General features: G+C 41.2%; 1 protein-coding gene across 6 annotated transcripts; it reads left to right on the top strand.

The window, feature by feature from the left end:
- Positions 1–32,307: 32,307 nt before the first annotated feature.
- LOC122550412 (neurite extension and migration factor-like) lies at positions 32,308–54,117 on the top strand. Of its 6 annotated transcripts, XM_043691109.1 has the most exons (4): positions 35,595–36,466; positions 41,960–45,473; positions 50,275–50,383; positions 52,526–54,117. In XM_043691109.1, the coding sequence occupies exons 2-3, from the start codon at positions 42,125–42,127 to the stop codon at positions 50,343–50,345; spliced, it is 3,420 nt and encodes a 1,139-aa protein (XP_043547044.1). In that variant the 5' UTR covers positions 35,595–36,466; positions 41,960–42,124; the 3' UTR covers positions 50,346–50,383; positions 52,526–54,117. The 6 variants fall into 6 exon arrangements, with proteins under 6 accessions (XP_043547042.1, XP_043547041.1, XP_043547044.1 ...); XM_043691108.1 differs by having other exon boundaries at positions 50,275–54,117; XM_043691110.1 differs by lacking the exons at positions 50,275–50,383; positions 52,526–54,117 and having other exon boundaries at positions 41,960–43,859; positions 43,965–46,760.
- Positions 54,118–55,908: the final 1,791 nt, after the last annotated feature.

Genomic DNA, 55,908 nt, shown 5'->3' with positions numbered 1-55,908 from the left:
TGTTCTATGTTCTATGTTCTATATGTTAGGCCTACCATTCCATGGATCATCCATGTGAATCTCCGCTGGACAAGCTCCAGTGCCAGTATGTCCTTCCTGAGGTGTGGGGCCCAAATTTGGACACAGTATTCTAAATGGGGCCTAACTAGAGTGTTGTAAAGTCTCAGAAGCACATCGCTGCTTTTATATTCCAACCCTCTTGAAATAAATGACAACATTACATTTGCTTTCATAATCACAGACTCAACCTGCAAGTTAACCTTTAGAGAATCCTGGACTAGCACTCCCAGATCCCTTTATGCTTCGACTTTGAAAATGTTCTCACCCTTTAGAAAATACTCCACGCCTGAATTCTTTTTTTCCAAAATGCAAGACCTCACATTTGCTCATGTTGAATTTCATCAGCTATTTTCTGGACCACTCTCCTAAACTGTCTAAATCTTTCTGCAGCCTCTCCACCTCCTCAGTACTACCTGCCTGTCCACCTAACTTTTTAATCATTGACAAACTTCACAAGAATGCCCCCAGTCTCTTCATCCAGATCATTTATATATAAATTGAACAGCTGCTGCCCCAACACAACCCTGCGGGATACCACACTTGGACTGCCATTCTGAAAAAGAACCTTTTATCCCAAATCTCTGCATTCTGTCAGACAGCCAATTCTCAATCCATGCTAGTCGCTCACCTCAAACATCATGGACCCTCACATTACTCAGCAGCCTCCCGTGAGGGATCTTATCCAAGGCCTTTTGGAAGTCTAGATAGATAACTTCCACTGGGTTGCCCTGGTTTAACCTACTTTTTACCTCTCCAAAGAATTCTAACAAGCTTGTCAGGCACGGCCTCGTCTTACTAAATCCATGCTGACTTGTTTTAATCCAACAATGCATTTCCAAGAATTTAAAAATCTCATCCTTAACAATGGATTCTAGAATTTTACCAACAACCAAGGTTAGGCTAATTGGCCTATAATTTTCCATCTTTTGTCTTGATCCTTTCTTGAACAACTGGGTTACAACAGTGATTTTCCAGGGACTTTCTCTGACTCCAGTGATTTTTTAAAAGATCACACCCAATGCCTCCACTATTTCCTCAGCCACCTCCCTCAGAACTCTAGGATGTAGCCCATTGGGGCCAGGAGATTTATCAATTTTTGGACCTTTTAGCTTTTCTAGCACTTTCCCTTTTGTAATGGCTACCATACTCAACTCTGCTCCCTGACTCTCCTTAATTGTTGGGATATTACTCATGTCTTCTACTGTGAGGACTGATGCAAAGTACTTATTAAGTTCTTCAGCTATTCCCTTATCTCCCATCACTAGCCTTTCAGCATCAATTTGGAGCGGCCCAATGTTTACTTTTACCTCTCATTTGTCTCTTATGTATTAAAATAAACTTTTTACTATCATTTCTAATATTAGCTACCTTCATATTTGATTAAAAATCACACAACACCAGGTTATAGTCCAATAGGTTTAATTGGGAACACATTAGCTTTCGGAACGATGCTCCTTCATCAGGTGATGGTTACTATCACCTGATGAAGGAGCATCGCTCTGAAAGCTAGTGTGCTCCCAATTAAACCTGTTGGACTATAACCTGGCGTTGTGTGATTTTTAACTTTGTACACCCCAGTCCAACACCGGCATCTCCAAATCATTCATATTTGATCCTCACCTTCTTTATTTCTCTCTTTGTTATCCCCTGTTTGTTTTTGTAGCCTTCCCAATCTTCCGATTTCCCAGTGCTCGTGGCCATTTTCTTGGCTCTCTCTTTTTCTTAGATACATTTCCTTACTATCTTTGTCAACCATGGCTGTCTAATTCCCCACCGCCAGATAATCTTTCTTTTCTTTGGGATGTACCTCTGTACTGTGTCCTCAATTACACGCAGAAACTCCTGACATTGTTGCTCTACTGTCTTCCCCATTAGGCTCTGCTTCCAGTCAATTTTTGTCAGTTCCTCTCTCATGCCCCTGTAATTACCTTTATTTAACTGTAACACCATAATATCCGATTTTGCTTTCTCTCTTCAAACTGCAGACTGAACTCTACCATATTATGACCGCTGCCTCCTAAGTGTTCCCTTACACTTAGGTCAAAATTATAGGCCAGATTTTTTATAAAGTCTGCTCATTACATAGCACTAATTCCAGAATAGCCTGCTCCCTGGTGGGCTCCATCATAAGCTGTTCCAAAAAGCCATCCTGTAAGCATTCCATGAATTCCGTTTCTTTGGATCCACCGGCAACATTATTCACCCAGTCCATTTGCATATTGAAGTCCCTCAGATCACTGTGACCTTGCCTTCCTGACATGCCCTATCTCTTTCCCAGTACATCTTGTCCCCCTGGTCCTGACCACTGTTAGGAAGTCTGGACATGACTCCCATTATGGGTTTTTTGCCTTTGTGGTTTCTTAACTGCACCCACACAAACTCCACATCATCTGACCCTATGTCATTCAGTGTCATAAATTTAATTTCATTCTTAACAAGGCAACCCCGCCCCCTCTGCCCACTTCCCTGGCTTTTCAATTAGTTGTAAATTGTTAGATGTTTAACTGCCAGTCCTGAAACTCCTCCAACCATGTTTCTGTGGTGACTACCACATCATAATCCCCAAACAGGTCATCCACCCTAGCTTTGCCTATGTTGTCAGTCCCAACATGACCACAACAACTGGATCCTCCCCCTCCCACTCCAATATCCTTTCCAACTGGTCACAGATGTCCTGCATCCTGGCACCGGGCAGGCAACACACCATGCGGGACTCCCGATCTGGCTTGCATAGAGTACTATCTGACCCCCTAATTATAGAATCCCATATAACAACTGCTTGTCTTTTTGCTCCCCCCTCTTGAATGGCCTTCTGCACCAAGGTGCCGTGGTCAGCAGGCTCATCCTGTCCACAGCCCTTTCCCTCATCTGTACAGGGAGCAAGAATATCATACCAGTTGGACAAGGTCAAGGGCTGAGGCTCCTGCACTCCTGAACTCAAAATCCCCCTTACCTGCCTCACATACAGTCACACCCTGTTGACCCTGAACACTTACTGAATTTGAATTACTTAATCTATTGGGTGTGATTGCCTCCTGAAACAAAGTAACCAAGTAACTCGCCCCCTCCCAGATGTGCCACAGAGTTTGAAGCTCAGATTCCAAATCATCAATTCTGATCCAGAGCTCTTCCAGCAACCAACACTTGCTGCAGATGTGGTCACTGCTGTTCACAATGGGATCAGCCAGCTTAATGTCAAGAGCAGTCATTCTCATCTCATCTCTAGAGTTCAGCTTTTCTGTCCATGTTTGAATCAAGAATGTAACAAGGACAGAAGCTGAATGCAAACTGAGCATTAACGATTAAGTTATTGATAAGTAAATGCTGCTTGATAACATTGTTAAAGACATATTCCATCACTTTACTTGTGATAACAACAAAATAATCAGGCAGCTATTGGCCAGGTTCAATTTGTCATGCTTTTGAGTACAGGACATACCCGTTATCCTACGCCTTGAAAACTGAGCCAGCTAAGATTAGAAATATGAAACACATTACATATGAGGCATCCAGCTTTATTAGTATATTTAAATGGATAACCTGCTGCCTGGGAGCAATTTGATTGTCCACCCCAATCCTGAGATCATTAAATAGAGAAGCAATGGGCGATGGTCATGTTGGATTTGAATTTGGTATTTTGAGAATGTTATGATTCCTTCCAATCCTATCCCACCTATTATTGTGAATTAATATTCACCCTCAAATTTCTTCATAGAACTGGAGGAACAGCAAGTAGACTGGGTCACCATTCTTGAAGATTCATTCATTGTAGGTACCATGATCTATTTTTTCTTCCTTGGGGATCTTGGACAAAGCCATTCCTTAGACAACAACCAATTGTTAAGTTGTGCTCTGCTTTCATTTTCTGGTGGAAAGCTGTCAGCCACGTCAGAGCTACATCACCTTTCATTTCTTGTTTAAGAGTTGGGTAAAGGTGTGATGACATTACACAGAAAGTATCCTCCACTTCTTATGATTTTTCACATATTGATATAATTCATAAATCCTCACAACTAAGGGTTAAATTTACAAAGCATTCATGTGATGCATTCAACATCTTATGATTGTTCCTTTCTTTGAAGTACTACCTAAGTAAAGTATTGTAAATTTTACTTTCTCTTTAGTTTTGGTGATCTTGGCTGAACCTTAGAGCAGCTCTCAGCCTGAAAACACCTATGGTGTAATCATTACTAAAGCATGTTTCACAATAGTTTAGCAGTGGCATGGCTCTTAATATATTAGTGATTTGCTATTGTGTAAAAGTCAATTTTTGTGTTTGTTCATGGATAAAAAGATAAATCTGGCCTCTCAACAGTAACCCATGCAATATTGTAAGTACTTTGGACTGTATCATTGGCTTTGGAAAGAACACAGCATAGATTTACTGGAATGATGCTAAACTCCACATGGGAAAATATGGAGATTAAACAACCTAGGTTAATATTGCCTACAAATTCAATGGTTAAGAGAGTATTTAATTAAAGTTTCCAAGATGATAAGGAACACAGATAAAACACAATCGGAGATCTATTCCCATCAGTGGAGGGGTCAAAGACTAGGTGGGATTGTTTAAAAACTGCAGTAAAAATGTCAATGGCTTGTAGCCTGCAAAGGCCCTCGACACTATCTACAATACCACCAACCTATATGTCATCGGCAAACGTACTAACCCACTCTTCCATTTTTTCATCCAAGTTATTTATAAAATCTACAAAGGGCAGACACCCAAGGACAGATCCCTGAGGGACATCACTGGTCACTGACCTCCAGGCAGAATACTTTCCATCCACTACCACTCACTATCTACTTTCAGCCAGCTAATTCGATCTCCAGACAGCCAAATTTCCCTGTATCCCATAACTCCTAACTTTCTGAATGAGCCTCCTATGGAGAACCTTATCAAATGCCTTACTAAAATCCATATACACCATATCCACTGCTCGGCCTTTGTCAACTTGTTTCATCACATTCTCAAAGGACTCAATAAGGCTTGTGAGGCATGACCTGCCCTTCACAAAGCCATGCTGACTATCTTTAAGCAAACTACATTTTTCCAAATAGTCATAAATCCTATCTCTCAGAAATCGTTTCAGTACCTTGTTTACCACAGACATAAGACTGACTGGTCTGTAATTCCCAGGGATTTCCCTATTCCTTTTCTTGAACAAAGGAACAACATTCGTTTCCCTCTAATCAGCCGGTACTACTCCTGTGGAGTATGAAGGTGCAAAGATCAGCGCCAGAGGTGCAGCAATCCCATTCCTCACTTCCCTTAGTGACCTTGGATATATCTGGTCTGGCCCTGGGGACTTATCTCATAGAGTCATAGAGATGTCATAGAGTCAGAGAGTCATAGAGATGTACAGCATGGAAACAGACCCTTCGGTCCAACCCGTCCATGCCAACCAGCTATCCCAACCTAATCTAGTCCCATCTGCCTGCACCCGGCCCATATCCCTCCAAACCCTTCCTATTCATATACCCATCCAAATGCCTCTTAAATGTTGCAATTGTACTAGCCTCCACCACTTCCTCTGGCAGCTCCACCCTCTGCGTGAAAAATCCATATATACCATACTGCCCCAGAGGTCTTTTTTATATGTTACCCCTCTCACCCTAAATCTATGCCCTCTAGTTCAGGACACCCCAATCCCAGGGAAAAGACTTTGTCTATTTACAATATCCATGCCCTTCATGATTTGGTAAATTTCTGTACGGTTACCCCTCAGCCTCTGACGCTCCAGGGAAAACAGCCCCAGCCTGTTCAGCCTCTCCCTATAGTTCAAATCCTCCAACCCTGGCAATATCCTTGCAAACCTTTATGAACCCTTTCAAGTTTCACAACATCTTTCCGATAGGAAGGAGACCAGAATTGCATGCAATATTCCAACAGTGGCCTAACCAATGTTCTGTACAACTGCAACATGATCTCCCAACTCCTGTACTCAATACTCTGACCAATAAAAGAAAGCATACCAAACGCCTTCTTCACTATCCTATCAACCTGTGATTCCACCTTCAAGGAGTTATGAACCTGCACTCCAAGGTCTCTTTGTTCAGCAATACACCCCAGGACCTCACCATTAAGTGTATGAGTCCTGCTAAGATTTGCTTTCCCAAAATGCAGCACCTCACATTTATCTAAATTAAACTCCATCTGCCACTTCTCAGCCCATTGGCCCAGCTGATCAAGATCCTGTTGTAATCTGAGGTAACCATCTTCACTGTCCACTACACCTTCAATTTTGGTGTCATCTGCAAACTTACTAACATTACCTCTTATTAAATTAGATTAGATTCCGTACAGCGTGGAAACTGGCCCTTCGGCCCAACAAGTCCACACCGACCCTCCAAAGAGTAACCCACCCAGACCCATTTCCCTCTGACTAATGCAGCTAACATTATGGGCAATTTAGCACGGCCAATTCACCTGGCCTGCACATCGTTGGACTGTGGGAGGAAACCGGAGCACCCAGAGTAAACCCACGCAGACACGGGGAGAATGTGCAAACTCCACACAGACAGTCGTCCGAGTCTGAAATCGAATCTTGGATCCTGATGCTGTGAGGCAGCACTGCTAACCACTGAGCCACCGTGCTCGCATCCAAATCATTGATGTAAATGACAAAAAGTAGAGGACCCAGCACCGATCCTTGTGGCACTCCACTGGTCACAAGCCATAGTCTGAAAAACAACTCTCCACCACCAGCCTCTGTCTTCTACCTTTGAGTCAGTTCTGTATCCAAATGGCTAGTCTCCCTGTATTCCTTGAGATCTAACCTCGCTAATCAGTCTCCCATGGGGAACCTTGTCGAACGCCTTACTGAAGTCCATATAGATCACATCTACTGCTCTGCCCTCATCAATCCTCTTTGTTACTTCTTCAAAAATCTCAAGTTTGTGAGACGTGATTTCCCCCGCACAAAGCCATGTTGACTATCCCTAATCAGTCCTTGCCTTTCCAAATACATCTACATCCTGTCCCTCAGGATTCCCTCCAACAACTTGCCCACAACTGACATCAGGCTCACTGGTCTATAGTTCCCTGGCTTGTCCTTACCACCCTTCTTAAACAGTGGCACCACGTTTGCCAACCTTAGTCTTCCGGCACCTCACCTGTGACTATCGATGATACAAATATCTCAGCAAGAGGCCCAGCAATCACGTCTCTAGCTTCCCACAGAGTTCTAGGGTACACCTGATCAGGTCCTGGGGACTTATCCACTTTTATGCATTCCAAGACATCCAGCACTTCCTCCTCTGTAATATGGACATTTTGCAAGGTGTCACCATCTATTTCCCTACAGTCTATATCTTCCATAGCCTTTTCCACAGTAAATACTGATCTATCTTGATGCTTCCAGGAATTTCCAGCACATCCATTTCCTTCATATCAATCTGTTCCAAGCCTATTCATCTGGTCCACCGTATTCCCACTATCAACAAGATCCCTCTCTCTAGTGAATACTGAAGCAAAACACTCATTTAGGACCTCCCCTACCACTTCAGACTCCAGGCTCAAGTTCCCTCCAATATCCCTGATTGGCTCTACCCTCTCTCTAATCATTCTCTTATTCCTCAGGTAAGTGTATAACACCTTTGGATTTTCCCTAATCTTTCCTGCCAAGGCTTTTTTATGCCCCCTCCTAACTCTTTTTTTTAGTTCTTTCCTATCTACCCCGGAATTCTCTAAAGCTGTGCCAGATCCTTGCTTCCTCAACCTGAAGTAAGTTTCCTTCTTCTTCTTGATGAGAAGCTCCTCTTCTCTTCTCTTCAATGCTTCTTCACCTTACCATTCCTTGCCTGTCTCAGTTGGACACGGTTAACCAGCACTCGCAACAAGTGCTCCTTAAACAGCCTTCACATTTCTGTTGTGCATTTCCCGTGGAACAATTGTTCCCAATTTATACTCCACAGCTCCTGTCTAATAGTAGTATAATTTCCCCTCCCCAAATAAAAACCTTCCCATACTGTCTGTTCTTATCCCTCTCCATGGCTATGGTAAAGGTGAGGCAGTTGTTGTCACTGTTACTGAAATGCTCTCCCTCCGAGAGATCTGACACCAGACCTAACTTGTTGCCTAGCACCAAATCCAATATGCCTCCCTTCTAGTCAGCCTGTCTACATATTGAGTCAGGAATCCTTCTTGGACGCACCTGACAAAATCAACTCCGTCCCAACCATCTTCACTAAGGAGGTTCCAATCAATATTGGGGAAGTTGAAGTCACAAATAACAACTCTGTTACATCTGCACCTTTCCAAGGTCTGCTGTCCAATCTGTTCTTCTATCTCTCTGCTGCTATTGGGTGGCCTATGGAAAACACCCAATAAAGTGACTGCTCCTTTCCTGTTACTGACTTCCATCCCTACTGACTCAGTAGACAAACCCTCCTCAACCCTTCTTTTCTGCACTGTGATGCACTCTCCAATTAACAATGCTACCCCCTGTCCTCTTTTATCCCTCCCCTTCTCTGTTCCTTTTAAAAGATCAAAAACATCCAGCAACCATTTCTATTCTTGTGATATCCATGTCTCTATTATGGCCACAAGACCATAGTTCCGAGTACTGATCCATGCTCTAAGTTCATCACTCTTATTCCTGACACTCCTTACATTGAAACAGACATACCTTAACCCATCTCTTTACTGTATCAAAGAGATCCTTCCCGACAGACTCTCTGCATTCTATTTCTGAGTCGAAGAGTGTGGTGCTGGAAAAGCACAGCCAGTCAGACAGCATCCAAGGAGAAGGAGAATCGACATTTCCGGCATAAGCCCTTCATCAGAAATGAGGCTTGTGGACCAAAGGGGCTAAGAGATAAATGGGTGGGGAGTGGGGCTGAGGGGAAGTTAGCTGGAATGCAATATGTACATAAAGATGGGGTGAAGGTGATAGGTCGGAGAGGAGGGTGGAGCAGATAGGTGGGAAGGAAGATGGATTGGTAGGACTGTTCAAGAGGGCAGTGCCAAGTTGGAAGATTGGGACTGGGATAAGGTGGGGGAAGGGGAAATGGGGAAACTGGTGAAATCCACATTGATCCCGTATAGTTGTAGGGTCCAAGACGGAAGATGAGGCATTCTTCCTCCAGAGATCGGGTGGTCAGGTGACAAATCTGCATGTCCGTGGCAGAGTGGAAGGGAGAGTTAAAGTGTTCAGCTGCAGGGCAGCAGGATTGGTTAATGTGGGTGTCCCAGAGGTATTCTCTGAAATGATCCACAAGTTGGTGTCCTGTCTCCCCAATGTAAAGGAGACCACATTGGGTGCAATGGATACAGTAGATGATGTGTGTGGAAGTACAGGTGAATTTCTGTCGGATGTGGAAGGATACTTTGGGGCCTTGGACAGAGATGAGGGGGGAGGTGTGGATGCAGGTTTTGCACTTCTTGTGGTGGCAGGGAAAGGTGCCAAGAGGAGAGGGTGGGTTGGTGGAGGCATGGACCTGACAAGGGAGTCCTGGAGGGAATGGTCTTTCTGAAAGGCAGATTGATGGGGAGAGAAATATATCTCAGGTGGTGGGGTCTGTTTATAGGTGGTGGAAATGGAGGAGGATGATGCGATGTATTCATATGTTGATGGAGTGATAGGTGGGGACCAGAGGGGTTCTATTTCTGCCCTTTCAACAACTACCCTCCCTTCTGATCTGTAGCTCTGGTTCCCACCCCCCTGCCAAACTAGTTTAAACCCTCCTGAAGTATCTAGCAAATCTCACATCCAGGACATTGGTGCCCCTCAGTTTAAGTTCAACCCGTCCTTCATGTACAGGTCTCACCTCCCCCAGAAGGTACCCCAATGACCTACATATCTAATGCTCTCCCTCCTGCACCAGCCCTGTAGCCATATGAGATGACATTTGTGATTGGAGATTGTCTATTAAAAATAGATATCCTTTCTCATTCATGTTTGCTTTCCAGAGTTTGTGTGTCCTTTCCACAGAAATGTGATAAAATTGTCAAATAATATATCTATTGTATCCAGATATAAAATGCAGACTAACTGCCAGATGCTAGCTGGGGTACTGTTACTGTTAATGTCATGTGATATAGAGCTGAATCTTAGAGGCTTGTCAATGATGTGGACTACAGTGAGAAATCTGGGATAATTATGTGAGAAATCAAGCAAGACATATCTTGACATTAGGAGCAATTAGTTTCATTTTCCAAAAGAATTCCAGGTATCTCACTGAGATTCTTGCTAGGCAGCTGCAAAAGGCCTATCAATTGTGATTATTGCATGTTATGAATCTTATTAAATGCAAATCTCATCTCATTAATATGCAACTTCCTATTCTACCATGGAACAGATTAAAATATGATATAGAGAATTCCTGATATGAAAGTCAGAGTGGGTACCTGGTGACTCAAGCTCATTGCTTGCTCCTCAGGATTGCCATTTAGGACATGCAGCACCAATGTTTCAAAGTACAATCCAGGACTTCAGCTACATATACCCAACACTCACAGGCACACGCATCCAAAACCTGCCAGCCTCTCTGTAACATCCAATCCTTTTCTGGTAACTTTCCATACCCCAGTGCTGCACTCTGGAGCTCATCAGCATCATTGTGATTGCATTGGAATGCTTTTGCAAAGAGCCTTTAGTCATAAGGACAAGTAACCCAGCTTATAGACTGAACCAGCTGCATCTCAGGTGCTGCTCACACCCTCTTTTAGGGCTCACATACCTAGTTTTTACTAAGATGCTCACATCTTTCCTTTCTTGGCTGTGTTTTTAATTTTGAGCCCAGTATTACTATATTTCCTTGTTGTTCAGTGCAGACATAATGCTAGGCAGCTTAACATACTGGTCAGCGGTCATCAGTCAAAGGGGTGGGCAGCTTGATGTATGGCATATCACTGCTTCAATCTTGGTCCTGTACTGTATGCCAACAGCTTACATGGCAAACATGGTGTGTATTACAAGCAAACGGCTATGTCTCAAAGTCTGAGGCCAGTGGTCCTTGCTGAAATCTAGGAAGAGACCATTCAGTCAGGGGGTCCCAGCAGAGTAACTCAAGGTCAGCCTGTGATATCCCAGGTGCTTAGACATGGTCATTCAGTCACTCTGTTTGGTCAGATCAGGAACCTCTCCATACAGAGGGAGGAGCTGAATGTCAGCTCCATTTGTTTTGACTCTTTCTGCCCTGTTGTTGGCTGGTTTCTCCTGGAATGAAAGAAAGAGAAGAGATAAAAGTGGGTGGTCTGGCTGTTTGTGTGGATGCAGGTTGAGAAGCAAGCAGTGAAATATCCTGAATGATTAAATGAGCAACACAGAAGCATGCCAGGTACATTGTGGGGGCATGTGAGGGAAGATTTTGCAAGCAATCCTGAGAATGGCAGAGTGTGATCCTTTGTGGAAGGTGGGTGCAGTGACAGAGTGTGTAAAGTAATAGAGAGAAGATGGTGACACTTACTGTGGAGTGGAAAAGGTCACTGAACCTCTTCCTACACCGCTGGACGTTCGTCTAGATAACTGAAAACGCACTGGAGGATGTGGACATCCCTCCTCTGCACCAGCCCATTCCCCAGGACTCCCAAGTCCCAGTCTACAAAGCACACCTCCAACTTCGCTTTGTCAGCTTTGTCGAAAGCACTCAGAGTTCCTAGCTGGGCACACAGTAGCCTTTTAAAGCCAGCCAGCACCGGTTAGCAAGGTGTATTATGAGATATCTTGGCAGTGGCAAGTACTTCTAAGTGTAACAATAGAAAACTCAGGCTGGTACAGGACAAACAAAGAGACCTTGGAGTGCAGGTTCATAGCTCCTTGAAAGTAGAGTGGCAGGTAGATAGGATAGTGAAGAAAGAACAATGTGTAAAATTAGTGATAATTATAACTTATCTACAGTGCAGGAAATCATTCAGACAGAACAATATAAAAGCTATATTTACTTCTGGGTCAAATAAACCTTCAACTAAATTCATTTGTTACATAATTCTGGCCAAATAGCTGCTGGATACTTCTAAATGAAACAGAGCTCAGCATCAGAGTGATACATTCTTATGTATTACACTGATTGTTAGCTTGATGTAGTACACTTGTGCTTAAATGAATTGGGCTTGATTATTAATTTTTAATATCTTTGTGACCACTTCTGTATTAATTATCAATGTATTTTTTATTTGTTTGTGAGACATAAGTGTCACTTATTACCCAGTCCTAAATTGCCCAGGAGAAGGTTATAGTGGACTGTCTTCTTGCAACGTTTCAGTCCTTGGGGTATCGGCACTCCTCGCAATGCTGTTCGGAATAAAGTTCCAGGGTTTTGATCTTGTGACAAGGAAGAAACAGAGATATAGTTGTATGTGTATTATTTATAAATACGCTTGTTAATAGTACCTAATTTTATTTGTGCCTTTGTTTTAATTCATTTTTGAGTAATTGAACAGTGCATTCTCCAAGGTGGTGCAAATGCAATTTACATGCAACTTTATTATTTATGAATATATTTATATTGTTGTCTTTTTAAAAATTACTTGTGTGCATCTATGTTTTGGTTTTGAATGTTTCTCAACTTGTTCAAATCCACACCCACTCGTACTGATTGTTGTGATATGTGCAGGACAAAAGAAGTTGGTGCTTGCACATGTCATTCAAACACTCGAGTAAACTGGCTTAATCTGGTTGTGGTTAGTAGACATAGATCCACACGTGGCCACAAGAGGGTACTATTGCTCACCTTCCTCCTCAATGAAAATGTTCCACAAAAATGTAAATTCTACACTTCTTACATGCACTTAACATTTTTCATTTGTTGCAAATTCTCCTTTCTTAACACTTCACATTCAGAATTTGGGGAAGAACCATAACCCACCTTGAATGGAGTTGAGAGGCAGTTTTCTCCAACAAAGACTGATTTTGTCCCTAACCTACAATCAAATTTTCCAATTTATTCGACATTTCTGTCTGATTTTGAGTTGGATCTAAACTGGTTTTAAGTATAGCATGTCTTGGAGTAACAATGAAGTTCTATACAAGAAACTGAAAGAACTGTAGAAACTGGAAATCAGAAATAAAAACAGAAATTGCTGGAAAAATACAGCAGAACTAGCAGTATCAGTGGAGAAATCAGAGTTAACATTTTTCCTGAAGGGTCACTGGATCCGAAACATTAACTCTGATTTCTGTCCACAGATGCTGCCAGATCTGCTGAGATTTTTCAGCAATTTCTGTTTTCATTTATGGAGTATTATACTTATATCCCTAATATTCAAATCATCAGACAAATTTGATTTTGCCAAATCTCCTCCTTCTTCTTGAATCTCCAAAGCTCAATATGTACAATCCTAACCTTTCCATTGCCAAATATCTTGACCAAAAATGTGCACGGCAGATTTTCACAAGTCTTCTGGCACAGAATACATCATACCTTTTGGTCTCTAGGTCAAGTGGGGATGATAATCTGGACAATGTGATGGGTATGCAATCATCTCCCGATCAACTACACAATGTTAAACTTTAAGCAGATAAATCAACATTTATATCTGCAGTTAACGAGGGCACTTCAATCACTTATCGTGTTCTTTCATTTTAATCATTTGGTTCAATCTCAAACTTCTTGCCCTCACTGAACCTGGGTTCAATTCCCGCCTCAGGCAAATGTCTGTGTGGAGTTTGCACATTCTCCCTGTGTCTGCGTGGGTTTCCTCCAGGTGCACCAGTTTCCTCCCACAGTCCAAAAATGTGCAGGTTAGGTGAATTGGCCATGCTAAAATGCCCATAGTGTTAGGTGAAGGGGTAAATGTCGGAGAATGGGTCTGAGTGGGTTGCTCTTCGGAGGGTCGGTGTGGACTTGTTAGGCCAAAGGGCCTGTTTCGACACTGTAAGTAATCTAATCTAATCTGTGTTAAGGATAGCACACATAAGAGGATAAAGATGACTTTGAACCCTACCGCAACTTTCTTTTTTCCTTCTACTGACATTCTAAATGTAACTTTAGTAATGTAAACCTTGATCAAGGCTGTCTTCAGTGAAACAATTTAATTGGCTTTCTGTTGGTGGTCCTGTGATGTGCTAGAGTAAATAAAGAAATAAGTTCCAGGTTGTGATTCAATGTCAACATGCGGCTCTTTAATTTTGTATTGAGCATTTCCTTAAGAAGGGCACATGTAACAATTTGTACCGTGCACTCTGCTGCTTCATTTAAAGCAAAATTATCGAGTAAAATTCTTCTCAACTCACTTTGGATGGCTATCTATCACAATGAAACACTGTTTCCCTTCAAATTCTGCAAGTTTTATGTGCAGCTTCCCTTCTACTGCTTGACATATTCTGCACTGTTTCATTTAGTCTTCTATGTGCTTATGTAATGCAGGTCACCAAAGCTAACTTCTTTCTAGACACTTTGTCAAACTCAGCTCTAAGAACCCATTATTAAAATTATGAACCAACTGTGATCTGTACCTTTCAAGATTGTAAGTCTGGTTCCCTTTTTGATATATCCTTAATCAATTGATAATTTATTCTTAGTCATAAAATTGGCCTGCTGGCTATATCCACTATCTAAGTTGACTACCTATTTGTAATTTTATCATATATCCTTGCCAATGCAGGGCTTTGACAAATTGATCTACTAATATCCTCCACTGTGATTGGCAACTCATCTACATTTGACACAGAATACATCATATTGTCTGGCCTCTAGCTCAGGTGGGAATGATAATCTGGACAATGTGATGGTATGCAATCACCTCCCGATCAACTACAATTAATGTTAAACTTTAAGCAGATAAATCAACATTCACGTCTGCATTTGGACTGCAGTTAAAGAGGGCACTGGAGACTTTGGATACAAAATAGCATCAGTGGCTTATGATCAGGCATGGGGGTGGGATGGAATAGGAGGTGAGATTTTGTGGTCAAGCAACCAAGGGCTCGAAGTTGGGCATCCTCAATTGACCCACTACCAGAGAAATCAGGCTGACAGAAAATTAGCCAAATTAAATTAGCCAAAAGGTAACTAGGGAGAGAATATGGCCCCTCAAAGATCAGCAAGGTGGCCTTCGTGTGGAGCCGCAGAAAATGGGGGAGATACTAAACAAATATCAGTATTTACTGTGGAAAAGGATATGGAAGATATAGAATGTAGGGAAATAGATAGTGACATCTTGAAAAATATCCATATTACAGAGGAGGAAGTGCTGGATGTCTTGAAATGCATAAAATTGGATAAATTCCCAGGACCTGATCAGGTGTGCCCTAGAACTCCAAGGAAAGCCAGGGAAGTGATTGCTGGGCCTCTTACTGAGATATTTGTATCATTGATAGTCACAGGTGAGGTGCCTGAAGACTGGAGATTGGCTAACGTGGTGCCACTGTTTAAGAAAGGTGGTAAGGACAAGCCAGGGAACTATAGACCAGTGAGCCTGACATCGGTGGTGGGCAAGTTGTTGGAGGGCCAGGATGTACATGTGTTTGGAAAGGCAAGGACTTATTAAGGATAGTCAACTTGGTCTTGTGCATGGGAAATTATATCTCACAAACTTAATTGAGTTTTTTGAAGAAGTAACAGATTGATGAGGGCAGAGCAGTAGATGTGATCTATATGGACTTCAGTAAGGCGTTTGACAAGGTTCCCCATGGGAAACTAGTTAGCAAGGTTAGATCTCATGGAATACAGGGAGAACTAGCCAATTGGATACAGAACTGGCTCAAAGGTAGAAGACAGAGGGTGGTGGTGGAGGGTTGTTTTTCAGACTGGAGGCCTGTGACCAATGAGTGCCACAAGGATCGGTGCTGGGTCCACTACCTTTAATTATTTATATAAATGATTTGGTTGTGAGCATAAGAGGTATAATTAGTAAGTTTGCAGATGACACCAAACTTGGAGGTGTAGTGGATAGCGAAGAAGGTTACCTCAGATTACAACAGGATCTTTATCAGATGGGCTAATTGGCTGACAAGTTGCAGATGGAGTTTAATTCAGATAAATTGGAGGTGTTTCATTTTGGCAAAGCATATCTTAGAAGGACTTATACACTTCATGGTAAGGCCCTGAGGCTGTTGCTGAACAAAGAGACCTTGGAGTGCAGGTTCATAGCTCCTTGAAAGTGGAGTCGCAGGTAGATAGGATAGTGAAGAAGGCATTTGGTATGCTTTCCTTTATTGGTCAGAGTATTGAGTACAGGAGTTGGGAGGTCATGTTGCGATTATATAGGACATTGGTTAGACCACTGTTGGAATATTGCGTGCAATTCTGGTCTCCTTCCTATTGGAAAAAAGAGACCTAAGGGGCAACTTTTTCATGCAGAGGGTTTTACGTGTATGGAATGAGCTGCCAGAGAATGTGGTGGAGGCTAGTACAAGTGACACATTTAAAAGGCATTTGGATAGGTATATGAATAGGAAGGGTTTGGAGGGATATGGGCCAGGTGCTGGCAGGTGACTCTAGATTGGGTTGGGATACCTGGTCAGCATGGACGGGTTGGACCAAAGGCTCTGTCTCCGTGCTAATCTAGATTAGATTAGGTTAGATTACCAACAGTGTGGAAACAGGCCCTTCGGCCCAACAAATCCACACCGACCCTCCGAAGAGTAACCCACCCCCCCCCCGACTAATGCACCAAACAACTATGGACAATTTAGCATGGCCAATCTCCTGACCGGCACATCTTTGGAATGTGGGAGAAAATCAGGACACCTGGAGGAAATCCATGCAGGCACAGGGAGAATGTGCAAACTCCACACAGTTGACTCTTTACAATTAGGGATAGGCAATTAATGCCGGCCTAGCCAGTGATGTTCACATCCTGTGAATGAATATAAGAAAAATCACTTTGGTTTGGCAAGTATTCTGTCAGGCCTGATTTCTCTGGTTGTGGGTCAATTTAGAATGTGTTTTCATACATAAACTGGTGAAAGTGTCCATAGCACAGACAATACCTTTAAACAGCATTGAAAGTTGAGCCCTGTGATGGAGAATTAAGGAGGACTTCCTAGCTAGCCTGTTTCTGCAGCCACATTTTCCTGACTCACTTACATTTTGCAAACTGCACTGCAAATACAAACCCTAAAAATCAAAATTCCCAAAGAGGTCACATATGGATCAAGTAGATGATTTAGGAGCCACAAAAGTGCACTAGTCATGTCGTTCCAAAGCTACCTTAAAACCTGGGCTCACATCAAATTATTTGTATTGATTTTGAATTATGTTCGAAAATTGATGGTGGAGCGGACAATGAAGGAGGTTACCTCAGAGTACATTGGAACCTCAATCAGGTGGGTCAATGGGCTGAGGAGTGGCAGATGGAAAATAATCTAGATAATTGTGAGGTGCTACATTTTAGAGTCAGAGAGTCATAGAGATGTACAACATAGAAACAGACTCTTCAGTCCAACTCATCCATGCCAACCAGATATCCTAAATTAATCCTAAATTAATCCCATTTGCCATAACTTGGCCCACATCCCTCTAAACCCTTTCTATTCAGATACCCATCCAGATGCCTTTTAAAGGTTGTGCCAGCCTCCACCACTTCTTCTGGCAGCTCATTCCATACATGCACCACCCTCTGCCCGAACAAATGGCCCCTTAGGTCCCTTTTAAATCTTTCCCCTCTCACCTTAAACCTATGCCCTCTAGTACTGGACTCCCCCATCCCAGGGAAAAGATCATGGCCCGCATGATTTTATAAACCTCTATAAGGTCACCCCTCAGCCTCCGACATTTCAGGGAAAACAGCCCCAGCTTATTCAACCTTTTTTGGTAGGGCAAGTCAGGGCAGGACTTATAAACTTAATGGTAAGGTTCTGGCAAGTATTGCCAATCAAAGAATATAGTTTCATAGTTCCTTGAAAGTGGAGTTGTAGGCAGTCAGGGTAGTGAAGGAGGTGTTTGGTATGCTTGCCTTTATTGGTCAGTGCACTGAGTATATGAGTTGGGATATCATGTTGTGGCTGTACTGGAGATTAATTAGGCATGGATGAGTTGGACCAAAGGTTCTGTTTCCATGATGTGCATCTCTATGACTCTATGAGTCCATGTGTCATCAATTCATCTGCACATATACAACATGAGTTTATTATTTTCTCAACAGCAAATGCTGGCTTTGCCAACAATGAACACCTCCTATGAATTTTATTTTCAATTTCAAAGATGTCAGCTGAAGAGCCTTAAATTCTACTATTTGCCATTTCCCAACTCTGACCAAATTTACTGGTGTGCTCTCATGTTTGTACAATCTGTTCCTTCTGATGACATTGTTGTTATGATAATATATATCAATTCTTTATATACATTTTCTTCTAAAATCAGATTCAACCAATAAGCAAGGGCATGAAAGCAAGTTCCAATCCACCTTAAATGGAGCAGGGATCAAATCCCCATGTAACATACCATGTACTGTTAATACGATAAGATCCATCCTAAATATCCAACGAACTGGGCACTCAAGGAATGGCTTGTTGTTGCAACATGCACCTTTACATGCATATTGTAGCGTGCAGCAATGAATGATGATATGTGATTAAGACTGACAATATATTTTTATTGAAAAATGTTTTGCAGGAAAAGCGCAGCAGGTCAGGCTGCATCCAAGGAGCAGGAGAATCGGCGTTTCAGGCATAAGCCCTTCTTCAGGAATCCTGAAGAAGGGCTTATGCCCGAAACGTCAATTCTCCTGCTCGTTGGATGCTGCCTGACCTGCTGCGCTTTTCCAGCAACACATTTTTCAGCTCTGATCTCCAGCATCTGCAGTCCTCACTTTCTCCTAATATATTTTTATTATTTAGGAACTTGGGTTCTAAATTGGAGAAAAAATGAAGTTTCGTTGTCAGTTCTGTGATGGTCTAACTTGTTCATGTTTAAAGACCATATCCATTTGAGAAGTGAGTTCAAAAACAGCATTTCCAACAAATCATATGACTTTAACTAAATGACCAAAAAACAAAGAACATTTATAGTTCAGGAACAGGCCCCTCCAAGCCTGAGCCAATCCAAATCCACTGTCTAAACCTGTTGCCCAATTCCTAAGCATCTGTATCCCTCTGCTCCCCAACTACTCATGCATCTGTCCAGACGCATCTTAAATGAATCTACCATGCCTGCCTCTACCACCTCTGCTGGCAATGCGTTCCAGATGCCCGCCACCCTTTGGGTGAAGTACTTGCCGCGTGTATCCCACTTTTCACCTCTCACCTTGAAAGCGTGACCTCTCGTTATTGAATCCTTCACCCTGGGAAAAAGCTTGTCTCTATCCACTCTGTCTATACTCTTGATGATTTTGTAAACCGCAATCAGATCCCCCCTCAATCTCCTTTATTCTAATGAAAACAAATCTAACCTACTCACCCTCTCTTCATAGCAAGCACCTTCCATACCAGGCAACATCCTCATGGATCTTCTCTGCACCCTCTCCAAAGCATCCACATCCTTTTGGTTATATGGCGACCAGAAATGTACACAGTATTCTAAATGCAGCCGAACCAATGTCTTGTACAATTTTGACATGACTTTCCAGCTCTTATACTCAATACCCCATCCAATGAAGGAAAGCATACTATATGCCTTCTTGACCACTCTATTCATCTCTGCAGCAACCTTCAGGGTACAATGGACCTACACTCCCAGATCTCTCTGCCCATCAACTTTTCCCAAGGCTCTTCCATTCATTGTATAATTCGCTCTAGAATTAGTCTTGCCTAAATGCATCACCTCATATTTGTCTGGATTGAAATCCATCTGCCACTTTTCCGCCCAACTCTCCAGTCTAACTATATTCTCCTGTATTCTCTGACAGTCCCTTATGATTTCTGCTACTCCACAAATCTTCGTGTCATCTGCAAACTTGCTGATCGTACCAACAGTTCCCTCTTCAAGATCATTTATGTATATCACAAACAACAGTGACCCCAACACTGACCTCAGTGGAACACCACTGGTCACCTTTCTCCATCTTGAGAAACTCCCTTCAGCTACTACTCTCTGTCTCCTGTTGCTCAACCAATTCTTTATCCACCGAGCTAGAACACCCTGCACACCATGTGACTTCACTTTCTCTATTAGTTTACCATAGGAACCTTATCAAACGCCTTACTAAAGTCCATGTATATGACATCAACAGCCCTCCTTCAGTTATCAACTTGGTCACTAGCAAATCACCCAGAAATATAGTTAATTAGGTGTTTGTTGACCTGGGTTTTAAAATCCAGACAGAGAAACGGAAGTATGTTATTTCAAATGAAGAGGCCCATAACAGCAGAAGTGCTATTATTAGCAGTTTCCAATCAGTCAGGACTGGAGAGAAATCCTAAGTTACTTAGAAAGAAATGGGAAGAAATCTCCAAAAGCAGAAGGCTGGAGGTTGTTAGGAATGAAGACATCCTACAAAGATTTTGAAGGCACAAGTTTAAGGAATCGTGTCAGACCACGTTTGGAGTATTGTGCGCAGTGGTCTTGGAGTGTGCTCAGAGGAAGTTCATGAGAATGGTCCCAAAAATGAAAAGCTAAACATATGAGGAATGTTTGAGGACTCTGGGTCTATAATCGGTGAAGTTTAGAAGGATGAAGGGGGTTCTATTTGGAACATACAGAATACTGAATGGCCTGGACAGCGTATATGTTGGGAAGATGTTTCCATTGATAGGAGAGATTAGGAGAGATTAGAGTAAAGGGTAGACCTTTTAGAACGGAGGTAAGGAGAAATGTCTTCAGCCAGAGATGAGTGAGTCGATGGAATTCATTGCCACAGAAGGCTGTGGAGGTCAAGTCCTTGAGTATATTTAAAACTGAGACAGATAGGTTCTTGCGTATCAAGGGGATCAAGAGTTAAGGGGAGAAAGCAGGAGAATGGGGTTGAGAAACTTATTAGCCATGATTGAATGGTGGTGCAGACTCGATGGGCTGATTGGCCTAATTTCTGCTCCTATGTCCTAGGTCTTAAATAATGTGAGCTGTGTTAGTAGTCTAATTTAAGGGTCTAAGGGAGAGATATTAACTGAAGAAAATAGTGTGGAGTGAATACATAGCAGAAATTTGCCAAAAGAAATCATGCATAAAGGATTAGCTAGCTGGCAGAAAATAGAGGGTATGCAGAAATGAAGGTCTATACGGAACAGGCAGAAACGTGGGGTTGAGGATTATCAGATCAGCTATGATCTCAATGAATGACAGAGCAGACTTGATGGGTTTACTTCTGTTCCTATGTCTTATGGTCTTAATGGATTTTTTTGGTTGGCAGTATTTGACAAGTTTTTAATTTTTTTAAAAATTACATCAATGACTTAGATGAGGAAAGCAAACACATCATATCTAAATTTGCAGACAACACAAACATAAATACAAAGTTTGTTATAAAGAAGATAGGGAATTGACAGATGGATATAAATAGTTTGAGTGAGTGATCAACAATCTGACAGATGGAGTATAATGTAGGAAAATATAAACTTCTTCACTGGCAAGAAGAACAAAAAAGAGAACAACACGGGGGCAGGGTTGATAGTTGATGATGCATGTTTGATAAGATACAATGAGAAATCCTGCTGGGTCTCACAATGAAAATCCCTTCAAAGACCTTGATGTAACTTAAATTAGTGGCACAAATTGTGGTGTCAATTAGACATTTAACAAGGTAGCAATGATCATTTTTCCAATTTCCTTGAAAGAATGTGCCCTCTGTCCTGGCAGCTGCCATGACTCCTATATCATTGAGAAATCTCATGCATCTGCAGCTTTTGAGGATCCAATTGCCAGAAAAAATGTTAGATTCAGCTGACTGACTGTAAGTTATCCTCAGATGGCACTGATTCTCTCTCCATTTGAATTGTAAGTATAACGCAAGACTTGCGAGGAAGAAAGCCATGAATAAGGTCTCAGATGACTGGAGGGTAGTGAATATTGTGCCATTATTCAAGAAGAGCTGTAAAAAAAAGCCTGGAAAAAGCCGTGGGCAGCACGGTGGCACAGTGGTTAGCACTGCTGCCTCACAGCGCCAGAGACCCGGGTTCAATTCCCGCCTCAGGCGACTGCCTGTGTGGAGGTTGCACAGTCTCTCCGTGTCTGTGTAGGTTTCCTCCGGGTGCTCCGGTTTCCTCCCACAGTCCAAAGATATGCAGGTTAGGTGAATTGGCCATGCTAAATTGCCCGTAGTATTAGGTGAAGGGGTAAGTGTAGGGAAATGGGTCTGGGTGGGTTACTCTCCGAAGGGCCTGTTTCCACACTGTAAATAATCTAATATAGACTACTATGCCTAACATCAGTGGTAGGTAAGTTACTTGGGAAGTTTCTGAGGGACAAGATATACATGTATTTGAAAAGACAGGGATTGATTAGGAGTAGTCAGTATTGCTTTGTGAGTGGGAGACCATGCCTCACATATTTGTTAGAGTTCTTTGGTGAAGTGACCAGGAAGGTTGATGAGGTAGATGTTCTCTATGTGGATTTCAGTGAGACCTTTGATTCCACATGGCAGGCTGCTCTGGAAGGTTAGAACGCATGGAATCTAGGGTGAGCTGGCAAATTGGTTACACAGTTGGTTTGATGGTAGGAAGCAGAGGGTAATAGGGGAAGGATGCTTGTCGGACTGGAGGCCTGTGGTGTACCTCAGGGGTCGGTGTTGGGCCCAGTGCTGTTTGTTATCTATATCAATAATTTGGATGAGAATGTATGGTGAATGGTAGGACCATTATGGTGAATGGTAAGACCTTAATGAATATAGTGGAACAGAGGGATCTTGAAATTCAGGTTCACAGCTCACTGAAAGTGGAGTCATAGGTAGACAGGGCAGTGAAGAAGGCTTTTGGGCCTTCAAAGTATTACATATAGAAGTTGGGAAGTTATGTTGCAGTTATACAAAACGTTGATGAGGCTGCACTTGGAGTATTATGTTCCATTTTGGTCACCTTCTTATAAGGATAACGTTATTAAACCAGAAAGAGTGCAGAAGAAATTTACAAGGACTCACGGGTCTGAGTTATAGAGAAAGATTGGACAAGCTAGGACTTTTTTTCTTTAGAGCGTAGGAGACTTGGGGGTGGAGGGGTGAGGGGAATCTTATAGAGGTATATAAGATCATGAGAGGCATGGATAGGGTGAATGCACGCAGTCTTTTTTCCCAGGGTTGGGGAATCAATGACTAAATGGGTATCAGTTCAAGGGGAAAGAATAAAAAGGAATTTGAGGGGCAACCTTTTTACACAGAGGGTGGTACACATATGGAAATGAGCTACAAGCGGAAGTGGTTGAGGTGGGTACATTAACAACATTCAAAGGGCATTTGGGCAAATACATGGATAGGAAAGTTTAGAAGGATACGGGCCAAGTGGAGGGAACTGTAGTTACCATGGACAGACATTTTGGTCGTCATGGATCAGTTTGGACCAAAGGGCCTGTCTCCGTGCTGTAGAACTCTATCACTCTTGGACTATGAGAAGGATTCTGGAGGGCTTACACAGTACTCCTAATTATTTGTCACATGACTGGTATATATCTCTAAGAAATAAGTGCCTATTTCAAAGTGCCAACCTGACGTCAATACATGCTCTGCCCTTTTGGATTGCTCCCATGTCTAGAGGAACACATTAAGCTGTTATTTGCAAGACATGTGGCTAATGACTGTTTTCATTTCTAAGAACCAGTTATGTTCCTTAAGTTGCCATTAGAGGTTCATTGAAAATGAGTTTGATGGACCCAGCATGGCAGGAATGGTTGTCACTGTTGCTGCCGTGCAACAAAAGTGCAAGGGGTCGAAGAGCAACAAATGTGTTATCAAACCAAGGGCAAGCAGAAATCTGGTGAGGAGGCCAAATAGTCTTTGTGATAAAAAGAGTTAGCAACTGAAGGGCCCTTCAGTGTGCACTGACACACAGGAGAGTCAGTCTTTCATCCTCAATGCTATTTCCTCCAGGTGAGTGAAGTGCAGGTTGAGAATGTTCCAGGACACTCACAAAAGATGCCAGTTATTGTACTGGGACCTGCAACCTGTTAAAGTGGGTAACGATCAAGGTGATAGCTATCATGAACCTTTATGGGACTTACTCCATCCTCAGGGAATGTCGAAGGGACCTGTGTGGGATTTCTTAATCAGTCACCTCCAAGTGTCTTAAGATTGTAATTGTTGCTACTTGTGCCAGATCACACCAGTTTGCTCTTGATGATTTCAATGTTGCAACCTGAGCAGTAGGAATTGGCAACATGGCTGATTTCCCTGGGTGTAGGGCACCACTGATCATGCTGAAACGACCATAATGTAATGTAGCTAAGTTCATCAATAGAAAGGGATTCCATCAACTTGCATGTGATCCATGATAACTGATTTTGTTTCTTAGAAGTTTGCACTTGGTACCCTGGGAGCTGCCACAACTTCTACATTCCTTAGAACTCTTGTTCCTGCTGCATTTGAGGGCCCAGATGTTTTTTCAGGCTGGTTTCTAGGGAGATGGGCTACTCACTGTGACCAACGTCAGTGACTTGGTTATGTAATCTATTGACTGAGGTGGAGGGCAGCTACAGTGCAGTCTGTACTTCAACCACGGCCAGCATGAAGCAGACCATAGGTGTGCTGAAGATGAGGTTCTTCTGCTTGGACCAGATATAGGGACCTAGGTGGGTCCATATTTTATTCTCTGGACAGAGTCACATAGTCCTAGCATGCAGTGCTATGCGTAACAGGAGCAGGTAACAAAACTATGTGGTAAATAAAAACCAAAAGGATTGTGGATGCTGTAAAACAAAGACAAAAATAGAAATTGCTGGAAAAACTCAGCAGGTCTGGCAGCATCTGTGGAGAGAAACCAGAGTTAACGCTTCGGGGTCAAGTAACCTGAGAACAAAGATAAGGGAGAAACTTTTTCAGCTAGACAGTGGTGAACCTATGGAATTCACGGCCACAGAAGGTTGTAGAGGCCAAGTCATAGAGTCTATTTAAGACTGAGTTAGAAAGGTTCTTGATTGTTAAGGGGATCAAGGGTTATGGGGAGGAAGCTGAAGAATGAGGCTGAGCAACGTATCAACCATGATTGAATGGCAGAGCACAAACAATGGGCCAATTGGCCTAATTTCTGCTCTGTCTTATTGTATTATGGACCTTTTGTAACTTCTGAGGAAGGGTCACTTGACCTGAAAGGTTAAAGCTGATTTCTCTCCATAGATGAAGCCAGACCTGCTGAGTTTTTCCAGCAATTTCTATTTTTGTCCAAGCTATGTGGTGCATCATGAGAACTAGATGAATAGGGGGCAGTCTTCCAGGACGGTGCAAAGCCATTGAGCAGAGGGAACGTCACCTTCTGCACAACAGGGTATGGCTGGCAATTCGGGTAAATGAGAGTTGAGGGCAGTGACTATAAAACACTTCATGCTCAACATGCAACCAGTTTCTTTTTTAAATTCCAGGAGAGAAATGCTATCTATGGATTTGATTTCTGTTCACATTTGGTGTTTGTCAATAAAATGTTACGTTTTGAATCATTTGAAAGCTTCCTTGTATGTGATGGCCTCATATTGAATGATGGGTAACAGTGGACATTGGGGAAGAAGTACCATAGACATTGAGAGAACTGTGAGACCAAATGAGATTATGGATTGGTAAATTGTGCAGCCCACCGCTTAAGCAAAGTGTCAGAACTTGCAGTTTTTTGTGCAAGAAACTATCATCCACACCGTCCATGTGCTGTGAGAAGTGTTATTTAGTTTTGGCTGCTGTGCCAATACATTATGGCAACTTCAGACTGCTAACACATGACTCAGTGCATGGCTAAGATTCAAGCTAGCACCGGCACCAGTGATAACATTCCATTCCAGGCTGAGCCAGTGGCAGCATCGGTTAAGAGGGGTGCCATAGAGCTAGGGCAAGTAGTTAACGAGAAGCATCTTGGATGATTGCGTGAGAAGATTCACTAGATCTCGCAGATAGAAACTTCCATGAAACTCAACAAAATTATACTTTGCCAAAATGTGGTAAGAATCAGCGATATTCTATTGAGCAAAAGTGAGGACTGCAGATGCAGGATGTCAGAGTCAAGATTAGAGTGGTGCTGGAAAAGCACCGCAGGTCAGGCAGCATCCGAGGAGCAGGAAAATCGACGTTTCGGGCAAAAGTGAGTGTCCTGGACATGTTCCCTAAAGCACTCTGTGAGAAGGTGTCCCTAAAGCCCAAGTCCCTACCACCAGGGGATATATTTCCCTCCCCACCCCTATCCGCTTTCCGCAAAGTCCATTCCCTCCGTGTCTACCTCATCAGGTCCATGCCCCCCAACAACTCTGTAGGAAGCTAGAGAAGTGATTGCTGGGCCTCTTGCTGAGATATTTGTATCATCAATAGTCACAGGTGAGGTGCCGAAAGACTGGAGGCTGGCAAACGTGGTGCCACTGTTTAAGAAGGGTGGTAAAGACAAGCCAGGAAACTATAGACCGATGAGTCTGACCTCAGTGGTGGGCAAGCTGTTGGAGGGATATGGGCCGGGTGCTGGCAGGTGGGACTAGATTGGGATGGGATATCTGGTCGGCGTGGACAGGTTGGACCGAAGGGTCTGTTTTCATGCTGTACATCTCTATGACTCTATAACCCACCCTCCCCACCTGGCACCTTCCCCTGCCACCACAGGAATTGCAAAACCTGCGCTCACATCACCCCCCTCACCTCCATCCAAGGCCCCAAAAGAGCCTTCCACATCCATCAAAGTTTCATCTGCACATCCACAAATGCCATTTATTGTATCTGTTGCTCCCGACACAGTCTCCTTTACGCTGGGGAGACTGGACGTCTTCTCGCAGAGTGCTTTAAGGAACATCCCCGCACCAATCAACACCACCGCCCCGTGGCCGAACATTTCAACTTCTCCTCCTACTCTGCCGAGGACATGCAAGTCCTGGGCCTCCTCCACCGCTACTCCCTCACCAACAGATACCCGGAGGAAAAACACCTCATCTTCTGCCTCAGAACACTTCAGCATCAATGTGGACTTCACCAGTTTCCTCATTTCCCTTCCCCCCACCTTACCCCAGTTCCAACCTGCCAGCTCAGCACCATCCTCATGACCTGTCCAACATGCCAATCTTCCTTCCCACCTGTCCACTCCACCCTCCTCTCCGACCTATCACCTCCATCCCCACCTCCATCCACCTATTGCACTCTTAGCTACCCAAGGAGCAGGAGAATCGACGTTTCAGGCATGAGCCCTTCTTCAGGAATGAAGAAGGGCTCATGCCCAAAACGTTGATTCTCCTGCTCCTTGGTAGCTGCCTGACCTGCTACGCTTTTACAGCAACATATTTTCAGCTCTGATCTCCAGCATCTGCAGTCCTCACTTTCTCCATATTCTATTGAGCCAGGTTTCATTATGGGATCCTTTCATTCTGGTATTACCGTCAGTTGGGGTTATAACGAATGGTAGAGTATTCATTTTTTTCCATAACAGGCTGGCCAGGAATGTCTCCTGCTGTTACCACCTGCCATTTGCATACATTACAAAGAATGTACAAGTTCACATACCTACTTGGCATTTGACGAACCTGCCCTCTTCGGTCATGAGTCCCAGAATGTGACTTGAACCCAGAACTTCCAGTTTAGGTACAACATGCAATCACTTTGGCACAAGACTGCCTACAATTTATCACTACGCTAAATATTTGCCTTGGCTTTTATCTTTCGAATTGTTTTCCCTTACCAGATCCCTGCCCCACCTTACTATTTAGTTTAAAATACTCTATAGCCCTAAGTATTTGATAAAACAGGATACAGATCCCTATGTGATCCATTTGGAAGGTACCCAAATAGAACAGCTCTTTGTTTAACCAGTACAGGTACCATGAACTGAAACTCATTTCTCCCACTCCAATGAATCAAGAATCCAATTCTTTCCTTTCATTCACTATATGCCAATTTGGTCACTGCTGACTGGGAGTGCCATCGTGTTAAGGGTTTAGATGGACAGGAATTTGTCAAGTGTGTTCAAGAAAATTTTCTGATTCTATATGTGGATGTACCTACTGGACCTACTCTTGCGAAAAACTTGACCTACTCTTGCGAAATAAGGCAGGGCAGTGTCAGTCAGGGAGCACTTTGGGGCCAGCGACCATAATTCTGTTAGATTTAAATTAGTGATGGAAAAGAATAGACCAAATCTATAAGTTGAAGTTCTAAATTGGAGAAAGGCCAATTTTGATGGTATTAGGCAAGAACTTTCAAAGCTAATTGGGGGTAGATGTTCGCAGGTAAAGGGACGGCTGGAAAATGGGAAGCCTTCAGAAATGAGATAACGAGAGTTCAGAGGCAGTATATTCCTATTAGGGTGAAAGGAAAGGCTGGTCAGTATAGGGAACTTTGGATGACTAGAGAAATTGAGGGTTTGGTGAAGAAAAAGAAGGAAGCATGTGTCAGGTATATACAAAATAGATCAAGTGAATCCTTAGAGTATTAAGGCAGTTGGAATATACTTAAGAGGGAAATCAGGAGGACAAAAAGGGGACACGAGATAGCTTTGGCAAATAGAGTTAAGGAGAATCCAAAGGGTTTTTACAAATACATTCAGGACAAAAGGGTAACTAAGGAGAGAATAGGGCACCTTAAAGATCAGCAATGTGGCCTTTATGTGGAGCCGCAGGAGATGTGGGAGATATTAATCAAGTATTTTGCATCAGTGTCTACTGTGGAGAATGACATGGAAGATATAGAATATAAGGAAATATTTGGTGACATCTTGAAAAATGCCCATATTACAGAGGAGGAAGTACTAGATGTCTTGAAACGCATAAAGATGGATAAATCCCCAGGATCTGATCAGGTGTACCCTAGAGCTCTGTGAAAAACTAGGGAAGTGATTGTTGAGCCCTTTGCTGGGATATTTGTACCATTGATAGTTACATGTGAGGTGCCAGAAGACTGGAGGTTCGCTAATTAGATTAGATTACATGAGATTACATTACAGTGTGGAAACAGGCCCTTCGGCCCAACAAGTCCACACCGACCCGCCGAAGCGCAACCCACCCATACCCCTATATTTACCCCTTATTACCTAACACTACGGGCAATTTAGCATGGCCAATTCACCTGACCTGCACATCTTTGGACTGTGGGAGGAAACCGGAGCACCCGGAGGAAACCCACGCAGACACGGGGAGAATGTGCAAACTCCACACAGTCAGTCGCCTGAGTCGGGAATTGAACCCGGGTCTCTGGCGCTGTGAGGCAGCAGTGCTAACCACTGTGCCACCGTGCCACCCTAATGTGATATCACTTTTAAGAAAGGTGGTAAGGACAAGCCAGGGAACTATAGACCAGTGAGCCTGACGTCGGTGGTGGGCAAGTTGTTGGAGAGAATCCTAAGGGGACAGGATTTACACTTATTTGGAAAGGCAAGGAGTGATTAGAGATAGTCAACATGGCTTTGTGCATGGGAAATCATGTCTCATGAACTTGATTGAGTTTTTTGAAGAATTAACAAAGAGGATTGATGAAGGCAGAGCAGTGGAAGTGATTTTTATGGACTTGAGTAAGGAGTTCGACAAGGTTCCCCATGGGAGACTGGTTAGTCAGGTTAGATCTCATGGAATACAGGGAGAACTAGCCATTTGGATACAGAAGTGGCTTGAAGGTAGAAGACAGAGGGTAATGGTGGAGGGTTGTTTTTCAGACTGGAGACCTGTGACCAGTGGAGTGTCACAATGAATGGATGCTGGGTCCATTACTTTTAATCATTTATATAAATGATTTGGATGTGAACCTAGGGGGTAGTTAGTAAGTTTGCAGATGATACCAAATTTGGACAGCGAAGAAGGTTACCTCAGATTACAACAGGATCTTGATCAGATTGGACAATGGGCTAAGGAGTGGCAGATAAAGTTTAATTTAGATAAATGTGCGGTGTTATATTTTGGGAAAACAAATCTTAGCAGGATGATACACATAATAGTAAGGTCCTAAGGAAGTGTTGCTGAACAAAGAGACCTTGGAGTGCAGGTCCATAGCTCCTTGAAAGTACAGTCACAGGTAGGTAGGATAGTGAAGCAGGCGTTTGGTATGCTTTCCTTTTTCAGTCAGAGTATTGAGTACAGGAGTTGGGAGGTTATGTTATGGCTGTACAGGACATTGGTTCAGCCACCTTTGGAATATTGCATGCAATTCTGGTCTCCTTCCTATTGGAAGGATGTTATGAAACTTGAAAGGGTTCAGAAAAGATTCAGAAAAGCCGGTGTGGCCTCCTCTATATTGGGGAGACAGGCCGCCTACTTGCGGAGCGATTCAGAGAGCACCTCTGGGCCACCCGGACGAACCAACCCAACCAACCTGTAGCACAGCATTTCAACTCCCCCTCCCACTCCACCGAGGATATGCAGGTCATTGGACTCATCCACCGCCAAACCACAACAACCCGACGGTCGGAGGAGGAGCGTCTTATCTTCCGACTGGGAACCCTCCAACCACAGGGGATGAACTTGGACTTCACCAGTTTCTTCATCCCCCCTCCCCCCACCTTGTCTCAGCCGAATCCCTCCAGCCCGGCACCGCCTTCCTGACCTGCAGTCTTCTTCTTGACCTCTCCGCCCCCATCCTACTCCGACCTATCACCCTCACCTTGACCTCTTTCCACCTATCACATTTCCAACGCCCCTCCTCCAAGTCCCTCCTCCCTACCTTTTATCTTCTCCTGCTGAACACTCTCTGCTCATTCCTGAAGAAAGGCCTGTGCCCGAAACGTCGAATCTCCTGTTCCCTGGATGCTGCCTGACCTGCTGTGCTGTTCCAGCAATAAAGTTTCAACTTTGATCTCCAGCATCTGCAGACCTCACTTTCTCCTCAGAAAAGATTTACAAGGATGTTACCAGGGTTGGAGGATTTGAGCTACAGGGAGAGGTTGAATAGGCTAGGGCTGTTTTCTTTAGAGCATGGGAGGTTGAGGGGTGACTTTATAGAGGTTTATAAAATCATGAAGGGCATGGATAGAGTAAATAAATAAGGTATTTTTCCTGGGGAGGGGGAGTCCAGAAATAAAGCGAATAGGTTTAGGGTGAGGGGGCAATTTTTTTCTCACATAGAGTGGTGCATGTGTGGAATGGGCTGCCAGAGGAAGTGGTGGAGGCTGGTACGATTGCAACATTTAAGAGGCATCTGGATGGGTATATGAATAGGAAGGGTTTGGAGGGATATGGGCCGGTGCTGGCAGGTGGGACTAGATTGGGTTGGGATATTTGGTCGGCATGGACGGGTTGGACTGAAGGGTCTGTTTCCATGCTGTACATCTCTATGACTCTATGCTCAGGTAGCAATTTAGGGATTATAACTTTTGGATTTTGAATTTTAATTTCTTAGTCTTATCTATTTTATTGGTACCCGTATGAACTACAATCACTGGATTCTTCGCTTCCCACTCCAAGTTCCTCTCCAGCCCGAGGAAACATTAACCCTGGCACAGGGCAGGCCAACGCAGCCTCTGGGATTCATGCTCTTGGCTGCAGAGCACAGTATCTGTTCCAAACACTGCAGTGGAGCCTTGTGCTCAAGTTTCAAACACAGAAATCGATCACCGTCTCACTGGGACGAACTGTTTGGAGCCCTGGAGAACGTGGAGAGGTAAAATCGGAAAGTTAAAAGTAAAGTGAAAATGGTGTTGCATCTCTGTGAACAAGTGCCTTGGGATGGAGACCTTTCATCACTAACTTTCGCATTTGTTCTTTCTTTTTCCCTTCCTTCCGGCGTATGATTTTATGGAACTTCCAGCCAATGTTCCATGACTTTAAAAAAAAATTCCAGTAGTGTGCATTTGTTTTATGAGATCTTCAAAGTGCAGAGAAGGTGAAGGCACTGACGGGTGAAGGAAAGATAACAAAACCATTGTAAACATGTTGAAGGTACGCGATCATTGTACAGTTGCCAGCCAGCCATCGTTTGAGCTGGAAGGGAAAGCAGAAATCGCTGGAGGAACTCAGTGGGTCTGGCAGCATCTCTGGAGCGAAAGCAGAGTGGTCGTTTCGGATCGAGTGGCCCTCCCTCAGAAACACTACCTCTGCTCTCTGCTCAAAGATGCTGCCAGACCTGCGGAGCTTTCCCAGCTATTTCTGTTTTCGTCTCTCCTTCAGAACTGAATAGTTTGAGCAGACTCTTTAAACTAAAGCACAATGGGACTTGCTAAATGGCTGCCTCCTTACCGCACACCCTGTGGGATTTGTAGTCCCGCAACAAAACAGCGCGGATACAAGCCTGGACCAGAGCAACTGCAGCTTCCGAAATGCAAAGCGTCTTCATCCCGTCCTTCGCCAAACAAGCCCCGGCCCCCGGCCCCCGGCCCGGCCCCGCCCCCCAGTCCCTCCCCTCCTCCCGCCCTCTCGGTGCCCCCTGGCCCGCGAGCCGCAGCGCGAGCTCACTTTGAAGAGAGCGGTGGTTGGTGCGCGAGCCGAGGTTGAGGTGAGCCCGCGAGCGGCGGCGGTTACACAGGGACGGGGCGGGGTTGGGGGGAGTGAGTGGGGGAGGGGACGAGACGGCGGCGCGAGGCTCCAGCTCTTTGTGTGGAACGGCGGAATGTCGCCGCCACCGCAGCTCAGGCTCCGCAGTGAGGAGGAGGAGGAGGAGGAGGAGTGCAGCGGGAACCATAGCCCCCCTCTCCTCTCCTCTGCTGCCCCCATTATCCCCGCCACCGAGCCGTCTAAACACTGGCAAAGCCTGTGGCACTTGAAGAAACTCTTCACAAGGCAAGCTCGGTGCACAATGAAGTTTAAAACTGTGCCGGATGCACTGGGGGTTGGGGGTGTGTGTGGGGAGGGGGATCGGAGCCTTTACAATGGCTGTTTGTCGCCCTGTAGGGAATTCGCTAGTTTTAACAAACTGTGATGAGTTTTATTATTGTTGTTAAAGGACCGCAACTCATTCTGCTTATGTGCTTTCTTTTTGCACATTCTTACAAGCATTTCATTTGATTTTGATCGTTGGTGCTAACGTGACCACATTTGGATAGTTAAAACTAGGTTGCTGGAAGTTTTGACGCACTCGTTACTTTGAGACGGAGAGTAATACACATTTTCACAAAAATAGATATTTTAAGACCATGCGATTCTGCTGATGGATTTATGATTTTACGGTCTTGTAGAACATTACCCGACAGTAACAAGCGGATCCATATGTGTCAGTAGTATTGAACCTTTTTTGAGGATATCGGCTCTTAGCAACACATTCTTTCCGTTCTTCCACATTGACCAATAACTCAAACCCTCACAATAGTTTTTAAGTGGTACCCAAATGAGAGATGCAGAACGACCTCTGGAAATTTCACAATGCAGTTCGAATTGCAAAGTTCTTTGTTTTAAAAAAAGCGCATTCAATGTGGATGGTAGCAATTACTTTTATTGAATTATATTTATAGAAATATAAATATTTATATGAATTAGGATGACTATCCATTTTGTATGAAATAATAAAGCTATTAAAGTAATCTAAAGTAGAGCATTTGTTTAACAATATTAGTTTACCTAAACTAAATAATATTTAGCAGTGTTATGTTTCCACTGAAATTAGATTTTCAATTTCAACATTCTCCAAAGCTATATTAATTACTTCAACAGTTTTTTATTCAGTGATGAACCATTGCTTTAAAAAGTTTAAGAAAAATATATAATAAAAATAAATAATACTGTAAATACTCAACAGAGCTGCATCTGTGGAGAAACAGTTCCTCAGTGGTACTTTGAGTGGTGAGCCATTCCAGATGACAGTGGGAAACGGGCAGTGTAAAGGACGCCTGCTGCTGGCACATGGTTATACTCATATCATCTTTAGGTAGATTTGTTGCCACCAACCTTTGTGCTACTCGTCGAATGGGAAATACTAATATTAAAGTAGTGGAGGATTAACCCCTGAAGGGGCAAGTATTTGAGTAACAAGAAGTAGTTTACTAAAGTAGTAGAATGACAGGTTAAATTAGTTTAAACCCGTGGTATCGGAACTGACCAACTACAAACTGGAAATGACTTAGATCCACAGTTTAGAACTGATTAGGTCCTCCATTGAGACAGTCATTTATGTAGCAATGGGCAGAGCATCTCCAAGGTGTTCAATTTAACCCATTTTAGATCACCTGCATTGTACAACAGGTGGCACTTCTGCTCCTATGTTGGGAGACAGCTCACAGGTTATTCTAATTGAAATGTAGTGTTGCTGGGACATGAGAAATGCATGTAGTCATGTGGTAGGGAAATTTCATAGCTTAAATCTGCTGTCAACTGATAGTGACGCATATTAGTGAGCTATTAGAAACTAAACTAAAACAAAACTGCAGATGCTAGAGATCTGAAACAAAAAAGGAAATTGCTGGCAAAACTCAGCAGATCTGCGGGAAGAAAACAGAATTAATGTTTTGACTGCAGTGACACTTCATTAGAACTCAAGAGTCACTGAACTCTAAATGTTACCCCTGCAATCTCTCCGAAGATGCTGCCAGATCTGAGTTTTGCCAGCAATTTCAGTTTTATTTCTATTAAAGAAACTTCTGGACAAACATAGTAACTCTGCATCACAGCCATAACCATAAGACATAAGAGCAGAAGTTAGGCCATTCAGCCCTTCGAATCTGTTCAGCCAATCAATCACAGCTGATAAGTTTCTCAACCACATTCTCATGCTTTTTCCCCATAACCCTTGATCCCCTTGACAATCAAAAATATTCCAATGAAGGGCTCCGGCCTGAAACGTCAATTCTTCTGCTCAGATGCTGCCTGACCTGCTGTGCTTTTCCAGCAATACACTCTCGACTCTGATCTCCAGCATCTGCAGACCTCACTTTCTCCTAATCAAAGACTTATCTCCGTCTTAAATATACACAATGACCGGCCTCTTTAGCCTTCTGTGGCAATGAACTTTGCTGCTTAACTCTATTGCTTTGGTAATTTTTCAATGCAACAAATCACGATCCTCATGGCCTCCCCACCCCTCATTCAAGCTTCTCGCCCCATTGCTGTCTACCTTTATTAAGATTGCTTGGCATTCAACCCTCCTCATCATATCCAAGTCCTCTCGTGCCTGAGGCAAAACAGAGACTGGCACAATTGTTCAGTGATGCTTCTCTGTAGGCTCTCCTTCAGGTGTCAGGCCATAGCTAGCAACTAAAGACCTTCATGTCTGACAAAAGTGGCCTGAGCTGAGGCCACAGGAAGTGAACGACTGTAGGATCCATACAAGTACTTAACTTCAATGGAGGACCTGCTCTTATCTCCATTGTAAGTGACAGGGTTGCATCTTATCTTAGGGTCTTCTGTGAGGTCATTAATCAATATGTAGTTGCGCATAGGCAGTTATAAGGGATGAGTGAAGTCATAGTTAGCCTCAGTGCCACAGGCAATTGAGAACCAAATTGTGAAAGCTGAGCTTATGTGCTTTAATGTCAATTGTACCTGGCAGGCCAGCATATGTATAATGAGGAAATGTGCAAACAAGGAAGTTGTGTGTCACTCACAGGATACTAACTCTGCACATTGTCATGCAGAACAAGCAGATCCACAATACGAAGAGGGGTCAAGGACAGCAGGTTGAGTTGCAGACATTAAGTTTCTCACCCAAGCAAAAGAAAAGGCTTTAGAATTCGCAGGAGAGGAGGAACTTTGGACCGTGCAGCTGGAATGGCAAGGCCAAATGATAAGTGTTTATCCAACTCAGTGCTGGTGTATAGCAATCAGGCAGCACATGAAGAATTATGTCATGCTCATGCTGTGATGACCCTCAAAGTGGTTCCTTTTGCTCTCCACTGCAGTTCCCTGCTATCTAGGACCAAACAAACCTGAAGATTCCACTTGTGGGGTCAAAGGGACCGCTGTTCCAGAGAATGCATCATCACTTGCCTTTCTCCAAATTCGATCAGCGCAGTTATATCCAAGTGGATTGCATATAGCAATTAGATTACAATTTGTTGATCACAGAACAAACACATCTGAGTATCTGAGGGAGAATAAGACAAACAGGTTAAACTCCCCCAAACATTTGGAGGACCTCTGGGGACAAGATCTCTGCTGAGCCCCATTATGATAACTGGCCTCTGTTCGCAACCATAAGAAGACTGCTGGAGGTATTGCATAAGATGGCAGAGTGTATCATGGAGATGGAACTTCCAAGGCTGATGAAGGAATCCATTAGGCCATGGGTTCTGCCATATCTCAGACATGAGTGCACAGATTCTTCAAATAGAGAGGGTGACAATCGCCATGGAGAACAACTCAAACCTACAACCTATGCACTCCCTGATCTCCACTGCTTGAGCCACAGGCTTAGTATATTAGTGGGTAGTAAGGCGCACCCCTTCTACAAGGAGACAGATGCCATATACACACAGATTGAGCAGCCAAGTGCCAGCAACCCTGGACTTCTTCTAAGAGCGCCCTCATGTGACCAGTCACTCCTGTCTGCCATTGGCATTAGAAAAGGCCAAGGAAAATGGCCCAGCTCCGGTCCAAGATACCCCATTTAATTGGAACCCTTCAGAGGACACCCATCACAGTCAAACAGGTTAATGCACTAAGCAGACTTCCTCCAATTTGCTACAGGTGTCTGTCAGGCTTACACAAAACATGGTGAACTTAGAATCCCTACAGTGTGGAAACAGGCCCTTTGGCCCAACAAGTCCACACCGACCCTCTGAAGAGCAACCCAGACCCGTTCCCCGACCCTATATTTACCCCTCATTAATGCGCCTAACCTACACATTCCAGAACACTATGGGCAATTTAGCTTGGCTAATTCACCTAACCAGCACATCTTTGGATTGTGGGAGGAAACCCAGGTAGACAAAGATTAGATTAGATTAGATTACTTACAGTGTGGAAACAGGCCCTTCGGCCCAACAAGTCCACACCGACCCGCCGAAGCGTAACCCACCCATACCCCTACATTTACCCCTTTACCTAACACTACGGGCAATTTAGCATGGCCAATTCACCTGACTTGCACATCTTTGGACTGTGGGAGGAAACCGGAGCCCCCGGAGGAAACCCACGCAGACACGGGGAGAACGTGCAAACTCCACACAGTCAGTCGCCTGAGTCGGGAATTGAACCCGGGTCTCTGGCGCTGCGAGGCAGCAGTGCTAACCACTGTGCCACCGTGCCGCCCAAAGGGAGAATGTGCAAACTCCACACAAACAATCACCTGAGATTGAAATTGAACCCGGGTCCCTGGCGCTGTGAGGCAGCAGTACTAGCTGCTGCACCACCGTGCTTTGGCTGTAAGCACAATCTTAAGACTTATGAAGAACATCAAGTTGGCAGCATTCTTCAACTTAGATGTCATTTTTAAATATTGCACATTACTTGGATATTTATGTGTGCATCATCATTTGTCAAGGCTACCTTCCAGGCCTAAATATAATTGACATGCCTCATGATTAGCACACATTGATAGTTAAAGGGGAATTAGGGACACTTTATTGATTGTGGAAGAAACAATGTGTGTTTGCATTAACTCTTTATTGAATATTCAGCTTAGTTTTTCGTTTTGTATTTGCTCGACTGTGGACAGTGTCTCAAAGTATAATCTTACTGGCCCTTCCTTCTATGTATTGTGAGGAAATTTTCTAAGATCATTCTAAACTGGTAATGCTGATGTGTTTTCCAGGTCCTGTAAAAATGGTGTATGACTTCATTTATCAGTCATGATAGGCTAATTGAGGTACATCCAGGTGTGACACAAATGTCATGAGTACCAGTATTCTCTGCCAGACATGTGGCAAAACTCCACACCCCTTGTTCTTCTATGTAGCAGAAGTCGCAGTTTCAAATTTAGATTGACCAAGGTGAGATTGGTCTATGTCCCAAACAGGCAAAGGAAGGGCATGGTTGTGTCGGTGTGTCACTCTTCAGTGAATCTGTTGTTTATTATATTGGTTCTGGTATCACATGAACCTCTGGATCAGTCATCTAGTAAAAGCTCATGTATATTTATAGTGTCCCAGAGCACAATGTGCAACTCGTGGCCTGACATATCCCCCTCTCTGCCGTTATGCTGTGATGCACCTTGGTTCAATTAAAAGTGCAGGAGACCATATCAGGAGCAGCACTAGACATAACTGAAAATGAAGTGGCAACCTGGTGAAGTTATAGAACAGGACTACTGGGATATAAAGGAACGTAAGCAACATCTGATAAAACTAAGTGATCCCACAACCAACTGATCAGATCTGATCACTACAGCCCTGCCACATCCAGTTATAAACAGTGGTGTACAATTAAACAATTAGCAGGAGGAAACTCCTCAAATATTGCAATGATAAAGGAGCCCATTACATCAGTATAAAAGACAAAGGACTGCATCCATTTTCAACCAAAAGCATCAAGTGGATTATTTATCTTGGCTTTCTCCAGAGCTCGAGAGTGTGGTGCTGGAAAAGCACAGGAGGCAACATTCAAAGAACAGGAGAATCAATGTTTCAGGCATAAGCCCTTCATCAGGAATGACGCTTATGCCCAAAATGTCGATACTCCTGCTCCTCTGATGCTGCCTAACCTGCTGTGCTTTTCCAACACCACACTCTTGACTCTGATCTGCTGCATCTGCAGTTCTCACTTTCTCCTTCTCCAGAGATCCACAAAATCATAGATACCAGACTTAAGTGTGTCAATTCATGGTTGAAAACACTGGGTACTGCAAAGATAATGGGTCCTGACAACATTTCAATAATTGTACTGAAGATTTGTACTCTAGCATTAGCCACGCTATTAGTCAAGCTGTTCCAGAACAGTTACAACATTGGCATTTACTCGACAATGCTCAGGTTTGTTGTGGGACTTGGCCAACCAAGTCAATTACCAGCCTATCAGCATATCTCTCAATCATCAGTAAAGTGATGGAAAAGGTCATCAACAATGTTATCAAGCAATATATTTGTAAATAACTAATCTGCTCAGTTTTGGTTCTGTCAAGCCCACTCTGTTCCTGAACTTATTCGAACTTCCATTTAAACGTGGACAAAAAAGCTGAATTCTGGGGGTCAGTTGAGAGTGACTGCCATTAACATTAGAGAACATTTCACTGAGTATGACAGCAAGGAGTCCGAGCAAAATTGGTTTCAATGGGAATCATTGGCAGCAATGTTTACTGTATATGAGATGAGAGTTGAGAGTGTGGTGCTGGAAAAGTAGAGCAAGTCAGGCAGCATCCGAGGAGCAGGAGAATCGACGTTTTGGGCATAAGCCCTTCATCAGGAATTAGGAGTCCTCACTTTTGCCCTTTTTTGTGAGATTCATTGCAGTAACTCACCAACATTCTTTCAATAGCATATTCTAGCCTTGTGACCTCTATGATCTGTAAGGGTAAGGGCAGCAGATACACTACGTGCAAGTTCCTCTTCAAGTCACAAAGTCATGACTTTAAACTATACCACCGTTCCATCTTTGTTGATAAGTCAAAAACCTGGAATTTTCTTCCAAACAGCGCTTTGTGTGACTATACACCCCGAGCACTGCAGTAGTTCTAGAAGGCATCTCACCATCAACTTCTCCAGGATGATTGTGGATAGGTAATAAATATTTGTCTGGCCATCAACATTCTATGTACAAATAAAAGAAAATGCAGTAGTTCTGATATGGATCAATGCCATTTGGAGATGGATAGAGACTGCTCATAATTATCCTCAAATGACTTTCTGGAGAAGAGAATTAACAATTAACAATTGAGGAGAAACTTCTTCACCCAGAGAGTGGTGGATATATGGAATGCTCTGCCCCAGAAGGCTGTGGAGGCCAAGTCTCTGGATACTTTAACGAAAGAGTTGGATAGAGCTCTTAAGGATAATGGAATCAAGGGTTATGGGGATAAGGCAGGAACAGGATACTGATTGAGGATGATCAGCCATGATCATAATGAATGGTGGTGCTGGCTCGAAGGGCAGAATGGCCTACTCCTGCTCCTATTGTCTATTGTGTATAATCTTTCTGGGCAAGACAAAGTAGTGGCAGTCAAAGTGAAAGAAACAAGTTCCCCAAGCCAAATTATTGTGTAGTTATTCATTTTTCATTGTTTAAACAACCCACATAATTTCACTTATGAAGCAAACATGTGAGCATGAATTCACCCAAAACAATATCAAAATTTACACCAGGCCTTTGTTATACAATTGCAGTGACTGTTCAGTTTTGGAAAAGGATCATGATGAGAGAAACTGATTTTAAAGTGCCTCCACACAGCTGCCTAGGCAAGAGAAGTCAAATACTAGATAGAGAATATAAATCCTTCTGTCATAACATGGTTTACTGAGATTGGATGGTTCCATGTTGATCAAGTAGGTTTGAAATCTATTCTTTATGCTCCAACCAGTTTGGAATGGAAACATATTGGAAGTACAATCATGAACAGTAAATAGTTACAGCACAGAAGCCATTCGGTCCATCAAGTTTCGTGCAGCTCTCTGTAAGACCAATTTTATCTTTCTTACTCCCCTGCCCTTATCCCTTAGCCCTGCAATTTCTTTCTCTGTGGGTGCTCATCCACCTCCATTCTAAATCTCTATTGTCTGGTCTTGATCTTGCTCCCAAGCCACTTTGTCCAAATCCATCATGAATTGGAATACATTTCCTGTCAATTTCTTATAAGGGAAGTAACTCCAGATTCTCCAGTCTACTCATGTGATTGATATCCCTCATTCCTTGAACCACTCTCAGAATACTTTTCTCGGATCTAGGACATTTTCCTTTAAGTGATAGCTTGACCATATAAGAAGAGAGGAGAAAGTGAGGTCTGCAGATGCTGGAGATCAAAGTTGAAACTTTATTGCTGGAACAACACAGCAGGTCAGGCAGCATCCAGGGAACAGGAGATTCGACGTTTCGGGCACAGGCCCTTCTTCAGGAATGAGCAGAGAGTGTTCAGCAGGAGAAGATAAAAGGTAGGGAGGAGGGACTTGGAGGAGGGGCGTTGGAAATGTGATAGGTGGAAAGAGGTCCCAACCACCCTGTAGCACAGCATTTCAACTCCCCCTCCCACTCCACCGAGGATATGCAGGTCATTGGACTCATCCACCGCCAAACCACAACAACGCGACGGTCGGAGGAGGAGCGTCTTATCTTCCGACTGGGAGCCCTCCAACCGCAGGGGATGAACTTGGACTTCACCAGTTTCTTCATCCCCCCTCCCCCCACCTTGTCTCAGCCGAATCCCTCCAGCCCGGCACCGCCTTCCTGACCTGCAGTCTTCTTCTTGACCTCTCCGCCTCCATCCTACTCCGACCTATCACCCTCACCTTGACCTCTTTCCACAATCACATTTCCAACGCCCTCCTCCAAGTCCCTCCTCCCTCCCTTTTATCTTCTCCTGCTGAACACTCTCTGCTCATTCCTGAAGAAGGGCCTGTGCCCGAAACGTCGAATCTCCTGTTCCCTGGATGCTGCCTGACCTGCTGTGCTGTTCCAGCAATAAAGTTTCAATATATAAGAAGAGAGGTTTTCTTTCAGCAAGAAATATAACTATAAAATTAAGATTCACTTTTTTCAAAAATAAATCTTTTTCTCCTTTTTTATTAAATACTATATTTCCATCCTTTTTAAGATTAAATTAAGCAAGAAAACTTAAGTATTGCACAAGAACATATAATGCAAATTTGCTGCTTGCACATTTTTTTTGCTCTACAGTAAGTTTTCTAGTAGGAACAAATTAACTTTGGCATGGAAACACCAAAGAAGGATCTCCCTGCAGAACTTGAAACTGCACCAAAGAGTTTTGCAAAAGGTTCACCCAAAAATGCTGACTAAATACAGATATCATAATGACCATCTTATACTAGAGAACTATGGATCTTAACAATACTTACAAATGTGCTTGCAACTGTCACCAAGAATGATTTTAAAGTACTTTATTTATAAAGCTTTAATAAAGTGTAGTTCATTTTCTTTTTTTTGTGTTTTAATTAAAAGGTTTTGTTCCAAAACCTGCAGAAACATATTGTATTCAAGTTGGGTAACCTGGATGCATTTTTGGGATCTAAGTTTTTGACTTTGCTTTTCTTTTTTTTAGAAGGCTACACAACTCAAAGGCTGGACAACTACTGTATGGTATGACATACAGCATAATCAGCAAATTTGCTATGACCAACAGCTGAAGGAAATTAATTTTTTTTGAAACTGTTGCTACCTTATCAAAATTCTTCCTTTTTTCAATCAGTGTAACATTTCTCTTCATATGTCTCTACATGTAGCAAAATATTTTGGAGAAATTACAATGGAAGCTAAGGACTATTCTTGGATTCAAGAAAAGTACTGTGAATCTCCTCTAACAGCTGAAGGTATTTCTGAGACAAATGAAATTGATTGTTGTGAGCTTGGAGCCAAATGGAGACTATGCAAAAATAAATTGAGCAAGGAAAATACTATGTCTTCAGAAACACATTTCTCAGTTTTTCAGACTGAAGATACTATTTCTGACCAAATGCTAAATTTTTCTTTAAATGGAATAACATGTGAAAACAAATTTGGTGATGCACAGGTTGTTGAATCAGATACCACTGCCAATGCACATGAAAGTTTGTTCATGGAAAAATATAATGGGGATGACGCATTACTCCCAATCCCAAGCCAGAGCTGGAGTTACTTTGAGTCTTTCATAAATGAAAACAAAGATGAATTTTTAGACCTTTGTGCAACAAGTGACTTTTCAGCTAACTTAATTAGTGAAGAAGACAGTGACAGCTTTTTGTTTGATGATGAATCAACACTAAGTAATGATGTATGTTCACTGAAGATAAAGTATGAATCTTTTCAAGACAATATAAGAGAGAAAACTAATGCTTTTCAAGATGATGCTCAAGTGCATGTTTTTCCCAACATGCAATGTAATGGAACCAAAAAAGATGACAAAAGTCCCATAAAAACTAATTCTTCTGTTCAAGAAAAGCAAGGGGAACATGACAGTCTAGAGCACTGCACCTTGTATGAATTAGAAAATAACAAATGTGTTCTCTCTGGTGTTTTTATGGACAGTTGGAAAGACCGTGAGAATCCAGTAGATTCAGTCTGTTTATCTTCAATTCTAAATGAAGATAGAGAAAATTGGGAGCTATTAAGGAAAAGTACGAAAAGATATTCAAATCAAACCAATTATACCTTGAGGGCAAAACGGCAGATACGGTACAGCGATGATTATTTGTATGATATTGATTCTTTAGAGACCATGAAATCTTTGGGCAAAAAGGATCATCTGGTAGATGCTCCACAGGAAGATGATGATGACTGGTACCCTCAAAAAAGGAAAAAACCTGGGAAAAAGGAACCACCTGTTATTATCAAATATATCATTGTTAATCGGTTTAAGGGCCACAAAAACATGCATGTAAAAATCTGTAGATTAGATTGCACAGAGAGACAAGTATTACTGACTGATGAAATGGTAAAAAAATATAAAAAGCTTTCACCACTCAAGGAATTTTGGTCTCCAATTCCTAATAATTGTAATGTGTGTCATAACCAAGAAAAACTTGATAAAAAACTGAAAGTCTGTTCTGGTGCTGGAATGTCTTATATGTTCTTTTCTTCTAAAAATAAAAAACAAACACTTGCCAATGGGATGTCATCAATTAAAATAGGATGCACTTTGAGTCACCAAAAAGACAATGTCATTGAAACAGATGCTACAAATACAGAAGTACCCAAGAAAGTACAAAAATATGATAAGTCAGTTTATGAATTTACAGATGAAATAGAACTAAAGCGCATCACCATTCGGACTGTGAGTAAGACCAATCAGTTAAGAGTCATGCATGAAGACTCTTCCTTAGAAAAGCTACAGAAGAAACACAACATACCTTCAAAGAAAAGAAGAGCAAATGGTCTGGTTGGTAAAAATACCTGTGACAGAAATTCTTTACAAATTGCAAATGAAAAGTCTCAAGTTCCAAATGTAGACATGCCCAAAATTCCAGGTCAGTTGAATTCTGCTTCTTCTTTACTTCACTTTAACAATACTAGCTTACATTCCCCAGCATTCAGTGATAAATTAGAAGCTCATAATGGTTTACTTTCTCCAGTTCTAGCTACAAGTTTCCCAGACTATTCTGCTTCTAATACACGCCTGGCTCCAGAAGTCCTTGGAGAATATTTCCGATCTCTGCTGCATGGGGAAGATTCCTCAGTTAATGAAAACATCCAAGATTGCTCTCAACCTCCCAATGCCAAAGGGCAGAACAATGAAGGTGTAACAGAAAATACATATTTTCCTTCATTACAAAAACAAACTGATGAAGCCTCCACAGGGAGCAACTATAGTGAATCAAATACGCTTTATTTGGCAGAAAAGCCAAACATCCAGGAAGCTTGGGATGTAGACACAGTGCAGAATGTACATCCACAGAGTGTAATGGGAAAAGATCAAATTTCTTTGTGCACAGTTAACTCTCAGAATGAGAGGCTGCAGTTTGGAGTTGAGAATAGAACAATTGTAAACAGTAACATAAATCAATATGGCTTGAAGATGTCCAGTAATCAAAATGAAATAAATTCCAACTTCAGTCAAAAGGCATCAAAAGAAGAAACAAAGCAACTGGTTCCTTCAAAAGACTCTCCATGCATTTTAGACATTTCAAACTTTACACCAGCAAAAGTAAAGCAAGGTTCTTTTAAATTTTCACAGGAATATACACCAAAAATAGTCTCCACAACAGAAAAATCTGATATTAAATCTTTGGAGCAGTGCAACCAAACTCACCTTCCCAGTAAGACTACATCACCAAATTTGTATATATATCAATGTCAGATATGTAGTGAACTATCCCATACAGATATCCACACTTACTACACCAATAGTGACCCAACATGTGTTTCCCTTTCACAACCTGTACAATCTTCCATTCATCCACAAGCTTCTGATAATGTAAATTCAAGTAATTACAATTATTCAAAAATTAATAAAGCAATAAATTCCACAAGAAAAAGATTTACAAAATCAAATGAAGGCTTTTGGGAGAAAACTGCTGTTCAGAAGAAGCAGAAATGCAATGATGAGGTGAAAACCATTAAAATTGAGAGTTTTGAAAAGGACAGTGTATCACCAGAGGATTATAAAGCCATTTTAGTTCAAGGGAACTCTTCGGATACATTATATGCAAATCAACTCTGCCAACATGAAAAAAAATATAAATCTGTAAAGGGATTTACTAATAATGATTCAGAAGTTTGTACAGAGCTTGTGCAGAAGGAGCTGATGAATTCAAAAACTAAACTTGCTATAAAAGAACCAAAACTACATCAAAAAGGTAAATACTCAATGGCGTCTGAAGAGTCCTATGATGGTGTATCTCACAACATTACTAGAGAAAGCAGACTGTTAAATGGTGGTCAGAGAGAGTTTGAAGAACCTGGTAATATACTTTCCAACATTGTTTCTGGAATGGCAGCAGTTAATCAGTTTATGATGGCTTCAGTGGAACCAGTCATGAATCAAATGGCAGCAGTTAATCAGCCTTTGGAAGTGCAAAATCATTCCAAATGGAAACCAAAGCCAATGCACATATTGCACATTGGTACAAAAGATCCGAAAAGTAAGCCAATGCATATTTCTGAATGTAATGCAAACAATGTGGGTGTTAATAGTTACCCTGTAAATCACACTGCCTCCTGCTATACTCAACAGTGTTTGTCGTTCCAGTACACAAAAAGCTAATTGCAACTGTGCAAGCAATACACTTTGCGAATGAAATAGGAAAGATATATAAAATGAACTAAATATCTTTATGTTACCTTGGTGCATAGCAATGATGATGTTTCTCACTTGTATACTTGGAATCCCAGCTTTTACCCAGCATAGGTTCCTATAAGTAATGTTCACTGTACCAAGTATTTTGCAATCTTGCCAAACCAAAATGTACACTGTCTTAAGCAGACGTGGCCCAAGAACTGCAGATAGTTTTGTACATATTGCTCTTTGAAATTTCTGCCTTTTGCAATAAATGAGGGAATACCATACCATGAAGAAATTTAAGACATGTTTTTAAAGGTATTATCAATTAGATTTGCAATCAGCTTAACACTAATACGTCCTGTTTAATATATGTGTAACTAGAGGATATATATTTTACTGTGGTTGTCATTGAATGTATGTATTTAGAATGATTATTTTGAAATAGAACACCTTTTTAATAGTCAAGCTGTCACTGGCGAGCTTTACTGTAAATGAAATTAATTACCCGTCTATCCATCTTCCCTATTTTTGATTTATTCCTTTCGTCCAATCTGTCTTTCTATGCATCTTTTAAGAATGAAGTCATAGTTGGTCTTTTGTTGTCAAACCAAATTAAATATTTCACTTTCAGCAGAAATATTTGGCCAAAATATTAATTTTAGAAGGAAAACAACAGTAAAAATGAAAATGCTTTAAGAACTTTAATTATGAAAACACTATGCAATATGTTTTTGCTCTCAAATAATTTTTGTGCTAACCACCCATAGATAGGTAAGTGATCTATTCGTTTTGATTAATTTTATAAAACAAACTGGCAAAGATTTGCTTGTCTATTGTGAATTACAGTTTTATGCTAACCATCACAAAAAATTCCTCTTTTCTTTAGCACTACAAAAACATATTTTAATAAAACAAATACTAAATAGGTAGAGTTTATGGGATTTTCACTACTGACCATAGGTTGTGAATGTATGTAGACAAAGAGTTTAAAGAGTTTGCCAGAAACTCAAATTGCTGGAGGAAATAGTTTTCATTAAAAAATAACTTTTCCATAATCACAGTAAATCATTCAATTTTTCTTAAAGTGCAGAATAGTGGACGGCACGGTTGCACAGTGGTTAGCACTGTTGTCTCACAGCACCAGAGACGCGGGTTCAATTCCCGCCTCAGGCGACTGACTGTGTGGAGTTTGCACATTCTCCCCGTGTCTGCGTGGGTTTCCTCCGGGTGCTCCGGTTTCCTCCCACAGTCCAAAGATGTGCAGGTCAGGTGAATTGGCCATGCTAAATTGCCTGTAGTGTTAGGTAAGGGGTGAATGTAGGGGTATGGGTGGGTTGTGCTTCGGCGGGTCGGTGTGGACTTGTTGGGCCGAAGGGCCTGTTTCCACACTGTAATCTAATCTAATCTAATCTAATATTGCATCTAGCAGCATTTCATGCAATTTAAAATTAATTTCACTTTGAGACTTAACTGAAAAAGAAGATATTTCATCCCCAAGTTTTCTTTCGCTCAATTTTGTTTTTACAAAGCAACTTAATAATTCCTTCATTAATTGTTTCATATTCTCCACTGAAAACATAATTTAATCCAGTGAGTGATATAATAACTCACTGATGGTTTGTTTGAGTTCTAGCAAGTACAATGTTGATAAATAATTATTTTTGTGCACTCTGTCTAGCCTGTACTAAAATTCTAATAATCAGACACAAATCGATTTTAATGTTTAAATCCATTGCTAAGCAGAGTGCAGATCCATTGCAAAGGCATTCCATTGAAATATACATTTTCCTAGTGTCCCTCATTTGTATCATTCCCAATGAAAAATTGCAATATTGACCTGGATTTTTCAATGATGGTGAGACAATCAGTACTTACCATTTTTTTTAACAGTAAAGCAAACAGCAACACCTAATAGCCACATGTGCACAATTAAGGATGAACCTTTCCGATAGTGGGACACATCAAACATATGAAAGACTTGACGCTTTAGTACAGGTATTTGACTAAATACCCATTGCTGAACCAGAAATGGCCATTCAAGCATAAGAGAATATTTTTCTTTAATTCATAATAAAAGCCTCACAACATCTCTGATGCTGAAAATTAACTTTTATATGTATGTTATCTCATTCGAGTTCTCATCATTCTTATAGATTTTTGAAAAAATAATTTAATGTTCTGCCTCTTTTATCTCTTTCAATTATCTCTCTCTTAATGTCACCTTTCTTTCCTACTCCATTTCATTTTCTAGATTTGATTTATGTATTCTAACTTCCACTTCCTTGTTCAGATTTTGCTGACCTTTAAGGATTTTTCAGTTTGTTTCATTAAATGATATAATGTTGCTTGCACTGTTTACACAAGTTTTGGATTCTTTGTTTTGATTTAATTACCATACCTCCACTGCAAAAACTATTGGACTGGTATAAGTGAAATGAATAGCTAGTGCGATTCATTTCCTGCTGACTACAAAATTTGGATCAATATTCTGTCTTCTGGAATGTACGTTCTGTCATGCATGTGTAATCAATTACAACCAAGCATTTGTGTCTGCATGAGAGTACATAATCTAATGGAATATCAGTAAACATCAAATTTCAAAGTGTTGTGGCACTTCCATTCTAATGGGAAATTGCAGTTGACAATTTGCAAGGATGTGGTTTTTCAGTTTGCATGAATAAAGTTTCTAGGAATTATATTCTCTCAAAGTCATACAGCACATTTTTCTCCTTGAAAGAGCTATTGAACTAAAACCACTCCTTTGCTCTTTTCCCACAGCCCTGCAAATATTCACTTTCAAGTACATTTCCAGTCTCTGAAATTGTTACAATTGAATCTTCCTCTAATACCCTTTCAGACAAGTTTTCAAGATGTTCATAACTCCGAGTTTGAAAATAAATTCTCACCCCACTGTAGGTCTGTTTACCAGTTATCAAAAATGTGGCTACAGTATTTTGATCTACCCAGCAGTGGAAACAGTATCCTTATTTACTCAAAATCCATCATAATTTTAACTGAATAAAATTTCCTCTTAATTTTCTTTGCTTTAATAGAAATGTTACCAGTTTTAATTTTCCACGTAACTGAATATTACCACCTCTAGTTGTGTTTCTAAAAAGTTTCTTTTATACTCTACAGCCTGGAGGCCCTTCCTAAAAAAGGTTTTTCCCTGAATTAACCGCTACTCCAACTGAAGCTGAACCAGTGATTTTTTTAGCATTTTTGGCTTTAGTATCCATGCTTTTATTTACAAAGCAAAGGATCTTGCCTTGTAAAGAAAATGTTTTTTTATAACAGTTTCCTTTCAGTAGGACAGGACCAATGCTGCAGTGGACCATTAAAACTGATTTTTTTTTTTCTCTCAGGTTGATAAAGGTTCCTAGAGAATAGTGTTTTTATATTTATGGTTTCAGAGGAGGAAAAGTCTAAGAAGTGGAAGTATGAAGATATTAGAAATAATCCACCGTATGAATGTTTCTTACACCTATGCTTTAAATACTCACCATTGTATTTTGTGGATCCAAAGTTAATAGTTTTCCAGAAGTTTAGTTTATTCAGAAAGATCTGATGTGATGGTCTTCACAAAACATGAGAGCATGACTTTAACTTTTTATTTGTCAAAAAAATAAGCTATTTATTTGAGGAACTTCCCCTCCCTTCCATTGAGTAATAGATCTGTGGATCAAACTTCACAAGTCTGTTAAAGCCATGTGCTTCAAAGTAGCTGTGTAACTTTTGATTGAGAAGATTTAATATTGCCTAGGGAAAATTATAATCTGCTGTAATTAGATCATGCATGGTGGACAAGAAGAGGACAAGTATGGTCTATGGACAGCAGCAGTCCCACATTCCAAAGGAAATATAACGTAAAATTCTTGGATTAAAATTGGGGATTAATATTCACAAATAATTGCACAGAATTTTACTTCTAGAGATTAATGTAGGCAGTGGGGGCATCAAAACCATATGAATGACATTAGTTTGATGAGCTGAATTATGTTTCTTTGAATTTTTGTGATCGTAATATTGTACCATTGGGTTTCTAACACTGCATAACATTTGAGGGTGAACATAACCCTAGTCTTCCTATGCATTTTTTAAAATAGGAAAGGTTTTCTCAGTATTTTTCTGTCATCTCTACTGTCCACGTTTGTATATTTGATGGCACATTTCTATTCCCATACTTCTTACATCACTAATTTTTAAATGACTAACATTTATTAAACTGGTTTGCATTGCTGAGGTCAGTAATCTGCAATTTTTAAAATATTTAATTTTTAATAATCATACTTGCCTTTTTATTTGTTCACTGGAGCAACAAATTGCTCATTTCTTCAGTGATGGCACTCTGATTTCACTGAATACAGTTGAATTTTCCTTGAGGTTGCATTATCAGGAACTGCTGTCAGGCTGATGATTGCAGTGTAACTCAGAATAAAACTAATATCAAGCTTTTTGCTGACCAAAGTTGGAGTTTATTAGTTCATTTGTCGACATAGTATTTTCTCTCTAAAATTAAGTACCTTTGTCGTAGAGTCATAGATGGCGCAGAGCATAATTTCCTGTCTCCATTCAGGCATGCCTGCCTGTGGACTACTACCAGAGTAGAGACTAATTTACTGCTGTTCCTTTTACTTCCTTGTGTTTTCTGCAATATATAGGGAAATGTCCAGTGAGAAACTTAATATGTGAGGCCCACATCCCACTGTTCAGCAGCGTAGTGGAGTTTTGACAGTGGCCTTTAACAGCAAGAACATGCCCTAAAATAAGGTAACTTTGTAACCCTTTTTAAAAAAGAAAATTTGCTTTGTTCATTCAGAATTTAATTTATCTGATCATAATTTGTCAAATCTAAGTTTAAAGTATTAACAGTTTAAACATTGCATTATAAGGTAATGTTTCTATTAAAGGCTACTCAAGTTATTTGGTGCTGCACATAATCAGGGAATCTTTGAAACATTTATCAATCTAAGCACAATTTTAATGGTCCATCTTAGCATGTGCCTTATCCTGTATTCCAGCAGTAGTGTTTTGAAATATTTTGTAAATTTCTGCACGTACACAGCTGAAAGGTAAGAATTTAAAATGACTACACTTTCAATAAAGTTAGAGATCAGTACAATCTTCTTCCGTCCTCCAAAAAAATGTTGTCTTCTAGGTCAATGTTTTATTGCCTTATTAATCTATTTTAACTAACTTTTGCAAGCAATTTTGGACTGATAACACTTCTCAGACTTTATTATTAGCTTGGTTTATCTTCTTTACTGTTTAGTTCTGTCCAACCAGATTATACCACCTGTTTTCTTATGCAGTTTTATCACCTCAAAGATCAGTAGTAATAAATTCTGTCCTGTTTAAAGGGTATGCCATTCTCACAGATCTATATATTTCCTATCCAACAAAGCAAAAATACATTCAGGAAACTGGTGTATTTTGGACAGGTTATCTAATGCTAATTTGCTCTTCAATCCTTCCATCAACTCAGTCATTCTTGTTACTTTCTTCTGTATCCTTTCAATAGAAGCAATTTTTTTGTCCAGAATTATGCAATGTTCGAATGCCAGTTGCACCAATGATTTATAAACCAGCAGGATAACATCACTATGTCAGCATAATGCTATCATTTTAATACAATCCAGATTTGATTGTTTTGCTCACTACCACAATATTTTGTTCTGTCAACTTCAACTTATTGTCAGTCAGAAGTTCCAAATTATCATTTTCTATCCATATTATTTTATTTGCCTTTAATTGTCACTTTGTGCTTTTCTCCCAAGTCTTTCATTTTGCAATTTTTGCATTGAATTTTATCTGTCTCCTGTCTGCCCAATTTCCAAGTATTTTTAAATCTTTCAGTAACTTTGCATGCTTAGCATAACTGAACAACACAAACAGAACATCACTTTCAGTTCTGTGACTGGAGTGGTTTTGAAGAAATAATACTTAAAAATTTGGGGTTCTGCTGAAATATTGTATACCATTTGAATTTTCTTTGTGGTAACTTTTTTGACAAATGTAAAATTTATTATGGACAAAAATACTCCTTTCATTTGATATTAACTCGAGACTTTGGATTTGCCACCAAGTAAATTTCTGTACCAAGACTCATTTACTTGATTCCTTGAAAATGAATCTTCAGATTAATTATCATTCACTTGCTGTATCTATTTGGACTTCTCAAGCTCACCTTATTGAGAGAAAACTTTGGAATGGTGAAGAAAATAATTTGTTATATATGTGTTGTAAAGTTCAAAGCTTTACATAATTTTACCTAAACCTAAAATGTATTACCAAAGAGACTAAATAAATGAACACAAGCAGGAAAAACTCAAATATTACTTGACACACGTATATATAAAAAGGGAATCTAAACTTCATTGTCACTTTCATTGGTACTAGTCCATCATTCACATATTCTCTTGCATTAGTAAAGTTATGGAGGTCTTTGTTGATTGTAACATTGATACTTAATTTCATTTAGTATATATTCTGATATCTTCAGCAATGTTTGGATAACTGGGATTCCTAATTATGTCCTGTGCATGTAAGCAAATGTGTGGTCTATGTATTAAAAACAGTTTCCACATAGAACACATCACCCAAATTTCTGAGTACCGAACAGTGGAGTGCTTTTGTGTTTCATTTGGCAGAATTTTTAAAAAGACATTTAAAACAATGAAACCAAATCAGTAGCAAGCGCACAGAAAAATAATGTAAATTTTACCCAGAATTAAACTGATTTGAAGTGTTAGTTTGAATCCGTTAGTGGTGACATTCTTGATACTGAGAGAAAAGTTATACAGTAGGCCCAAGTCTTGTTCCATAGATAACCAGACAATGTAGGTGACTGTTTCAGTGTGGTGCTACATTGTCTTCTGAATGTTACAGTAAATCAAGATTATGTTTACTCAGGTGGATGAAAAAGCTCCCAAGACACTCCCAAGAATGTGGGAGTTCTGAATCTGCATTTTCTTCTTTTAGCAATACAATCTAAAAGAAAATAATTGCCTAATCATTTATTCTCTTGCTGTTTTTGTGCAAATTAGCTGGAGGGTTTGCACGCCTCGTTTTAACTGCACTTCAAAAATTGGTTATAAATGACCTTGGTAGGTCCTGAGGCTGTGGCATACCATTATATAATTGTAAATTGTTTGTAACACTGATTAGATTCTTTTCTGTAAAGAATGCCTTTAAATCTGTTGTACATCTTCATTAAGGACATTGAACATGTATTTTTCCAAAGCCAATATATTTAAAATTATATGATTTCAGGTCAACTGTATTTTCTTATGACTATTAATGTGCCTTTTTTGCATATTATGTTAGTTACATTTTTTAAGGATACGAACTGATAACCATTTCACCTTATAAAAAACATTTCAATATTTTATTTTAGTTGGAATTGTAAATTTACTACAGACACTAACTTCTCCAGAGGTTGCAGGACCATTCATCTTTTGTTTTCTTTTAAACAATTAACAATTACAGCAAAAGTACAAATACTAATGGACAATAACATTTTATTTTAATGTATATTTTGACTGAAAATGGTAACATGAGTAGACCAGCTTAGTTTAGTCAGAGATTTGCAAACAGAAAATGCTGGAAATACATAGCAGCTCTGGCATCAGAAAATCAGTTAATTATAATGAGGAAGTTCACAAACCTGAAATGTTAAAGTTTTCTCTCTCCACAGAGAATGACAGGCATGCTGATTCTATCCAGCATTTTCTGTTTCTTTTCAGATTTCCAGCATCCATAATATTATGTTTTTGTATAAATTATTTTGATAGCCTCAAGTTTTGGCACTTCTAGGCCTTTTAAGCCTAATTTATTTCTGTATTTTAAATCAAACTACTGACCAAGAGAGATGCATTTTCTGTATACTTTTATAGGCACTTTTGTACTCCATCGAATCTATCTACGCACATCTGTTTTTTGGGGGGGGATTCTAACAAGTATCAACATTATCATCATACTGCTAATAGACTAATCTGTTAAATCTGCTTTTTCTGGTTGGTTAATAAAGTGCATCCATTCATAAGTAAATCATAGAATCCATATTATATATTTCAATTAAAAGATGTAATCTTTGCAAAAATTGTTTCAGACATATTAACATGGCCTTCAAACGATGTGATACTGTGAAATTTGCATTGTGCAGGTTTTTGAATATAAAAGCATTTTGCTTTCAGACTTGTGAGCTGCCTCTTCTACTCAGGGTTGTATTTTGTTTAGAAGGCTGAACAACTTCTGAATTGAACATAGGTACTGGGGTACAGAAGCCACATTCCATATTTTATCCTTAACTGTGCTTGCACTGCTGAGAAAGGACACTGGCAGTTTAACCTTGCATAGTGATTTTGTCCTTTATTCATAGTTTATAATCAGTTTTAATGTTATTTGACACGTAGCATGACTGTTAATTTTTTTATAAATTCTACTTTATTTGTTACATGATTTGTTTTGATTATTAAAGCCTTATCAAATAAAGTATGGCTTGTATCTGGTGTGTGAACCATGCATTTTAATAGCGATTCTGATGGATTTCTATTGCCAAAGTATAGCAGTGTCGTAGTTATAGTTACTAATCAATAATGATCTGTATGAATAGGAAAGGTTTGGATGGATATGGGCCGGGTGCTGGCAGGTGGGATTAGCTTGGGTTGGGATCTCTGGTCGGCATGGACGGGTTGGACTGAAGGGTCTGTTTCCATGCTGTACATTTCTATGACTCTATGGAGACATGAGATTAAGTCTCACCACAGTAACTGAGGAATTTAAATTCAACTAATTGAGTTAAAAATAATGATTAAAAAGCTAGTAGTGTGATGTTAACCACTACTGGACTGTCATAAAAACCCATTACTACATTAATGTTGTTCAGTGAAGGAAATCTGATGTGATTATACTATTTTGTAAATGTATGATTCTGTTGTGGGTCTACCTACTGCAGGTGAACTACAGTAGTTCAAGAATGCTGCTCACCGCCATTTCTGAAGAGTAATTAGGGGTGGGCAATAAATACTGCCCATCCAACGATGCCCACGTCCCACAAGTATCAGTCAATGAAAGCAAGCATGCAGGCACAGCAGGCAGTGAAGAAAGCTGGCCTTCATAACAAGAGGAATTGTGTATAGAAGCTAAGAGGTCCTTCTGCAGCTGTACAGGGCCCTGGTGAGACCGCACCTGGAATACTGTGCACAGTTTGGTCTCCAAATTTGGGGAAAGACATTTTGGCTATTGAGGGAGTGCAGCGTAGGTTCATGACGTCAATTCCCAGAATGGCGGGACTATATTATGTTGAAAGATCGGAGCGACTGGGCTTGTATACGCTTGAGTTTAGAAGACTGAGAGGGGATCTGATTGAGACGTATAAGATTATTAAAGGATTGGACACTCTGGAGGCAGGAAGCATGTTTCCGCTGATGGGTGAGGCCACTTAGAACAGAGTTGACGAGAAACCTCTTCACCCAGAGAGTGGGGAGTGTGTGGAATGCTCTGCCCCAGAAGGCTGTGGAGGCCAAGTCTCTGGATACTTTCAAGAAAGAGTTGGATAGAGCTCTTAAGGATAGTGGAATCAAGGGTTATGGGGATAAGGCAGGAACAGGATACTGATTGAGGATGATCAGCCATGATCATAATGAATGGTGGTGCTGGTTCAAAGGGCAGAGTGGCCTACTCCTGCACCTATTGTCTGTTGCCTTAGTGAATAAAAAATTTACAACAATGAAGTTGATTATTAATTGCCCTCTGAAATGGTCTCATAACCAAAAACAGAAATTGATGTGAAAACTCAGCAGGTATGGCAGCATCTGTGGAAAGAAAGCAGAGTTAATATTTCAGTCCAGTGACCCCATTCTTCAGAACAGTTCTGAAGATCCCAGTGTTCATACTGGGTCTGTAGTGGATTTGTTCACAAGTATCGCAACTTGCATAGTGTCATGCATCAGGCAAAGAATGGTGACAAGTTTCTGTTGCAACCAAATTTTAGGAGGCTGCTCCATAATCCCCTATGGTTGACAAATTCAAGGGTTTTTGTGAAGGTGAAGAAGGTCATGTATAAAGATGTTTGCTGCTCTATATATTTACTCCCCAGCCTCCACAAAATTACACAGCTGAACATAATTGCACTTTTCTTCTTTTAGATAACAAATATCAAGTTGCAGTTTTTGGTTAGGAGCAAATTATTGCAAATGCTCGAATCTACTGAAAACAAATGCTGGTAATCACAGCAGTTCAGACAGCATCCATGGAGAGGGAGCAAACTAACATTTTGAATCTTCTTCAGTGCT

Source organism: Chiloscyllium plagiosum, chromosome 6 (genome assembly GCF_004010195.1).
Source record: "Chiloscyllium plagiosum isolate BGI_BamShark_2017 chromosome 6, ASM401019v2, whole genome shotgun sequence".
In the NCBI taxonomy this organism is placed as follows: domain Eukaryota; kingdom Metazoa; phylum Chordata; class Chondrichthyes; order Orectolobiformes; family Hemiscylliidae; genus Chiloscyllium; species Chiloscyllium plagiosum.
The sequence above is the reverse complement of the archived record's forward strand: the minus strand, read 5'-3'. Positions and strand labels throughout refer to the sequence as shown.

What these genes read in the sequence shown, in the direction of transcription:
- LOC122550412 (XM_043691107.1), top strand. Translation starts at nt 42,125, where the DNA reads ATGTCTCTACATGTAGCAAAATATTTTGGAGAAATTACAATGGAAGCT.